Source organism: Macaca nemestrina, chromosome 1 (genome assembly GCF_043159975.1).
Source record: "Macaca nemestrina isolate mMacNem1 chromosome 1, mMacNem.hap1, whole genome shotgun sequence".
Classification (NCBI taxonomy): Eukaryota; Metazoa; Chordata; class Mammalia; order Primates; family Cercopithecidae; genus Macaca; species Macaca nemestrina.
The window spans coordinates 222,001,983-222,061,437 of NC_092125.1; the positions used below are offsets into that span (position 1 = coordinate 222,001,983).

The following is a 59,455-nucleotide window of genomic DNA, read 5'->3' on the forward strand; positions in this document are numbered from 1 at the left end:
ACTGCAACCTCTACCTCCCAGGTTCAAGCCATTCTCCCACTTCAGCCTCCCGAGTATCTGGGATTACAGGTGTACATCACCATCGCCAGCTAATTTTTGTATTTTTAGTAGAGATGGGGTTTCACTATGTTGGCCAGGCTGGTCACAAACTCCTGATCTCAAGTGATCCTCCTGCCTCGGCCTCCCAAAATGCTGGGATTACAGAAGTAAGCCACCGTGCCCAGCCTAATTTTGTAACTTTTGTTTGACAGAAAGGCTTTGAATTCTCTTCTCCCTCTGGCCAAATAATTTCTAAAGAAACCACTGTCTCCCACAAGTTCTCTGACTCAAAATTACACGTGGAACAACAACAAAGCAAATCCAACTAAAATATGGGACAAAGGACTTGACTTCTCCAAAGAAGATACACAAACAGACCGCATGCAGTGGCTTGCGCCTATAATCCCAGTGTTTTGGGAGGCCCAGGTAGGAATAGCCTGAGGCCTGGACAACATAGCAAGACCCTGTCTCTATTAAAAATAATAAACTAATAAAGAAGTACTCCTGAACTTAAAAGTTAAAGACTATTAATTATTGTTTAAAAGATATACAAATGACCAATAAGCACATTAAAACATGCTCAACTTCACTAATCCTTAGGGAAACGCAAATAAAAACCACAATGAAATACACTTCACAGCCATTAGGACAGCTACTATAGAAAAACCAGAAAATAGCAAGTTCTGTTGAGGATGAGGGGAAATTGGAACTCTTGTGCATCACTGGTCGGAAAGTAAAACAGTATAGCGGTTCCTCGAAAAACTAAAAATAGAATTATTGGCCGGAGGTGGTAGCTCACACCTGTAATCCCAGCACTTTGGGAGGCTAAGGTGGCGGATCACTTGATCTCAGGAGTTCAAGACCAGCCTGGGCAACATAGTGAAACCCCTTCTCCACAAAAAGTACAAAAAAAACTAGCCAGGCGTGGTAGCACGCACTTGTAGTCCAGCTACCGGAGAAGCTGAGGCAAGAGAATCACTTGAGCTTAAGAGGTCGAGGCTGCAGTGGGCAGAGATGGCGCCACTGCACTCCAGCCTGAGTGACAAAGTAAGATACTATCTCAAAAATAAAAAACCACAGAATCACCTTCTGATCCTGCAATTCCACTTCTATATACCCAAAATCATTGAAAGCAGGGACTTAAAGAGACTTTGTTTCTCCAGAGAGAAGGAAAAGTTTTTATAGCTTCATAAACTCCAGGAAAAAGCCCCAGGACAGCACAGCCCAGTTCCATCTCTAAGCCGAGAAACCTTAGAGAAAGTTCATGCCTCGTTTCCGCATTTATTCCATTTATAAAAACAGAAATTTCACACTGTGCAACCAACATGTACAAGAGGTGAAAGACGGCGCTGCCCACTCTCCCAGACTGGACATCTGGGCGCTCTGCTAACCTTGCCTCCGACTCACTGCCCAGCCCTCAGTTTCCTCATCTGTCCCTGCTGGGGCTCTGAATGACCTACGGCTCCCAGGGCTGGGTGGAGGAGCCATGTGACCCCAGGGACTTCCAGAGAGCACTTCTATCAATGGATCCCAGTTCTGGGACCAGGAACGACAGAGCTGAGTCATTCAACACGACTCACGGCTTCAGCAGAGGCCCTCGCTGAAATGACTTTTTTTTTTTTTTTGAGATGGAGTCTCGCTCTGTCACCTGGAGTTCAGTGGTGTGATCTCAGCTCACTGCAAGCTCCACCTCCCGGGTTTACACCTCAGCCTCTCGAGTAGCTGGGACTATGGTACCCACCACTGCGCCTGGCTAATTTTTTGTATTTTTAGTAACGATGGGGTTTTACCGTGGTCTCGATCTCCTGACCTCGTGATCTGCCCACCTCGGCCTCCCAAAGTGCTGGGATTACAGGCGTAAGCCACCGCACCCAGCCTGAAATGACTTTTTAATAACCTTGGCCCAGCCTGCCTTGGGGACCCCCCTCCCCCATCTGGTGGAGGCCACTACCCAGAGCTGGGGATGTGCAGAAGGAGCCACCCTCATGGTGACGCACGCACACTGCCCAGTCCCGGTGGTCGCAATGTCTTCCTTCTGCAGGTGCCAGGAGGGCAGGCTGAGAGGCCAGAGTGCCTTCTGGGCCCCAAGTGCATGAGCAGGATGGAACCAGCACAAGTGGGACTTGAGCTGCAGAGCACTGAGCTTTATTTTAAAATTTCCACAGAATCCCTCACCCTCCACCCCAGGGTCCTTCCTCTCTGGAACCCAGGCAGCAGACAAGCCTGGGCCCACCCACCTGCCCAACCTAGGACAGCCGGGCCTGAGCGGGGCGGGCAGGGGCTTCCATCTCCTGGGTGCGCCTGCCAGAGGTGAGAGGCTGGAGGCGGCGGGAATGCTGTCCTCCTCCAGGAGTCAGTCCTCAAGGCTTCTGCCGTGGGACGTGGGGCCGAGGGACCTGGGGCACTGACCAGATCGGGGTGGGGGGCGGCACCTGCATTGGCAAGGCGTGGATGGGGAAGAGGGAAGTTTCAGGGGGGCCACTTGAAAGGGACAGGTCATCTCCAGTTCCAGCCACATTCCCTCCTGGATCTTGCAGTCAGGGTGGCCTTCCTGGGTGGAGCAGGGCAGGCGGCAGGGAGCGGAGGAGTTCCGGGGGATGGCTAGGGTCAGGGCCAGAGGGCTGGACCCCTGCAGAGGGACACCCCCAGGCTCTATCCTCCCCACCCCAATCCTACTCCCCAGGGGGCTCTGCAGTCCCCAGGCCTGCTCCAAGGTCTTTGTCCCACTGGGGGGCACCCCAGGCTAGGATGTGATCTGGGCCATACCAGGCGAAAAGGGCTGGTGCCTGACAGCTTCTGGTGCTGGACCTCAGCAGAGACAGAGGACCAGAGGTCCAGGTTCTTGGGGGCTGAGCTTTTCTCAGACTTCGGAGGGAAAACGTCCCAGCCCAGCAGGCAGTGCTGTGGAAGGCAAGGGGTTAAAGGTGCCCGGCCTGGGATAGGCTCCCCGCTGTCTGGGCAGACCCCCATCAGGGAGGGACTGTGCCCCCCATTAGGAAGGAGGCCCCCACCAGGGCAGGGCCTGTGTCTACCCACAAGATTACCCCAGGTCTCTCCTTCCTTATCCTGGCAGATCCAGCCATCCCTGGGGCCCTAAGAGCTGAAATAGGAGGAGGACAGGATGGTGACAGTGACACTCACAGGGCGCTTCCTGCTGTGGGCTCTCCAAGCGCCCGCATGGATTGCTTCACTGACCAGCCCCACCTCGCCACCAACATCCCTGAGGATGGCGCTGTTATGTCCATTTCATGGACCAGCAAACTGACTTTCCTCTGTATCCTTCTCCTCCTCTGACCCCAGCTGCCCTACTCTCAATTTAGGAGTCAGGCGGAGTTGCCACTGGGCCCCCATCCTGACCTGGAGACACAGGAAAGGACTTTTTTTCTTTTCTTTTTTTTTTTTTTGAGATGGAGTCTCACTCTGTCATCCAGGCTGCAGTGCAGTGGTGAGATCTCGGCTCAGTGAAGCCTCTGCCTCCCGGGTTCAAGTGATCCTCCCACCTCAGCCTCCCAAATAGCTGGGACTACAGGTGGAGGCTGCAGTGAGCCAAGATTGTGCCACTGCACTCCAGCCTGGGCAGTAAGAACAAAACTCGGTCTCAAAAAAAAAAAAAAAAAAGAAGCACAGAGACCTAGGTTCAAATCCCAGCTCCTCCAGCAAGGCCTGCCACTCCGCTTCGGTCTCCCCACCTGCAGGGTGGGGGTACAGCAGTGCCTGCCCTCCTGGCTGCTGTGGGGGCTCCCTGAGAGAAGCCCCCTAAGGACTGTGCCTGCAGTACACAAAAGCGCAATAAACAGGGTCCGTTCATTTCATGCCAGCCTACAGGCAGACCACCCTGGAAGCCCCGGGGTAAGTGGAGCGGGGGTCCTACCTCCCTTAGGGACAGGTGTGGGTGATGGAAGAGGCCCAGCCTGTGCTCCAGAGACTTGGGTGCTCACCACTGTTGAGCCCAGCCTTGCTCTGTGACCCTCCCTGGGGACCTGGGCCAGTCTGAGCCAGCCCCGCCCTCATCACTATCCAGCCCCACGTGGCTGCTCACCCGGGGCAGGGCCAGTGTGTCGGAGGCTTCAAAGCTCTTCCGCCGGTGGATGCGGTACCGGTGCGGGGGTTCCAGGATGGACAGCGGGATGCTCACCCTGCACAGGGGTGCAGTGGGGGACCCCTGAGGAGCCTCCCGGCGGTTGGGGGCCCACGCCCAGGCCCATCTTTACTCGCTTAAAACCAGTGGTTCAGGCTCTGTCCCCACAGGTGTCCCAATACTCTGGTCACTCACCTGACCTGCGCCGGCTGCGCCAGGGTCCCAGGGCCCTGATGGTCTCGTGGTGTCCTACACAGGCGGCAGGGGGTGCCGGGATCCACAGGCACGGGGAACAGGCGCCGGTTGACACGGTAACAGTACACACCTGCGAGGCCCATGAGAAGCCGCAGCTCCCCCTGAGCCAGGAACCCAGGTCCCCAGGTCCCCAGGTCCCCAGGCCCGGTGCTGCCCCCAGCGGCCCCCAATCACACAGGCTGCCAATCCTCTGGGAAGCAAGTTGGCCCATTTCCTTCTAACCCCTTTCCTCCCAGAACCTGGGGCCCACGCCCTAAGGGGTGGGGAGGGACATCCTCCTGGGGCTCTCAGGAGCTGGGATGGAGTCCCACCAGCACAGAGGCACTGCTGGGAAGGTTGGGATGGGGCCACGCAGGGCAGCCCCTAATTCGGAGGCCAGGTCTTAGCTCACCCTACCCCTACCAGGGCTTGGCCACCCTGTCCAGACTGCAAGCCTCCCTCCATGAGTCTCAATACCTCAGGGGCCTCCTCAAACCTCAAATGGAACCGCTCTGTGGCAGGGGAGGCCAGGGCAGCGCGAGGCTGGACTACTCAGTGGCCTAGCCAAGGGCCCGCACTCACATTCATGGTCTTCCTCCACACCGCTGCCACTGCTGTCACGCAGGCCTAGGAGCTGGGGTCTGAGAGGGCGAGGGGGATGAGCAGGCCGGGGGATAGAGCCGCTCAGCCACCCTCGCCCACCCTTGCCCACCCCTGCTCACTCAGGATGGCTACAGATACACTCCTCCTTGTTGGTTTCCCGAAACTCCTGCAGCTTCGAGAAGAAGGCCTCAGGCTGGCTGGCGATTGAAGAGCTGGTGTCCAGAGACCCTGGTGTGGGCAAAGCACCAGGCAGCTGACGGGAGAGGGGCTGGGGGCTGCTGTGTGGCCACCGGCCAAGGCTTGGAGAGACGATCAGCCCGGCACCCCAGGCCACCTGCTTCACCCCTACTGTGCCTCAAACAGGCCAGGAGGGCCCCTCTAGTCACTGGGACTGTTGGTTGGTTTCAGTGTCTGTCTACCCTGATGCATAGCCAACCATCCATGGGAAAAATATCGACAGAGACCTTTTTTTTTTTTTTTGAGACGGAGTCTCTCTCTGTCGCCCAGGCTGGAGTGCAGTGGCCGGATCTCAGCTCACTGCAAGCTCTGCCTCCCGGGTTCACGCCATTCTCCTGCCTCGGCCTCCCGAGTAGCTGCGACTACAGGCGCCCGCCACCTCGCCCGGCTAGTTTTTTGTATTTTTTAGTAGAGACGGGGTTTCACCGTGTTAGCCAGGATGGTCTCGATCTCCCGACCTCGTGATCCGCCCGTCTCAGCCTCCCAAAGTGCTGGGATTACAGGCGTGAGCCACCGCGCCCGGCCAACAGAGACCTTATGACAGGGCTAGACGCTGTTTCATGTGCCAGGAACTAGATAGACAAAGCCCCCGGCCTTAATGAGTCTTACACTGTAAGGTGGCAAGAGATGAACTAGCCACCAAAAAAAATCCGTGAGACAAGACTGAATGGTGACATCTGCCAGAAAGCAAGAGAGCAGGGTCAGAGCCTAGTATGGCAGGGCAGCCATGCCAGGGAAGGCCTCTCTGAGTGACGACCCTGAGCAGAGACACGGAAGAGCCACAGAGACCTCCCAGGAAGGACATCACAGGCAGATGAAAGAGCAAGCGCAAAGGGTGGGCGCATGTGTGGTTCAGCTGAGGAACAGCCAGGAGGGGAAAGTGGCAGGAAGGGAGTAAGGGTGGAGGAGATGAGGTTAAGAAGCCCAAGGAGGGTTTGGGGACCAGGAGGGACACAATCACATAGGCCATATATTTTTACAGGACTCCTCCTCTGGCTGCTTCAAGGTGAGGGGAAGTAGAGGCATCAGTTAGGATTCAGCTGGGGACAGGCAGGGGCAGCCCCCAACTCAGCATGATTCGACTTAGGATGTTTCTTTTCTTACTTTTTTGAGAGAGAATCTCACTGTGTTGCCCAGGCTGGAGTGTAGTGGAGCGATCTCACCTCACTGCAACCTCTGCCTCCCAGGTTCAAGAGATTCTCATGTCTCAGCCACCTACGTAGCTGGAATTATAGGCATGCGCCCCCACGCCCAGCTAATTTTTGTATTTTTAGTAGAGAAGGGGTTTCACCATCTTGGCCAGGCTGTTCTCAAACTCCTGGCCTGATCCACCTGCCTTGGCCTCCCAAAGTGCTCGGATTACAGGCGTGAGCCACTGCCACACCTGGCCAGAATTTTTCAAGTTATGATTTATCAACTTTACAATGGCACAAAAGTGATCACATTCAGAACATCAGTAAGTTACATGAGACATTCAACACTTCATTATAAAAAAGGCTTGTGTTAGATCATTTTGCCCAACTGTAGGCTAATGTCAGTGTTCTGCGCACATTTAAGGTAGGCTCAGCTAAGCTAGAATGTTTGGTAGGTTAGGTGTATTAAATGCCTTTTTGTTTTGGTTTGGTTATTTATTTTTTTTTTTTGCTGCCCAGGCTGAAGTGTGGTAGCGTGATCTCGGCTCACTGCAACCTCCGCCTCCGGGGTTGCAGCGATTCTCCTGCCTCAGCCTCCCGAGCAGCTGGGATTACAGGCGGGTGCTACCACACTCAATTAATTTTTGTACTTTCAGTGGAGATGGGATTTCAGTATGCTGGCCAGGGTGGTCTTGAACTCCTGACCTCAAGTGATCCGCCCGCCTCAGCCTCCCAAAGTGTTGGGATTACAGGTGTGAGCCACCGCGCCTGGCCTTATATGCCTTTTTGACTAAACAGTATTTTCAACTTACGTTGGGTGTATCAGGATGTAGCTATATGGTAAATCCAGCAGCATCTATAATCGGATTCTAAAAGTATGTTGAAGGCAGGGTCAACAGGATGTGCTAATGGACTAGATGAGGATGGTGTGAAAAGGAGGGGGGAATTAGGGTCGATCCCAAGGTAATGGCCTGACCTATTTAGTATGTGGAGTTGCCATTTGTGGAGACAGGAAAGACTGCAGGAGGAGCACAGCAGATGGCGTGGAAATGAGGACCCTGATTTCGGACAGAAGGTTAAAAACTTCATGGTGATGTGGAGAAGACAGCGGGATATACAAGTCTGGAATTCGGAGGAGAGATGTGGGCTAGAGATACAAAATGGAGAAGTAGAGAAAGTGTCAAATGCCTCAGCACTTGGGAGATCATAGAGGGAAGAGGGAAGACAGAGAGGAGTCAGAAGACTGAATCCCAGGCCTAGGGGTGTAGTGGTCAGAACAAGGACCTTTCCTTCCCCGGGAGCCTGGGAAGGAGCACCAACAGAGATGGGGTAGAGCCAGGAAGCATGGGGCTAGAAGTCTAGGGGAGAAAGTGCTTTAGGGAGGGAGTGACCACCGTGTCCCCTGCTGCTCAAAGGTAAGGAAGGTGTGGATGAGGGCTCAGCTGGGATTACAGATGCCCACCACCACACCCAGCTAGCTTTTGTATTTTTAGTAGAGACAGGGTTTCACCATGATGGCCAGGCTGGTCTCAAACTCCTGACCTCAAGTGATACGCCCACCTCGGCCTCCCAAATTGCTGGGATTACAAGTGTGAGCCACCATGCCTGGCCGTGGCCTCCTTTCTGGTCCTGCCACGCCTGTGGTCACCCCATTATGCGTGTAATCCCAGCACTTTGGGAGGCCGAGGTGGACGGATCACCTGAGGTCAAGAGTTCAAGACCAGCCGGGCCAACATGGTGAAACCCCGTCTCTACTAAAAACACAAAAATTAGCCGAGCATGGTAGTAGATGCCTATAATCCCAGCTACCTGGGAGGCTGAGGAAGGAGAATCGCTTAAACCAAGGAAGCGCAGGTTGCAGTGAGCAGAAATCACACCACTGGACTTGACTCTGGGCAACAGAGCAAGACTCCATCTCAAAAAAAAAAAGAGGAGGCCGCAAGGCTAGAAGAAAGAAAGACAGGAGGTCACATCATCATGGGGCCAGTAGAGGCCAGATCATGCCTCGTAAGTCTAGAATGGGATTTTGGATTTTACAGTAAGTGCTGGGAAAAGTCCATGGGGAGTTTTGAGCAGGGGAGTGACATGATCTGATTTCCATGTTTAAAAATATCCTTTGGCTGCTATGTCAAAAATGACAGTGCACAACCACGTCCCTGGCAGCATTATTCCCAACAGTCAAGAGATGGAAACCACCCAAGTGTCCATCCATGAATGAATGGATAAACAACATGGGGTATCTACACACAATGGAATGTCACTCAGCCCTAAAAAGGAAGGGAATTCCAGCCAGGCACAGCAGCTCACACCTGTAATCCCCGCACTTTGGGAGGCCAAGGCAGGAGAATCACTTGACTGCAGCAGTTCGAGACCAGCCTGGCCAACATAGTGAAACCCCATCTCTACTGAAAATACAAAAATTAGCTGGGTGTGGTGGCGCACACCTGTAATCCCTGCTACTCGGGAGGCTGAGGCACAAGAACCATTCCAACCCAGGAGGTGAAGGTTGCAGTGAGCCGAGATCACACCACTGCACTCTAGCCTGGGCGATACAGTGCAACTCTGTCTCAAAACAAAACAAAAAAATAAATAAAAGAAAGGGAATTCTGACACACACTACAACATGAATAAATCTTGAGGCCATTATGTTAAATAAAAAAAGCCAGTACAAAAGAACAAATGCTGTATGATTTCACTTATATAAGGTTCCTAGAGGAGTCAAATTCATACGGACAGAAAGTAGAATGGTGACTGTCCAGGGCTGGAGGGAGGGGGAATAGGAGTAATTATTTAATGGGGAGAGAGCATTTTTGGGAAGATGAAAAATTGTGGAGACGGATGGTAGTAATGATAGCTCAACAGTGTGGACATACTTGATGCCACTTAACAGTCCACTTAAAAAATGCTACAGGTGGCTGGGCGTGGTGGCTCACACCTGTAATTCCAGCACTTGGGAGGCTGAGGTGGGTGGATCGCCTGAGGTCAGTTCGAGACCAACCTGGCCAACATGGTGAAACCCTGTCTCTATTAAAAATACAAAAATTAGGCAGCACACGGTGGCTCACGCCTGTAATCCCAGCACTTTGGGAGGCTGAGGCAGGCGGGTCACAAGGTCAGGAGATCGAGACCATACTGGCTAACACAGTGAAACCCCATCTCTACTAAAAATACAAAACATTAGCCAGACGTGGTGGCGGACGCCTGTAATCCCAGCTACTCGGGAGGCTGAGGCAGGAGAATGGCGTAAACCCAGAAGGCGGAGCTTGCAGTGAGCCGAGATCTGGCCACTGCACTCCAGCCTGGGTGACAGAGCAAGACTCTGTCTCAAACCAAAAAAAAAAAAAATTAGCCAGGCGTGGTGGCAGGTGCCTGTAATCCCAGCTACTTGGAGGCTGAGGCAGGAGAATCGCCTGAACCCAGGAGGCGGAGGTTGCAGTGAGCGGAGACCACGCCATTGCACTCTAGCCTGGGCAACAAGAGTCAGACCTCATCTCAAAAAAAAAAAAAAAAAAATGCTAGGCCGGGCGCAGTGGCTCACGCCTGTAATCCCAGCACTTTGGGAGGCCGAGGCGGATGGATCACCTGAGGTCGGGAGCTCGAGAACAGCCTGACCAACATGGAGAAACCCCGTCTCTGGGCCTGGTGGCACATGCCTATAATCCCAGCTACTAGGGAGGCTGAGGCAGGAGAATCGCTTGAACCTGGGAGGCGGAGGTTGTGGTGAGCTGAGATCGTGCCACTGCGCTCCAGCCTGGGCAACAAGAGTGAAACTCCGCCTCAAAAAAAAAAAAAATGCTACAGTGGTAAATTTTATGTTATGTATTTACACAAACACACAAACACACACACAAACACACACACACGCACAAGCGCAAAGGACAATGGGATATAGGCCAGGAGGAAACCAGCCAGAAGGCAGCTGAAGTTGCTGTTGGGGAGAGCTGGACAGTAGCGTGAAAAGAGCTGGCATTGGTATGGAGTTGTGCAGGGGCCTGGCAAATAACCAATGTTCAAACATAGGGCAGCTGAGACTCATTCATTCATTCAACAGATGCACCGTCTCTGTGCCGGAGGTTGAGAGAGCAGACATGGCTCAGAAGGTGCTCAGAGGCTGGTGTGAAGGTAGTGAGTTATCGCAATTGATTACTCACAGTCAGTGACAGACCAAACTCTTTGTTCTACTCTTTCCCCCTTCTTCTCACTACTGCTCGTCTCATTTTTTTTGTTTGTTTGTTTTTTGGAGACGGAGTCTTGCTCTGTCACCCTAGCTGGAGTGCAATGGCGCGATCTCGGCTCGCTGCAACCTCCGCATCCCGGGTTTAAGCGATTCTCTTGCCTCAGCCTCCCAGGTAGCTGGGATTACAGGCCCAGACCACCACGCCCAGTTAATTATTGTATTTTTAGTAGATACGGGGTTTGACCATGTTGGTCAAGCTGGTCTCGAACTCCTGACCTCGTGATCCACCTGCCTCAGCCTCCCAAAGTGCTGGGATTACCGGGTGCCCTGTGGTGCCAGAGAACCCCATTTGACACTCTTTAACTGTACTGCCTCAGGCAAGTTATTTAACTTCTCTGTGCCTGGCCTGTCTTCTCTTAAAAAGCAAAAAAAAAAAAAAAAAAAAAAAAAAAAAAAAAAAAAAGGCCAGGCATGGTGGTTCATGCCTGTAATCCCAGCACTTTGGAAGGCTGAAGTGGACAGATCACCTGAGGTCAGAAGTTCAAGGACAGCCTGGCCAACATGGTAAAACTCCATCTCTATTACAGATACAAAAATGAGCTGGGCGTGGTGGCGCATACCTGTAATCCCAGCTACTTGGGAGGCTGAGGCAGGAGAATCGCTTGAACCTGGGAGGCAGAGGTTGCAGTAAGCCAAGATCACACCATTGCACTCCAGCCTGGGCAACGAGAGTAAAACTCTGTCTCAAAATAAATAAATAAATAAATAAATAGGCCAGCCCAGTGGCTCATGCCTGTAATCCTAGCACTTTGGGAGGCTGAGGTGGGCAGATCATGAGGTCAGGAGGCCGAGGCGGGCAGATCACGAGGTCAGGAAATGAGACAATCCTGGCTAACACGGTCAAACCCCGTCTCTACTAAAAAAAAAAATACAAAAAAATTAGCCGGGCATGGTGGCGGGCGCCTGTAGTCCCAGCTACTTAGGAGGTTGGGGCAGGAGAATGGCATGAATCCGGGAGGCAGAGCTTGCAGTGAGCCGAGATCACGCCATTGCACTCCAGCCTGAGCGACAGAGCAAGACTCTATCTCAAAAATAAATAAATAAATAAATAAATAAATAAATAAACAAAACAAAACAAAACAAAAGGTGGCTGTGGGGGGCGGTGGCTCACTCCTGTAATCCCAGCACTTTGAGAGTCCAACGTAGGTGGATATCTTGAGCTCTGTAGTTTGAGACCAGCCTGGCCAAGATGGGGAAACACCATCTCTACTAAAAACACAAAAAATTAGCCAGGCGTGGTGGTGCTCGCCTATAATCCCAGCTACTCGGGAGGCCGAGGGACGAGAATCACTTGAACCTGGGAGGTGGAGGTTGCTGTGAGCCAACATCGCACTACTGCACTCCAGCCTGGGTAACAGAGTAAGACTCCGTCTCAAAAAAAAAAAAAAAAAAAAATTGGGTGCTCCCCAAGGAGGATGGCACGGTCATCAGAGAAACAAGCAACAGCACCGGGTGGAGGCTGAGATAGGAGCATGGAGGAGCCCAGGCCTCCACCTCCCACTCCCAGGCCAAGTGTGTGCCGGGCAGCAGCAGGCCTTACCTGCAATCCAGTCATAGCCCAGGTATGGCCTGAGGCGCCAGCTCCTCTCAGGAACTGCAGACTCCTCAGAGAAGGTCACCCTGGGCTGAGGAGGGAAGCACAGAGGGGCAAGGACTAAGCCAGGAGGCCTGGCCCAGAGGAAGCCACACCTCGAGGGACAGAGAGACTGTGTCTCAACTTACACCCTGACTTGGAGCCCAGGGCTCAGCCAAGGTCACAAGAGCAAGAAGGGAAATGTTTGACCCCACTTTATGTGTGGCTGTGAACAAAGCCTGGCCTCTTCTCAAAGTGCTGAGAAACTCACAGCTACCGCTTAGCGAGCATTTAGGCTGAGCCAGACCCAACTCACAGTATCTCCCAGGAGCCTCTTGTTCTGCAAGGGAGGCTGCCCACAAGCACATGTGTCAGATAGGGAAACTGAGGCCCAAGGAAGCTCCTCCCATCAGATGTCCCGCTCTCCCACATTACCTTGGACAGCTTGCTCTGTTGAGCCAGGATGGACCTCGGGGGCTGTGCCTTCTGGGGTCCTGGATCACCTAGTCCCGCTGAGGGCTCTGGGTCCCTTAGGCTTGAGGTGCCCAGGGAGGGTGCTGAGTGGGGTCTCGGTCGGCCCAGGGACTCCTGGTGCTGGCATTTGGCAGGTGGGAGAGAGGCCACCCCCGATCTGGCCACATGACGGGGGTCCCCTCGGCAGGCATCTGGTGAGCTCCACACAGGACACCGGCCCCGTGGGCAGGAGGTGCTCAAGGAAGTTGAGGACGTCTCTGGGGTCAATGGAGTCTCTGAATTGTAGCTGCTGGATTCCAGGCTTGACTGGAGAGAGGGGCGGGGTCACCCAGGGAGTGGCTGTCAGAACATACCCACGGGTCCTACGCCAGGTACCAAGGCCTGTGTCCTCATCCTGCTCTGGCCTCAGCAGTGACCAAGGCCAGTCTCTTCCCTCCCCAGCCCTCAATATCCCATCATCAGTAAAATGGGGGTGTTGAACAAGATGAGCCCAGAAGCCTGGATGCTGGCCTGAGGTCAGGTAGCCACTTCCTCTGGGGTTCCCAAGGCAGGCACGTACCTCTAAGGCTGCCCTGGTCACTGACCGCCGCACAGCATCCTGCCCCACCCACAGCTGCCTCAGGAGCTCCAGGTTGAGCAGCCGCAGCTGCGCCAGGTCCTCAGCCTCCACCATCCTGGGCCTCCTGCAGCAGGTGTCACTTGCCCCTGGGCCACAGGATGTCCTCAGGGCTGGGTTCCTGCCCCAGCTCTTCTACTTGAAGTCAAGAGAGCAGGACACGGGGCTCAGTAGGGTGCCCTGTGGTGCCAGAGACCCCCATTTGACACTTTTTAACTGTACTGCCTCAGGTGAGTTATTTAACTTCTCTGTGCCTCAGTTTCCTCATCTGCTGGAAGACAACAGTACCTACCTCATACGATTGTTGTTAGAATTAAAGAAAGCATGTTAAGCCTGGGCAACATTTGTAGACACATTTTTTTCTACAAAAAAAAAAATTTTTTTTTGGCCGGGCGCGGTGGCTCAAGCCTGTAATCCCAGCACTTTGGGAGGCCGAGACGGGCGGATCACGAGGTCAGGAGATCGAGACCATCCTGGCTAACACGGTGAAACCCCGTCTCTACTAAAAAATACAAAAAAAAAACTAGCCGGGCGAGGTGGCGGGCGCCTGTAGTCCCAGCTACTCGGGAGGCTGAGGCAGGAGAATGGTCTAAACCCGGGAGGCGGAGCTTGCAGTGAGCTGAGATCCGGCCACGGCACCCCAGCCTGGGCGACAGAGCAAGACTCTGTCTCAAAAAAAAAAAAAAAAAAAAAAAAAAAATTTTTTTTTTTAAATTAGCTAGCCGTGGTGGCACTCGTCTGTGGCCCCAGCTACTCAAGGATCGCTTTAGCCCAGAAGGCCCAGGCTGCAGTGAGCCATGGTCACATCACTGTAAAAAAAAAAAACAAAAACAAAAATACAAAAAACAGGCCAAGTGGCTCACGTCTGTAATCCCAGCACTTTGGGAGGCTGAGGCAGAAGATCACTTGAGGTCAGGAGTTTGAGGCAAGCCTAACCAACTTGGCGAGAGGCCCTGTTGCTACTAAAAATACAAAAATTAGCCGGGCGTGGTGACGCGCGCCTGTAATCCCAGCTACTCGGGAGGCTGAGGCAGGAGAATCACCTGAACCTGGGAGGCGGAGGTTGTGGAGAGCCGAGATCGCGCCATTGCACTCCAGCCTGTGTGATGGGGTGAGACTCCATCTCAAAAACAACAACAACAACAACAACAATAACAACAAAACAATTAGCTAGGCATGGTGGTGGGTGCCTGTAATCCCAGCTACTCAGGAGGCTGCTGAGGCAGGAGAATCGCTTGAACCTGGGAGGCAGAGGTTGCAGTGAGCAGAGATCACACTATTGCACTCCAGCCTGGGTGAAAGCAAGACTGACACACACACAAAATACAAAAAACAAAGTACTTAGCACAATGCTTACTTAATACAGTGCTTACAGTGGTACACAGTAAGCATTCAATAAACGTCTATTATTACCAAAATGGCTGGGGCAAGGTCATGCTTCCTTTTTTTCCAGGCTCACTGCAGCCTCCACCTCCTAAGCAGTGGTTTGGACAACCGTGCTTTATAACTGGTGAACCCAATACAAACCAGGCTTCAAAAGGGATTCTTCCTCCTTTCCTGCCCTCCCTTCCTCCTTCAATTTCTTTTTACAAATGAAGAAACCAAAGCTCAGAGAAGTTAAGCAATTTGCCTCAAGTCACACAGCTAGCAAGAGGCAAGATCTGAACCAAATTTGACTCCAGGGTAGATGAGTTCAGGTTTCTTGGAAAGCCTTTCCCTGGAAGTGTGGGGGAGCCTGGGAAAACTCCGCCTCCTCCTCCCAGCCCTTGCCCCCCACCTCCAAGTATCCTCAGGATCACCGGGTGCAAGGTCTGGAGCAGAAAGAAGCCTACTACCCAGGGACCCTCCCACACGTATATGACCCCACAGGGCTGGGGGGCACGGAGATGCAGTCAAGGGGGGCCAACTGCTTGATTCGTAGGACAAAGATCCCGGCCCCCACCCCTAACTGACCAAGTAGCTCTGGGCCACACCCCTGTATCAGAGGGTCGCCGCTTTCGCACGGGGTCAAAGGGCACAGCTGGCCTTGCCTTCCCCTGGCCCTGGTCGCGCTTTGGAAAGGAAACACTGAGCAGAGGCACCGGGAAAACGACGCTCCAGAAACACCAGGGCCGCAGTAGTAACAGAGGCCCAGCGGGCGGACGCCGAGGCGGGACCCCGGCAGGGGCAGACGCAGCCTCCCCTTCTTTTCCACTGCAGCCCCCGAGCCCCTCGCGGGAATGCACGTGGGACCTGCTGCAGAGCCCTTCCGCTCCACCTCAGTGCCGCCTCCCCTCACTCACCGGGCAGAATCCTCCAATTCGCGCCGCAGCAGCCGCCTCCGCCGCCGCCGCCGCCTGAACCGCCCCGGGTCGCCGGCTGGGGGCTGGGCCTCCGCCGGCCGTCCTGATTGGTCAGGTGAGGGGCAGGGCCGGGACGCCTGGCCAGCGTTACTCCGCGATCCGAAGCGGCAGTTTCAACATGGGGGCGGGACCAAGAGCGGAACTACACCGGTTGGTCAATTTTCGAGGCCCGTCCGGAGGTCGATTCCGGGAAGGGGGCGGGCCCCGGAAGGGCGGGCTCCGATTGGTCAGCTGCGGGACTGGGATACGCGTTCAGGAGCGGCAGTTTCCGTCAGGCTCGGTGGCCTAGGCTCGGCGCAGGCGGCAGTCTGGAGCTGCGGGGTAGGTTTGGCAGGGGGCGGGCGACTCATTGCATTGTACTCATCGTTTCATACTTTTTTTTTTTCTTTTGGAGACGGAGTCTCGCTCTGTTGCCCAGGCTGGAGTGCAGTGGCGCGATCTCCGCTCACCACGATCTCTGCCTCCCGGGTTCAAGCGATTCTCCTACCTCAGCCTCCCGAGTAGGTGGGACTACAGGCTTTTTTTTTTTTTCCAAGTAGAGACGGGTTCACTATGTTGGCCAGGCTGGTCTCGAACTCATGACCTCGTGATCCGCCCGCCTCAGCCTCCCAAAGTGCTGAGATTACAGGCATGAGCCACCGCGGCCGGCCTGCTTCATACTTTCATTCAGGTTTTTAGAGAGTGCCTGCTTTGTGCCGGAAGATAAGGACTATACAGTAAACAAGAAAATGTAGTATTGGGGCCGGGTGCGGTTGCTCACGCCTGTAAACCTAAAAATACAAAAATTAACCGGGCAAGACCGGGCGCGGTGGTTCACGCCTGTAATCCCAGCACTTTGGGAGGCCGAGGCGGGCGGATCATGAGGTCAGGAGATCGAGACCATCCTGGCTAACACAGTGAAACCCGGTCTCTACTAAAAATACAAAAAATTAGCCGGGCGTGGTGATGGGCGCCTTTAGTCCCAGCTACTGGGGAGGCTGAGGCAGGAGAATGGCGTGAACCCGGGAGGCGGAGGTTGCAGTGAGCCAAGACTGCGCCACTGCCCTGCAGCCTGGGCGACAGAGCGAGACTCTGAATTAAAAAAAAAAAAAAAAAAAAAAAATTAGCCGGGCAAGGTGGCCGGCAGAGGCTGAGGCACGATAATCGCTTAAACCCAGCTACTAGGGAGGTGGAGGTTGCAGTAAACTGAGATCACGCCACTGCACTCCAGCCTGGATAACAGAGCAAGACTCCATCTCAAAAAAGAGAAGGAAAAAAAAAAAGATATCCAGCCTGGGCAACATGGCAAAACCCCGTCTCTACAAAAAATGAACCAGGCACTTGCCTGTAGTCCCAGCTACTCGGGAGGCTGAGATGGGAGGATCACCTGAGCCAAAAAGGCTGAGGCCGCAGTGAGCTGAGACTGCACCACTGCACTCCAGCCTGACTGACAAAGAGGGAGACCCTGTCTCAATAAATAAATAAATGAAAAAAAGAAAGTATAGTATTGGTGTCCAGATAGACGAATAGATCAATGCAGCAGAATAAAGAGTTCCGATATGTGGGCAATTAATTTTTGACAAAAATGAAAGCACAATTCAGTGGAGAAAGGATAATGCCTCTGGCCCAGGGCGGTGGCTCACGCCTGTAATCTCAGCGCTTTGGGAGGCTGAGGTGGGTGGATCCCTTGAGGTAAGGAGTTACAGACCAGCGACACCCAGCGCCCCCCCCCCCCGCAAAAAATGTATTTTATCAATAATGTGTGTGGAAACTTGGAAAAACAAGAAAAGATGGTGTCTTCAACAAATGTTGCAGGTATAATTGGATATCCACACACTCATCCAAACAAAACAAACAAACAAAAAAAAACCCATATGCAAAAATTAACCTAGAATGAATCATAGATCTAGTTGTGAACCTAAACTATAAAACTTAGAAAAACTGGGGTCGGGCGTGGTGGCCAGCCTGGGCAACATGGCGCAACCCCGTCTCTACTAAAAATACAAAAATTGGCTGGGCACAGTGGCTCACGCCTGTAATCCCAGCACTTTGGGAGGCCAAGGCGGGGGGATCACCTGAGGTTGGGAGCTCGAGACCAGCCTGACCAACACGGAGAAACCCATCTCTAATAAAAATACAAAATTAGGCCGGGCGCGGTGGCTCACGCCTGTAATCCCAGCACTTTGGGAGGCCGAGGCGGGCGGATCACAAGGTCAGGAGATCGAGACCACGGTGAAACCCCGTCTCTACTAAAAATACAAAAAATTAGCCGGGCGCGGTGGCGGGTGCCTGTAGTCCCAGCTACTCAGGAGGCTGAGGCAGGAGAATGGTGTAAACCCAGGAGGCGGAGCTTGCAGTGAGCCGAGATCGCGCCACTGCACTCCAGCCTGGGCAACAGAGCGAGACTCCGTCTCAAAAAACAAAAAACAAACAAACAAAAAAAAAATACAAAATTAGTCAGGCATGGTGGCACATACCTGTAATCCCAGCTACTTGGGAGGCTGAGGCAGGAGAATCGCTTCAACCCAGGAGGTGGAGGTTGTGGTGAGCCGAGATCACACCATTGCACTCCAGTAAGGGCAACGAGAGGGAAACTCCATCTGAAATTAAAACAAACAAACAAACAAACAGAATGAAAAGAAGATAGGTAGCCCCTCTACCTCCGGAAGAGCTGAGAGTGATAACACCAGGCACTGAACTAGCAGGAACCCCTCCGACTCAAGAAGATGGCTGATCCTTGGCAGGAATGCATGGATTATGCAGTAACTCTAGCAAGATGAGCTGGAGAGGTAGTTTGTGATGCTCTAAAAAATGAAATCAGGCTGGGCACCGTGGCTCACACCTGTAATCCCAGCACTTTGGGAGACTGAGGCGGGCGGATCACGAGGTCAGGAGATCGAGACCATCCTGGCTAACACGGTGAAACCCCATCTCTACTAAAAATACAAAAAAAAATTAGCCAGGCACGGTGGCTGGCGCCTGTAGTCCCAGCTACTCGGGAGACTGAGGCAGGAGAATGGTGTGAACCCAGGAGGCGGAGCTTGCAGTGAGCCGAGACTACACCACTGCACTGCAGCCTGAGCGACAGAGCAAGACTCCATCTCAAAAAAAAAAAAAAAAAAAAGAAATGAAATGAATGTTATACCGAAAGGTTCTCCAGTTGATTTGGTAACTGCTGCGGACCAAAAAGTTGAAGAAATGCTTCTCTCTTCCTTAAAAGAAAAGTACCCATCTCAGTTTCATTGGTGAGGAATCTGTGGCAGCGGGGAGAAAAGTGCCTTAACTAACAACCCCACGTGGATCATTGACCCTATTGATGGAACAACTAACTTTGTACATAGATTTCCTTTTGTAGCTGTTTCAATCGGCTTTGCTGTAAATAAAAAGATATAATTTGGAGTTGTATACAGTTATGCGGGAGATAAGATGTACACTTCCAGGAAAGAAAAAGGTGCCTTTTGTAATGGTCAAAAACTACAGGTTTCACAACAAGAAGATATTACCAAACCACTCTTGGTGACTGAATTGGGCTCTTCCAGAACACCAGAGACTGTAAGAATTGTTCTTTCTAACATGGAAAAGTTTTTTTGCATTCCTGTTCATGGGATCCGGAGTATTGGAACGGCAGCTGTTTGCCTTGTGGCAATTGGAGGAGCAGATGCATATTATGCAATGGGAATTCACTGCTGGGCTCTTGCAGGAGTTAGCATTATTGTTACTGAAGCTGATGGCATGCTAATGGATGTTACAGGTGGATCATTTGATTTGATGTCACTAAGAGTAATTGCTGCAAATAATATTAACAGAAAGGATAGCCAAAGGAATTCAGGTAGTACCTTTGCAATGAGACGATGAAGATTAATTCCAGCAGCCTCATAGTCAATTCCAGTTGCTTTTCTCCAGATTTGCTGACTCGCCGATGGATATGTGTTTTGGAAGTATGATATGCTTGGTTTTAATTCTCTTTGTCCAGATTAAAAATTTGGAACTTGTTCCATTTTTAGAAAAAAAAAATGAAAAGACAAACCACAAGATTGGAGAAAATATTTGCAAATGATGTATCAAAGAATTTATATCCAGATTACATAAAGAGCTCTCAAACTCATAAAACAGCCCAATTTTTAAAATGGGCAAAATAATTGAACAGACATTTCACCAAAGGAAAAATACAGATGACAAGCACATAAAAAGATGCCGAACATCATAAAAACTGAGGCTTGCCAGAGACTCCATACAGCATCCTTATCCACCACGAATGCCTCTAGTTCCAGCTTCCATCCCAGTCTGCCTAAGTTTTCTCCTGTTCTGGGATCCATTCACTAGGCAAATGTACATTTTTTTTTTTTTTTTTTTTTTTTTTTTTGAGACGGAGTCTCGCTCTGTCGCCCAGGCTGGAGTGCAGTGGCCGGATCTCGGCTCACTGCAAGCTCCGCCTCCCGGGTTCACGCCATTCTCCTGCCTCAGCCTCCCGAGTAGCTGGGACTACAGGCGCCCGCCACCTCGCCCGGCTAGTTTTTTGTATTTTTTAGTAGAGATGGGGTTTCACTTTGTTAGCCAGGGTGGTCTCGATCTCCTGACCTCGTGATCCACCCGTCTCGGCCTCCCAAAGTGCTGGGATTACAGGCTTGAGCCACCACGCCCGGCAGCAAATGTAAATTAAACCCACAATGAGATACCACTACATATCGATGTATAGATCTAAAGTGATGGTGTGTAAAGTTAAAGATTCACTGTAGGCCGGGCACAGTGTCTCATACCTGTAATCCTAGCACTTTGGGAGGCTGAGGCGGGTGGATCATTTGAGGTCAGGAATTCGAAACCAGCCTGGCTAACATGGTGAAACCCTGTCTCTATTAAAAAATACAAAAAAATTAGCCAGGCGTGGTGGCAGGCGCCTGTAATCCCAGCTACTCGAGAGGCTGAGGCAGGAGAATGGCTTGAACCTGGGAGGCGGAGGTTGCAGTGAGCCACGATTGTACCACGGCACTCCAGCCTGGGTGACAGAGTAAGACTGTCTCAAAAAAAAAAAAAAAAAAAAATATATATATATATATATATATATATGAACCCATGCGCATTACTGGTGGGGATATAAAACAGTATAACACTTCGCAAAATCTGTAGAAGTTAAACATAAATTTACCATATGGCCCAAGTCCAGCCTGAGATATCTACCTGCAAAAAATGAAAACATCTGCCTACACAGAGATTTGAACACTAACGTTCCTAGCAGAAATACTCACAATGTTGTCTAAAAGATCACCAAGATGGCTAAATAGTAGAAAGGAGCACTTTCTTGTTGATACTTGTTTGCAAACCAGGAAGAGACGGTCTGCAGCGTGCACCGAAGGTGCTCTCTTCCAAGAGAGAAAGGACAGGTTGGGTTTTATGCCTCACAGGGCCCGTATTCATACATATTTAGCAGGTTTGAGGGAAAAGCTGTATACATATTTATGAGAAGAGGTGAGCTCATGTGCAATGGCTAAATAGTTTGTTCACAGCTTCCGTAAGCTGGCTGAAACTAGCTTAAGTTCTGCAGTTGCTTATCAGAAAAGAATGTTTGTTGGCTGGGTGTGGTGGCTCATGCCTGTAGCTCCAGCACTCTGGGAGGCTGAGGCGGGAGGATCACTTGAGCTTGGGAATTCGAGGCCAGCCTGGGCAACACAGTGAGATCCCATCTCTTTTTTTTTTTTTTTTTTTTTTTTTTGAAACAGCATCTCCCTGTTGCCCAGGTTAGAGTGCAGTGATGCAATCTCAGCTCACTGCAGCCTCCACCTCCTGGGTTCAAGTGATCCTCCTACCTCAGCCTCTGGAGTAGCTAGGACTACCAGTGCACACCATCATGCTGGGCTCATTTTTGTATTTTTTGCAGAGACAGGGTTTTGCCAGATTGCCCAGGCTGGTCTCAAACTCATGAACTCAAGCGATCGTCTCGCCTCAGCCTCCCAAAGTGCTGGGATTACAGGCATGAGGCACCATGCCCAGCCAACATACATTCTCTATTTTAAAAATTAAATTAAATTTTAAAAAGAAAAAGAATGTTTGTGTCCAGGCATGGTGGCTCACGCCTATAATCACAGCACTTTGGGGAGCCTAGATGTGAGGATCACTTGAGATCAGGAGTTCGAAACCAGCCTGGGTAACATAGTGAGACCCCTCGTCTCTACAAAAAACAAAAAACTTATCTGGGCATGGGCGGCGCACACTTTTAATCCCAGCTATTCGGGAGGCTAAGGTGAGAGGATCACTTGAGTCTGGGAGGTCAAGGCTGCAGTGAGCCATGATAGAGCCACTGCACTCCAGCCAACAAAAATCTATCTCAAAAAAAAAAAAAAAAAAAAAAAATGTTTGTAAGAACCAGTCCTCTATGTGATCAGAGGCATAAGGGTTTGGTTTGTAAATCAAGACTTGGGATCATTTGCCTGATGGCTCCTGATGTTAGGGAGTTTTGCGAATATGTTGTTTTTCTTTGTAATTGAAAAAGGTTATTAATCAGTGAGTGAGATTTCTGTTGTTGTTGTTGTTGTTTTGAGAGGGAGCCTCCCTCTGTTGCCCAGGCTAGAGTGCAATGGCGCGATCTCGGCTCACTGCAACCTACTCCTCCCAGGTTTAAGCAATTCTCCTGCCTCAGCCTCCCTAGCAGCTGGGATTACAGGCGCACGCCACCAAGCCTGGCTAATTTTTGTATTTTTAGTAGAGATGGGGTTTCACCATGTTGGCCAGGCTAGTCTTTAATTCCTGACCTTGTGATCCGCCCACCTTGGCCTCCCAAAAGTGCTGGGATTACAGGCATCAGCCACCACGCCCAGCCCCAGAGGCAGATTTTTATCCACCTTAGTTACTGCTATATTCCCAATGCCTAGAACCATGCTTAGCCCAGAGTAGGTGCACAAATATTTTGCTGAAATCATGAACTTCCTCATTTGAGGAAATTAGGGAAAATAGACCATTGGATTTTGAGATTAGGGCTCATGCATATGAATGTCTGACACATGCTAAACTCAAAAAAGTTGGCTGTTCTTATCTCAAGCCTAAGAGTCCCACTTAGAGACAGGAAACCATCCACTTGAGGACCCAGTGAACAACTTAGCTGACATCTGTGAGGGCCCTGCTTCTGAAGCCATGTATGAGCCAGATGCTCTCTGAGAGAGCTGCCTGGGCTGTCACCCCAGTGCTTGGGACACAGTGATACATTCCTGACTACCTACTTTTTGTGATTAAATGGGGACATTGTTACCAGAGGGTTAAAACTTCCAGCCTCTCAGATTCCCCAGTGGACAGATGAGGTAGTCAGAGAAAGCACAGGAATGAGGCTAGCCTTGACTGGGAATAACTAAGCAGCATTTGCATAAGGCAAGAAGACCCTTTTTCAAACTATGGCTCATCACCCAGGATGATGGTGTTGTGAACAATTTAGTGGGTTGTACATAACATCTTGTTGATGACAGAAACTACTTGTTTTGTGGATTGGAAAAAAAAAAAAAAACAAAAACCATAATGATTCATTTTTTTTGTTACCTAAGAAAGTCTTTGGCTGCTGCCTTGAAACAGCCGCAGGATGGCAAGGATAGGCAGGGACAAGGCAGGAGCAGGAACCTGGGTCCGGGCTGATGGTTGTGATGGAGGTGAGGAACTGGGCAGGGTTGATAGACTTGGAAGACAGCAGGTGACAGATTAGGTGCAGCACATGTGACCGCGGACTCATGGGTGATGCCCCAAGTGTGTGCCCTGGGAATCTGGAAGGATGAGGTTGCTATCAGCTGAGCTGTGGCCTCTGTGGGAGAGCAGGGTGGCCACTGGGCGGCACCAGAGCTGAGAGGACAGCTGTAGGGGTGGGGAAACTGACTAGCCACCCCCATATCTACTCCTGAGGACCCTTAAACAAAAGAAAAACGCCGGGCGCAACGGCTTATGCCTGTAATCCCAGCACTTTGGGAGGCCGAGGCGGGTGGATCACAAGGTCAGGAGTTCCAGACCAGCATGGCCAAGATGGTGAAACCTCGTCTCTACTAAAATACCAAAATTAGCTGGGTGGTCAAGCCGGGTGCCTGTAATCCCAGCCACTCGGGAGGCTGAGGCAGAGAATTGCCTGAACCCAGGAGGTGGAGATTGCAGTGAGCCGAGATCATGCCACCGCACTCCAGCACTCCAGCCTGGGCGGCAGAGCGTGACTCCATTTCAAAAAAAAAAAAAGAATGGTCGCAACCAAATTCTCAGAAGGCAAAGCAGGATGGAACAGTGAGTCATTTACTTTTTAAGTGAAAAAATGGTCTGGAGTTACAGAGAAATCTATAAAGAAATCAGTCTCGATTTCCTGATCCTTAAAGATCAGTTACACCATTTGTTGTTTTGAGAGTATCAAATTCCTTCCGAGAATAAGGAACCACATTATAGTGGGAACTATAGTTGTGGTCACTTCAGAACACAGCTGGCCATGTCAAAGAGGAGTTTGTACAAGAACCCGAAAAGATGGAGATCTCACAAAGGATTTCCAACTAGGTTTTATTTTAGTTTCCAATATTATGAGAATGATACAGGAGTAACTCAGGCAAATATATCACCTTAAATACATCAGAGAAAACTCACTGTGTCAGCACGTCTTGCGCTCCAGCAAATGAACGTAAAAACAGAACAATGTCAGCAGCATTACAAGTGCTTTTGGCCAGACTTCTTTCAGAAAGGGTCTCTCCCTCAGTGGTCTTAATTTAATTTTACTTATTGAAGAAGCTCAAAATTTCATTCATTCCCCAGGGGCTACATTGAAAAAAAATTCATGTTTATGCTAAATAATTTTTTTTTTTTCCCCAAAAAGAGCATAAAATCCATTGGAATTGTGTGACACTGATTTTCCCTGACATGCTGTGAAGTGGCCCCTATCCATTCAGGCCCAGCACGCACCGGGAACACCCACCCACAGCACGTCCACCTGGCAGAGTCCATCACTTTGCCCCACACAACAGGACAGACTGAGGGTTTTAAGTACAAGCAGGTATGTGAACAGGACATCACCTGTGATGTGGCCACCAACCAGTGCACAGAGGCCACCAACTAATTTCCTCAAAGATGAGTGATGGCTGGGCTGCGGGGCCCCTGCCCTGTGGGCTGCTTTTCGGGAGAGGTGTTGCTTATTTCTAGGAAGCGATCCAACTTGTGCCACACAGGATTTGTCACCCAAACTGTTTTTCTCACACAGTCAACACCTTGGTGACAGGCATCTGCCCCCACTTCAACCAGCAACAATCCCAAAACTCAACATCAGCATAAGGATAAGGGGGTCAGTCCAAGTTTCTGGGGATCAGGGAGGGTGGAAGGATGGGCACTGGATTTTCCGCATTGTCCCTTGGCCAACTGCAGTCACTGGCGCAGGAAATTTAGTCCAGGGCACTTGGGGCAAGGTTGGGGGGTTAAGAAACATGTCTCTTAAAGGACACAACAGGGATGCAATCAAGCCTAGTGGGTGGGGGCTCTCAGACCCATGAGCCCCTTGAGAACGAGGTCAAATGGACGGCCCATTCTCCAGCTGTCTTGTGTGGAGCCCACGCTCCTTAGCCAGCTACCAAGGTCCCCACCTTCCACCATCCTTCCTTCTACTACATCCTTCAACCACCTAGACCAAGCCATCTTCCAAAACACATCTACACAAAACAGGCCTGCACAAGTCCAGGACTGACACTAAAGCAGGGGGCACAATAATGAGAAGAGAGGCAAGTCCCTCCTTGTCCCAGTGACCGCCACTTGCTCTGCCATCTCCTCATATATCCAACAGCCCTCTCCTCTTAGCTATTCCCACTCCTCCAGCTGCCTCGGCTGCAGCACAGGGCCCGCCTCAGCCTAAGCCCAGTGGTAACTGAGCCTCAACACCAAGACGTGTCTGAGAGGCTCTGTAAATGGGATAAAGCACTGAGCCAACAGGTGAGAATGAACACACACAAGCCACAGTCCTTCTGGGACAGACTCTCTGGGAAGAAACTCCAATCATCCCTTACACCTGTAGGTGTGCTGGGCTGCAAGGAGGGCAGGTGTGCACAGGCTGAAGAAAGGTGGGGGTGTCTGCGTGATACCCTCAAAGGCTTCCATGAGGCATTGTGCAATGCTGAGATCCCAAGGCCTTATCAAGCACTCAGATGAACCCAAGAGAGCTGGAAAAAGCTTCAACTTAACTCCTTGGTACCAAGCTGTCCATAGCTGTCGTTGAAAGTGTCCTTTAGGGGTATGAGCCAGATCTTCCTGCAACAGCAGGCAAAGGAGGGGGAAAATAACTAGTGCTGGAGGGCTCAAAATGGTACGAGACTGGGTGCTTCATTCTCTTGGCGGTGGCCGGGGGCAGGAGCCACATGTGCCCCTGGGGGAGCCCACACAGCACTCAGGGCTGGCAGCACCGCCCCTCTCCACGCAGGCTCCGCCTCAGGTGCCCACTATCTGCTGGGCTGCAGGTACTGGTGTGTGAACATGTTGAGCTCACTGTCCAACCAACCGGCTTTATTCCTGCAAAGAAATGTTTCTTTAGTAACCATGACAGCTGATGACAGGCAGTATTAGGACTACCTACCAGGCACCATCCTAAGGACACTTGACACACACCCTTACGTAATCCTCCAACAATCGTATTTATTCCTGTTTCACAGATGGGGACAAGGAGGCCCAGAGGGGTTAAATAACTTCCCAAGGCCACATGGTTAATAAGCCAGGGAGCTGCAAGTCAGGCTTTTCTGATTCTCAAGACCTGTGTTTGCTTCACCAGGACCATGTGCAAGTCCCTGAGCTGTCAGGAACTCAGCTTCCCTGCCTGCCAAGGAAGGGGTTGAGGTACTGACAGGAGACCCTTTCCAGGTTCAACCATGTCACTGTGGCTGACAAGCAGCAGTTCCCCCCCACCACATTCCCCCTTTTTGAGTCCCCAGAGGGCAAGCAGTGTGTCCCTAGGAAGCAGCTGTCCCCAGGTGGGGGTGGGGCGGGGGGGCACATCCGCACAGTCGAGGGCAGGGAAAGCCCACTGATCTGGTGACGGTTGGAGCTGACACCCTCTGATGCATCTCCCCTCTGGCTCTGCCACCCTGCAGGCTCTGACGTCAGGGGTGAGGGCAGGAAGTGGAGGGTCCCCATGTGCTGATGTTATCACAGGCTGGGCAGGCCGAGGACTTCTGCAGGGTCCCCGTGTGCTGATGCTATCATGAGCCGGGCAGGCCAAGGATTTTTGCAGGGCACTTTTACATTCAGTCGTGCAGCTGTGTCATGAAATCTTACTCCCATTTTACAGATGAAAATAATGAGACATAGCAGAGTTAAGAGCTTGAGCCAAACATGAGTGGCTGGAGAGAACCCAGGACTCCAGATTCATCAGACTGATGCTCTTTCCAGCAAACTGTTAATGAAAGCTCCACAGAGACTCCCTGGAGATCTGAGTTCCAATCCCAGTTCTGCGAGTCCCCAGCCAAGTAACCAGCTTCTCTGTGGACAAACGGGGGGCTATGCCCTCTTCATGGGTCCAAAGAGCGGCAGGTGTAAGGAGAATCAGAGTGCAAGGGCTGCTGGAGCCAAGTACACCTGGGCTCCCCTCCTAGCCTGGCCATTTTCTGAGATGCCAGACAAGTTCCCCAATTTTTCTACATAGAAAATGGAGGGATAGGGAAGACTGAGTGAAACAGCACATGTAAAGCACTGTAGGCCCTGCGGTTCGGCACAGGGCGCTGTGAACTGCAGTCTCGCAGTACTGTGATGCCACCATGCCTTCAGCTGCAAGTGCCTTGAAGGCAGTGACGCTGTGTCTTGTTGAACCTCCAGCACCAGCACCATCTGGCACCCATGAGGTACGTGGTACACATCTTTTTTTTTTTTTTTTGAGACAGAGTTTTGCTCTTGTCGCCCAGGCTAGAGTGCAATAGCGCGATCTCTGCTCACTGCAACCTCCGCCTCCTGGGTTCAAGCCATTCTCCTGCCTCAGCCTCCCAAGTGGCTGGGATTACAGGCGCACGCCACCATGCCCAGCTAATTTCTGCATTTTTAGTAGACACAGGGTTTCACCATGTTGGCCAGGCTGGTCTCAAACTCCTGACCTTCGGTGATCTACCTGCCTCGGCCTCCCAAAGTGCTGGGATTACAGGTGTTGGCCACTGTGCCTGGCCCGTGGTACACATCTAACATGAATAAATTAAATCCCCACCCAAGACACAAGCCACACCCAAGACACAAGCCCAGCAGCTGAGCCCCAGTGCGCCTGTGCTGCACCCTGGAACCCTCCTTTGGCCACCCAGGCCAGCCTCACCTGAGCAACTTTGCTTTGCTCTGAAGTGAGTCAAGAACCTCAATTTTCTTGTTCATGGCAGCAATTTCCTGCTCCAGGTTCTCTCGGGTGACGTCAACTTGCTGGCACAGATGAGCAAAGGTCCCAGACAGTTCCCTGGGGAGGACAGAGAAGGGATCAGTTGGGGTGTGTGGAGCAAGATGCCACTGGTGGCTTAACCCACCCAGAGTGGGAAGCAGCTGGCCCCGTCGATATTCCTGCCAGCAGCTCTGCCCTGAGCCAGCCCTGGTTTGGCAGAATCTCCTACATCCTGCTGAGACTGTGAATAATCATAACAACCAAACACACTTGGCATCACCACGGCCTGAGAAGCAACAGCACGCAAAGATCCTGACTCTGCTGCTCATCAGCCGAGTAGCAGGGAACATGTGACTGTTTTTCAAATCTCAGTTTCTTCAATTTGAAAAAGGAGATGCCTATAAGACAACATCTACCTCAAAGAATCAGAGAAATACATAAATTAGATGCAAAATGTCTAGAGCAAAGGGTCTGCCACACACAACCAAAAAAAGGAAGCGAGGGCCGGGCGCGGTGGCTCAAGCCTGTAATCCCAGCACTTTGGGAGGCCAAGACAGGCGGATCACGAGGTCGGGAGATCAAGACCATCCTGTCTAACACGGTGAAACCCCGTCTCTACTAAAAATACAAAAAAAAACTAGCCGGGCATAGTGACGGGCGCCTGTAGTCCCAGCTACTCGGGAGGCTGAGGCAGGAGAATGGCGAGAACCCAGGAGGCGGAGCTTGCAGTGAGCCGAGATCGCGCCACCGCACTCCAGCCTGGGTGACTGAGCAAGACTCCATCTCAAAAAAAAAAAAAAAAAAAAAAAAAGGAAGCGAGGATATTCGTCCAGACCACCCCAGATTAAGCAATAGATTCCCACCTGACTTAAGATGTGCATGAAGATCAGGCTGGGTTCAAAACTTCAAAGCTACATCCACAGCCCAAGCTCTTCAAGGCAACTTCTAAAACTCCTACTAGGACTATCTCTTGCCTTCCCATTTCTTCCTCACCAAGGGGCCCAGAGGCCTACCCAGTCCCAGCCCAAGACACAAAGTGTCCCTGGGAGACCCCTCTCCCCATCACTGGCCTCAAAGCTGGCCCTGCACACCTGAAGGCCCCGGATCTATGATGCTCAGGACCCAGTGGCTTCCAGGCCAGGTTGGAAGAGAGATGGGGAAGGGAGAGGGGGCTGACCCTGCCTAAAGGCAGTCTCCTGCTGGGGTCCGATGGGGCCACTCACTGCTGGACTTGGTGGCTGCAGTTGGAGCCAGTATAGCTAATGACAAGCTGCAGCTTCTCACTGGCATGCTCCACAAACTGGCGCTTGAAGGCCCTCTCCTTGGCCTTGGTGGTCCAGGTCAGACGCTCATAGACGTAGAGGAGGCCATAGAGCCCAAAGGAGAGGGCAATGAGCCGCCAGCCCACTGCCTTCCACACCTGCAGAGCACACAGTCAGCCTGGAGGACAGCCTCTCCGTGGCCCACCCTCCTTTAGGGTCCATCACTACCAGGGCCGTCCGAAGGGCCTCAGCCAACGAGCCCTCATGTTTCTACTCTTAAGTTCCTCTTTCTATGTCTCCTTTGATCCCACTGAGGCCAGAAAGGCTGGGACCATCTCCAGCGGGAAGTGAGGGAAACTTGGTGAGGGAGTAAGCGCTCCCCATGCCATCACAGTGAAGAGTCACTGAGAGGAGAAAGTATACAGTGGACTGTAGAGTGTGGCCCAATGCAGGGGCCACCACAGGAACCTAGCCCTCAGGCCCCACCCACCTGCCCTCCACCCCCACCTTCCCAAGCTGAACTGGTCACTGACCACTCCTCCAACAACAAGAATGCCCATGGAGGTCCTGGATGTCAGGGAGGCCAGGCCGGTAACCATGGAAACCATGAACTCCTCCTGGGTGAGCGAGCCCTGTGGCAGCGGGGGCATGCTGGGGTTGGCTGGCGTCAGAGGGATAGGACGCTGAACCTGAGGAGAGAAAGATGAGAGGGGTGACAGGGACGTGGTGAGTCTTTCATTCACGTGAACCCTCAGTGTTGCCCTAGTCTGGGGAACAGGGACATAGAGTGGCTCTTCAATTTCCAAAAGGCAAAAAGAGGACAACTAGCTTCGGATGTAGCAGAGGAGACCCTCAGGTGAACACCACAGGATGTGCACAACGTGAGCAGGAGTCATCCTGGCCCGCCTGGCAGCTTCCCCGAGCGTGGGATGTGTACAGAGGGCAGTACGTGTGACAACTCAAGTGGTTTAGAGATGAATGTTTTTAAAATCTGAACTTTAAAATAGTTGTATGTAGGTGGTTATTTTTAAAGTCATCTATTTTTAATAGTTACTTTAATATGTATTAGAGAAAAATACTAGCATCTGTCATTTCACAAATATCACTGCTTAGAACAGATCAGCTCAATCAGCAGCAGAAATTCTGACTGTGGTGTACTGTGTGGTGGGGCACACCACCACAGCTGCTGACCTTTACCCCGTTTCAGAATGGTTCCTGTGTCTGGAGGCGGGGTACAGACTGACCCCCCACGATGCCCCTGAGGTGAGAAGCTTTGCTTGCCTGGTCATTGTAGCCCATCAAGGCCCGACGGCTGTTCTTGGGGCCCAGGAACCTGTTCACCAGCATGGTCCATCCGAGAGAGAAATGGAACTCAATGTCTTCCTGAAAGTCAGCACACAGCTTGTCACAGTTCAGGTCGTAGTTGAGGGAGAAGCACTGGCGCGGGAGCAGCATGTCTATCTGACTCCGCACAGACACGGGAAGGAGGGGTTTCAAGCCATCTATCGGGGGAGAAATGGAGGAAAAGCTCATCAGCTCAGCCCTGCGCCACAGCAGCACCAAGCCTTGGAGACGGCTCCACCAGCTACTGCCAGGCATGCTGAATAGCTCTGCCTGGGAAGCACACCCCGGTCAAGTTGGCCCATGAGACTGAGCACGCCTCACTTGAGGCCAGCTCCCCCAGGCAAGTGTGGACCCAGATGCCATACTGCTAACACTTCTGCCTCACATGGACTTACAGGAGCAGGCCCAATTCTCAGCCTAGGACAGACCCATGTAGTAGCACAAGATGGGCTCCCCAACCCTGTGTACAGAATGAGTTCACAAGGCCAGGCCCGGTGGCTCATGCCTGTAATCCCAGCACTTTGGGAGTCCAAGGTAGACAGATCACTTGAGGTCAGGAATTTGAGACCAGCCTGGCCAACATGGCAAAACCCCATTTCTACTAAAAATACAAAACAATTAGCCAGGCGTGGTGGTCATGCCTGTAGTCCCAGCTACTTGGGAGGCTGAAGCAGAAGAATCGCTTGAACCTAGGTGGCGGAGGCTGCAGTGAGTCAAGATCATGCCACTGCACTCCAGCCTGGGTTACAGAATGAGACTGTCTCAAAAACCAAACAAGAATGAGTTCACAACATCTACCCAGAACCTGAAGGTATTGAGTTGAATCATCATGAAAAGTGACAGATAAGGAAAGTCCTGATTTCTTTAGCTTGGCCTCTGTATCTGATCTTCGGGCAGCCCAGGCCACAGCTCCCCAGTTCCCTATGGGCACTGACCTATCATGTCCTGTTGCATGGTCTGCAGGGAGTTGGTGATGGCCGTGGAGCAGCGGTCTGACATGTTTCGGCCCAGTCCTTCCTCTATGTGGCGGTGCAGTTCCTGCCACCAGAAGAGGGAGGTTAAGAGAAGCAGCAGGTCCATCAAAATTCCCTTCAGGCCACATCCACCAGGTGACCCCAAAAGGCTGACAGAAGCCTGGGCCTCGTCTCTGTGGCTTCCACTTTCACTGCTGGGGGGCCCTGACCCAGACCAGCAGGGGCTGAATCACTTTTGGGGGCCTCCTGCCAAGAGGACCTGTTGCTCCATGACTCACATTCTTATAAACCTTGAGGACTACTGGAGAAGGGTGGAAGTCCATCTGGTAATCATCCACCAGCACAGAGAGGCGCCTGATCTCCTCGGCCATCGCAGTTGACACCTACGGCAAAAGGAAGCACACTGTCAAGTATCAAGGAAGACCAAAGTTCAGTCCTGCAGCACCAGGAGAGATCCCAGCAGACGGCATATCTTTCCTCTCAAACCAGCAGCCTCCTCAGCTGCTCTATGGAGTTAAAGCCTCTGAGGTGAGAGGGTCTGGGAAACTCGCTGATCAAACACTCACGTGATCTGTGGAGGTCCAGAGGAAGGGGAACATGCCCAGCATCACACAACCCAACAATGGAACCCAAAGGGCAGCTCTGTATTCTTGAAGCAGGGCCACAACTTCCTTCTGGAAGGCTGAGAAGTCCCTAAGAGGAGGTCTGCTTTCTTCTGGACTCTACTCGGGAGTCCAAATCTCCCCAGAATGCGTCCTCCTCATTTCTCACCTGCCTCTCCACTTCCTCCGTAATCTGCTTAATTCGCAGCTTATAGTCTTGAGCCAAGAGCTCCAGCTGTTTGTCAATAAATTTCAGTCGGTCTTGCCGCTCTTCACGCATTTCCTCACAGTAAACCCTGAAAGCAGAGTACTGGTGAGAAATCCATGTTCCTGTCTGGCTGAGCAGAGGAGCAAGAGGGGATGCCAGAAAGCCCAGGCCGCCCCGCCCGCTCTCTTGCCTGGCAGGGCTGCACACACGCACCCAGGGGCATAAGCTTGCCCCTTCCCAGGTAAGAAGGGAGCCCTGCAGCCAACCATGCACTCCTCAGTCTTCCACGTGGGACAGGCGGTGGGGACAGAGCAGGGAGGGCGTTGTAAGGGGGTTTAAACAAATTCTGCCAATTAATATAGGGAAAAAAGCTCAACCTCACTAGTAATCATGGAAATGAATTTTTTTTTTTTTTTTTTTTGAGATGGGAGTTTCACTCTTGTTGCCCAGGCTGGAGTGCAATGGCGCGATCTCCGCTCACTGCAACCTCCACCTCCCGGGTTCAAGCAATTCTCCTGCTTCAGCCTCCCGAGTAGCTGGGATTACAGGCATGTGTCACCACATCCAGCTAATTTTGTAATTTTAGCAGAGACAGGGTTTCTCCATGTTGGTCAGGCTGGTCTTGAACTCCTGACCTCAGGTGATCCGTCCGCCTTGGCCTCCCACAGTGTTGGGATTACAGGCGTGAGCCACCATGCCCAGCCGGAAATGAAATTTTTAAAGGCACAATTTTCTACCAAGGCCTGGCAAAAATGACCAGGCCTGAAGTTCTGGTGAGAGCTGAGGAAATGGAAGGCCTAGGGACAGTACTGGTCATGCAATGAATGGGTACGGCTGTTCTGGAGAGCAATCAAGTAAAACTGACTAAAACTGGAAACGCGTGTACCCTAAAACAGAATCGCCACACCCCTAGGAATTCACCCCAGGTAGACTCTTACAAAGGTGCACAAGGGGACACGTGAACACATGTCCACTGCAGTAAGGTTTCCAATAGCAAAAAAGAAATCTAAAATTCCCTCCATAGGAAAATAAGGCATATTCACAACGGAATATACTACAGCAGTTCCTATTCATAAACTCAAACTACACACACTAACAAGGATAAAGGGAAAAACGATGTTGAGTAGAAAGTAAAGCCAGGTACAGTGACAGTGTGATGCCACATCTGTACGTCTGAAGCATGTAAAAACCTTCAGACGTACAGATATGTAAGAATATGTAAAAACGTAAGAATATGTAAAGATGTTGGCCGGGCGCGGTGGCTCAAGCCTGTAATCCCAGCACTTTGGGAGGCCGAGACGGGTGGATCACAAGGTCAGGAGATCGAGACCATCCTGGCTAACCCGGTGAAACCCCGTCTCTACTAAAAAATACAAAAAACTAGCCAGGCGAGGTGGCGGGCGCCTGTAGTCCCAGCTACTCAGGAGGCTGAGGCAGGAGAATGGCGTAAACCCGGGAGGTGGAGCTTGCAGTGAGCTGAGATCCGGCCACTGCACCCCAGCCTGGGCGACAGAGCAAGACTCCGTCTCAAAAAAAAAAAAAAAAAAAAAAAAAAGAATATGTAAAGATGTAAGAATATGTAAAAACCTGACATATTCTTCAGCATTTATGTGAAAGTACTGTTTGAATGGGTGATAGAACAATGTAAGTTCATGATTATGGTGCCTCTGGGCAGAGTGACACTGGGACAAGTGCAAAAGAATCAACAGGGAACTTAACTTTTTAAAATTTTAACTTAATATAAACAATTGAGGCCTGGCGCAGTGGCTCACACCTGTAATCCCAGCACTTTGGGAGGCCGAGGTGGGTGGATCACAAGGTCAACAGACCATCCTGGCTAACACGGTGAAACCCCATCTCTACTAAAAAAATACAAAAAATTAGCTGGGCGCGGTGGTGGGCACCTGTAGTCCCAGCTACTCGGGAGGTTGAGGCAGGAGAATGGCGTGCATCCGGGAGGCAGAGCTTGCAGTGAGCCGAGATTGCGCCCCTGCGCTCCAGCCTGGGCGACAGAGCGAGACTCCGTCTTAAAAATAAATAAATAAAATAAACAATCGAGAAAGTCAATTCTGTGTGATAGAAGCAAGGTGTTTTCATATTATTCTTTAGTGACAGGGTCTCACTCTGTTGCCCAGACTAGAGTGCAATGGTGCAATCACAGCTCACTGGAACCTTGAACTCCTGGGCTCAAGTGATCCTCCTGCCTCAGCCTCCCAAAGTAGCTGGAACTACAGGTGTGCGGCCACCACACCCAGCTGATTTTTAAAATTTTTGTAGAGATGGGGTCTTACTATATTATCTGGGCTGGACTCAAAACTCCTGGCCTCAAGCAGTCCTCCTGCCTTGGTCTCTCAAAGTGTTGAGATCACAGGTGTGAGCCACTGCTCCTGGCTGGAATGTTGTTTTTAAAAATGTGTTCAGGCTCTGAGAATGGCTGTGGAGCTCAGCAGGGCATGGGCCAAGGCCTCCAACACAGGGAATCATGTTGCACAGACCAGGTGGGGTGATGAAGCACCCAGCCGCCCTCCTCACCAGGCTGTCTATGTGACTCTGACATGGTCTGGTGGCCAGGGAAAGGGCCCTGGGTGGGAGCCCAGAGACTCAGCCCTGCCATCAAGGCGTGTCCTAACTGCCCAAGGCAGGGGAGGAACAACCTCATCTCGGCAGCCCTCTCCACCTATCTGCAGTCTTGGACTCTTACTGCTGCTCCCGAGCTGCCACATGCAATGAGTCCATGATGAGTCGAACCGCCTCTGCAATCTGCTTGGCCCGGACCGTGTGCTGCTCAAACTTGGTCTTCACTGCAGACTGGGAGATGCACTCCTGGAACACACAAAGGCATGGAGGGAGGTGGGGGCCACCAGGGGCCTACGGCCAAGGGCCAGACTCTGGCTTTCACTGCCAGGGACACGGCCAGTGGGAACTGGGGAGGCACAGAATCACCATATACCAGAATCAAAGGACTCACCTCAAACCTCCTCTCAAAATTCTGAAACTCAAACATCCTCACTTGAAAGCCTTCTGCGAGAGCGCCCCCTAGGAGAATGGTACTGCATTAGCCCAGAAACAACTTGGCGGCAGAGGAAAAGGATGAAATCCCCAGAAACCAAGCCACTGGCTGAAGAGCAAGAGCCTCTCACTCTGCTCTTCTCAGCAGCCCCTTCTCAGAAGGATTTTCTACTGACAGACTCAGCACGAGACAAAATGTCTCAAACATCAGGGAAAAGAAGGACATCTGTTCTCATCATTACCTCCTTCGGGCATGCCCTGGGCTTTCTGAATCCTGGCGTTGAGCACCTCCTTAGCAGACACAAAGAAGATGCGGTCCCCGGCCTGGGATCGATCCACCACACCCAGCTCATCCACTAGGAAGCTGGTACAACGCTCCATGTGCTGCCGCCGCACCTGGAGCCCAAACAAATGTGTCCAAAGTTGGTGCAGGTGGCCCCACAGCCCCAACCTGCCTCTTTCATTAAAAGAATAGGTCATAAGAGGCTGGGCACGGCGGTTCACGCCTGTAATCCCAGCACTTTGGGAGGCCACGGCAGGTGGATCATTGAGGTCAGGAGTTCAAGACCAGCCTGGCCAACATGGTGAAACCCTGTCTCTACTAAAAACACAAAAAAATCAGCCACGCATGGTGGCGGGTGCCTGTAACCCCAGCTACTCAGAAGGCTGAGGCAGGAGAATCGCTTGAACTTGGAGACGGAGGTTGCAGTGAGCCAAGATAGCACCACTGCACTCCAGCCTGGGCAACAGAGTGAGAAAAAAAAGAATAGGCAACATATTCACATGGCTCAACAGCCAAAGGCACAAACACATACACAGTGCAATGTCTCCCACTATTCTGTTCTCCAACCACCAAGTTTCCCAGACCAATGTGTGGGGGTTACTTGGCGTAGAGCCTGCCAAAGATATTTTATGCATATACAAGCAGAAATGCTTAAACATGCCCTAGACTGCCTCTTGTTAAGCTTATATAGTGCCTCACTTTTGTGCCCTGGAAGGAAAGGAACCCTGGGGTCAAGTAACCTAAATCTGGGAGCTATACTCTGACAAGCTGTGTCCTCCTGGGGCATTGTTTACAGAAAGAGTGGGCATCACTAGAAAATCCCTCCTGGCTCTGACACCTGGGGTTCTACCTATAAAATGTGACAACAGCTTCTTGTAGACACCTACCATGTGTCAGGTGTTTTAGACAGCTTTTATCCTCTCAGCAAGTCTATTTATCACACTGGTGAGGAAACTGGATTTACCAGAAGGGTCAAGGGATCTGCCAAAGTCACACTGCCTGCCTAGTGTCAGTCAGAATTTGGACTCTGGGCTGGGCACAGTGGCTCATGCCTGTAATCCCGGCACTTTGGGAGGCCAAGGCGGGCGGATTATCTAAGGTCAGGAGTTTGAGACCAGCCTGGCCAACATGGTGAAATCCCTATTTCTATTAAAAATACAAACATTAGCCAGGCGTGATGGTGGGTGCCTGTAATCCCAGCTACTCGGGAGGCTGAGGGAAGAGAATTGCTTGAACCTAGGAGGCGGAGGTTGCAGTGAGCCGAGATTGCGCCATTGCACCCCAGCCTGGGTGACGAGCAAAACTCCATCTCAAAAAAAAAAAAAAAAGATTTTGGACTCCGGCCTGTTGACTGCAACTGCATGTTTTATCATCCCATATTATCAATCTTATTACCCTTTATTTTTTTGGAGACAGCGTTGTACTATGTCGCCCAGGGTGGTTTCAAATTCCTGGTCTCAAGGGATCCTCTCTCAGCCTATAGGTGTGCACCACCATGCCCAGTTTGTCTTTCATTTCACATATTTAGAGTTGTGAGGCCAGGAGCGGTGGCTCATGCCTGTAATCCCAGAACTTTGGGGGGCTGAGGCGGGTGGATCGCTTGAGCCGTGGAGTTCAAAACCAGAGTGGGCAACATGGCAAAACCCCATCTCTACCAAAAATACAAAAATTAGGCAGCCTCATAACCCAGTCTCTAAATAAATAAGTAAACAGCTAAGAGTTGCGAGTCACCAGTTAGAATCAGTATTCTCCATTCCTCTTTCCAGCCTCTTTCACAGAGACCTCCCTAGAGCTGAGCCTGTTCCATACTAACTCCTCAGAAACCAAACTGAGCACTGGTCCTGAAGATGCACTAATGCTGCAGGGATCCTTTTTAAGCCTAGGGGAGAGTGGCTTAAAAAGGGGGTGCGTCCAGCAAAGTGGATGGCAGAGGGGAAAAGCCACCAGAAGATACCATAGGAGAGTATTTGGAGAATTATTTGGCAATAAAGTTAATTCAGGGAAGTCACCAGATCCAGGAGGGCATGAAGTGGCCCCAGTGGCAGGCAGTGCTCCCTCGGGGTGGCATTCCCCAAACTGCCAAACAGAGGCACTAACCTCCTCCATGTACTCAGGCTCTGAGGCGGATGCATCCCAGCGGTTGTTCAGGATGAAGATGTTCGGCCGGGAGAGACGCTCACTCACCTTGTGGAAGAAGTGCTTTTCCTAGACAAAGGGTAAGACCTCGGTGGAGCAGGAGCCTGACAGCCAAGGCCCCATCAGCTGCCTGCCCAGGGGGTGTGGGAGCTTGGGAGAAGGCAGAGGAGGAGTTACCGTCTGCATCAGGGTGGACTCTGAGTTGGCCACCAGCACAAACACATCAGCATCCAGACAAAACTTGTCAATCCAGCTGTCCAGCTCTGTGGTGACATCAATACCAGGGCTAAAGGTGACAGGAGTAAACCAAATCATCAGGCAGAGCAGGAGCCCTATTCTTCCTGCTGAGAACAGACCTGGGACTTGTGAGGCAGGAGGAGAAAGCCAGCGAGGGGAGGGAAATCAGGCCCGGCCCTCATTAACCGATTTTTACTTTCCATTTCCTATCCTTCCAGATTGCCTGGAAATGAGTGTTTTGGTTTTTTTGTTTTATGTTTTTTTTTTTTTTTTTTTCTGAGACGGAGTCTTGCTCAGTCGCCCAGGTTGGAGTGCAGTAGCGCGATCTCGGCTGGCCGCAAGCTCCGCCTCCCAGGTTCATACAATTCTCCCGCTTCAGCCTACCAAGTAGCTGGGACTACAGGCACCCGCCACCACACCAGGCTAATTTTTTGCATTTTTAGTAGAGATGGGGTTTCACCATGTTAGCCAGGATGGTCTTGATCTCCTCACTTCATGATCCACCCACCTCGGTCTCCCAAAGTGCTGGGATTACAGGCGTGAGCCACTGCGCCCGGCCTTGTTTTGTTTTTTGAGATGGAGTCTTGCTCTGTCGCCCGGGCTGCAGTGCAATGGCAAGATCTCAGCTCACTGCAACCTTCGCCTCCCAGGTTCAAGTAATCCTCCTGCCTCAGCCTCCCAAGTAGCTAGCACTACAGGCACGCACCACCATGCCCAGCTAACTTTTTTGTATTTTTATAGAGATGGGGTTCCATCATGTTGGTCAGGCCGGTCTCAATCACTTGACCTCCTGATCTGTCCACCTCAGCCTCCCAAAGCACTAGGATTACAGGTATGAACCACCACGCGTGGCGGAAATGAGTGTTTTTAAAAAATACATCTATTGCTTTTATAAAAACAGAATTACTTGTAATTCTACTTTAAAGATGATATACCAGGACAGGTGCAATGGCTCACGCCTGTAATCCCAGCACTTTGGGAGGCCGAGGCAGGTGGATCACGAAGTCAGCAGTTCGAGACCAGCCTGGCCAATACGGTGAAACCCCGTCTCTATTAAAAATACAAAAATTAGCCAGGCATGGTGGCGGGTGCCTGTAATCCCAGCTGCTTGGGAGGCTGAGGCAGGAGAATCGCTTGAACCCAGGAGGCAGAGGTTGCAGCGAGCCGAGACTGTGCCACTCACTGTACTCCAGCCTGCGTGACAGAGTGAGACTCCATCTTAAAAAAAAAAAAAAAAAAAAAAAAGATATACAACATACAATTTACAATTAAGGTGAAGGTGTGACTTGATGTGAGTCCAGGTAAATGCTACAATACTGTACTTCTTGGTATAGTTATAACCTGTCCACCAAGCCAGGGCAAAGTGTTTCTTCAAGGGAGATAAAATACACCTCTGACTCCGCCACAACTCCCCACCCCCAGTATACGTAATGGCACTGGGCTGAGGCTGAGAACCTCCCCAACTTTTGAGCATCCCTCCTATCTCTTACAGACCATCCCTGGGACATCTGGTACTGGTAAACAGGTATAGGTACCAGACTCTAGAGGAAAGCCAAGAGGCCAGAGGATTTGGTTGAGCCCATCTGAAAGGCAGTAGTACTTAAGCAGAGCATGGATGGGGCCCAGGGACTCTGGCCCGGATTAGTCAGAAATGGAAACCTGGCACCTCCCAGTTTGGACCTCCTAGGAGGGTACCTCCCTCTTACCTGTCCATCAAAACGAGGTCATCCTTCAGAAGTGGGCACTTAGAGTTGGGCCACATCACACTCACTAGGCTGCCGGCATGGAGCTGCTTGTCCTGATGGAGGGCATGAGCCAGCTGGTTCACAGTCTGATGGCAGAGGAAGGAAAGAAAGAAGCTGAGGAGGAAACACCAAGCCAGATTTCCTGTGCCGCTGCATCACAGCACAGTGGCTGGGACTGCTGCCCATTTGCTACCCTTTCTTCTTCCACATATAAAAAGTTAACAGCTGAGAGCTGTCAGTTAAGAACCTACTTTCTTCACTGCTCTTTTGAGCTTCTTTTCTGGATATCACGCTAAAGTCGTCTGTTCTGCACTGATTGATTCTTTTTTTTTTTGAGACAGTCTCGCTCTGTCGCCCAGGCTGGAGTAGTGGCGTGATCTCGGCTCACCGCAACCTCCATCTCCCAGGTTCAAGCAGTCCTCCTGCCTCAGCCTCCCGACTAGCTGGGATTACAGGCGCCTGCCACCACGCCCAGCTAATTTTTATATTTTTAGTAGAGACAGTGTTTCACCATGTTGACCAGGCTGGTCTTGATCTCCTGACCTCAAATCATCCACCCGCCTCGGTCTCCCAAAGTGCTGGGATTACAGGTGTGAGCCACCGTGCCTGGCCGATTGATCCTTTATGAAGCAAATTGAGCATCTGGCCCCAAACAAGAATGCAGCTGCCTCTCAGAAAACTCAAGAGTGTCGGCCCCTGAATGATAGGTCAGAGACACAGAGCAAATGCAGGAATCCCTCTCTGGCAATACCCCAAGGAAGAACACAGCACATACTGTCTTCCTTAACGAGTGAAGAGAGGCCAGTGGCCGCTCAGAGCTGTATGAGGAACAGCAGGGTCCTCATTCTTGGTGATCCACATTTCTGAAAACCGCCCCCGCCAGCCCCCAGAAGCTCTCACATCCTTCAAAAAGCTTATCTAAAATAGGGTCTCCCATTCACCTCCACAGGGCAGTGCTGCCCTCTCCCTAGAGGTGAGGTCAGCCATGTCACAATGGAGGACTTGCTCTGCCAGCAGGCACAGGGCTGACAGCCAGCCTGGCACCCTCACCTTGGCGCTCCTCTTTTCCTCTGAGCCCTCGGTAAGGAGAAAGGCCTCATGGCCATCTGTGCCCTCTACCCGCAGGAAGCAATTGGTGGTGTGGCCAATCCCAGAGGGCAGAACTTTGTCCCAGAGCATGGCATTGATCACGGTGCTCTTCCCATTGCTCGTCCTAGAAGGAAGTAACAGCTGTCAGCAAAGCCACCAATATCCGACCTGAATTACTTTCACAATGCAGATACCAGCCTGGAAGGCCAAAGCCCTATTCACTGCAATGCTGCCAGTGCCCAGACAGTGCTGAGACACAGAGTAGGCACTGTTTATTAAAATGAATAAACACCCCCAGGCCCAAAGCTGTGACATACCCCTGGTTCATCATTTCAGATTAATCTGCAAGAGGCTCACTACGTACTGTCTGCCCCTTGAATCATACAGCCACCCTCAGCATCACTTATAGAGACTGTCTGAGACAGTCAGACAGTCTCCAAAGTTGAACTCAGGCCGACCTGAAACACCAACTCACCACCCTCAAAGCGTCTTTCTCAGTCTAAATGACCCCAGTGTTTCCCACACAGGGCATGTTTCACTGCTTTTCTCCCATCACGCTCCTCCTTACACATGAAGCTTCACCTTGTCAGTCCCAGCTGACAACTGCCAGGATAAAGGGAAGATTACTTTCTCATTCTTTGTTTTTATTATTATTTGACATGGAGTCTCGCTCTGTCGCCCAGGCTGGAGTGCAGTGGCATGATCTCAGCTCATTGCAACCTCTGCCTCCTGAGTTTAAGGGATTCTCCTGCCTCAGCCTCCTGAGTAGCTGGGACTACAGGCGTGCGCCACCATGCCCAACTAACTTTTGTATTTTTAGTAGAGACAGGGTTTCACCATGTTGGCCAGGCTGGTCTCGAACTCCTGATCTCGGGTGATCCTCCTGCTTCAACCTCCTAAAGTGCTGGGATTGCAGATGTGAGCCACCATGCCCAGCCTACTTTCTCATTCTTACCTATCACACCCCTTTCATGTAATCTGGTGGGGTTTTTTTGGGTTTTTTTGATACAGGGTCTTGCTTTGTCGCCCAAGCTGGAGTGCAGTGGCGTGTGGCATGAATAGAGCTCACTGAAGCCTCGACCATCAGGGTTCAATGATCCTCCCACCTCAGCCTCCCAAGTAGCTTACACTATAAGTACGTGCAACCACGCCCAGCTAATTTTTAAATTTTTTGTAGAGATGGGGTCTTGCCATGTTGCTTGGGCTCGTCTCAAACTTCTGGGTTCAAGCAATTCTCCTGCCTCAGCCTCCCAGTGCTGGGATTACAGGTGTGAACCACTGCACCCGGCCATTTCTGCTTCTTGAAAATAGCTCCACTCAGCAGACTCATCTGCTCTGAGTCTCAGAGCTTTCAACCTGTGCTAAATACAGTGTTTCTGAGTTAAAGTTTCCCAGCCACATCACTAGAACAGAACTACAATGACCTTACCGGCACCCACTGAGACAGGAAGCCCACTAGCTCACCTAAGTAGGGGTCATACCTCCCAGGTGAGGATGAAGAAATGATAGTTCAGAGTACAGGACCACACCTGAGGTTACAGGTCATCAGGAACAAGACTCTAGGCACAGTGCCTATTCCCCAGGCTACCACCAGGTGCGTAGCATACAATCTGTCTAGATGTCTTTTTTCCTGTATTAGATATGTGTGTGTGTGTGTGTGTGTGTGTGTGTGTGTGTGTGTGTGTGTGTGTATACATTTTTTTTTTTTTGAGACGGAGTCTCGCTCTGTCGCCCAGGCTGGAGTACAGTGAGGTATGATCTCAGCTCACTGCAACCTGTGCCTCCTGGGTTTACGCCATTCTCCTGCCTCAGCCTCCCAAGTAGATGGGACTACAGGCACCTGCCACCATGCCCGGGTAATTTTTTTGGATTTTTAGTAGAGATGGGGTTTCACCGTTAGCCAGGATGGTCTTGACCTCCTGACCTTGTGATCCACCTGCCTCGGCCTCCCAAAGTGCTGGGATTACAGGCATGAGCCACCGCACCTGGCCATTATGCCAGTTATAAATGTTTGGCATAGTACTTTGGTTACATTGTGGCTTCATAAGGGCCAGTGTTAAAACTGCTTCCATGTCAAAGCAAAGAAAACTGCCTATATATTGGTTTGTCCTGGTGGGGAATAAAAAGGATCACTGGTTCCAGTCACAGGAGTAGTAACTGTGGGTGCCTTAAGGTTTGGGGCACTTACAAGGCTGTGGTAGAAACAGATACCCCATGGATATCACATATTAAACCATGTGTATCTGGGGAATACTCAATCTCAATGTGCACACCTTTGACTACCGCTGTGGAAGCGTTCCTTTAGACAAAGCTGTGACCCATTTTACTCTGGATCAGGATAGAAACAGTTCACATTCCATTATTTGTAAAGTTATCTTCTGTTAGCTTTCATTATTTTTGCTACACTCATTTTATTTGTATTTAAAATGCTTTAGGCAACCTAAGAACAAATGTAAAAGTAAAGATGCAATAAAAATGAATTGCTTGATATTCATTACTTCGTGTGTATCAACAAGCATAGCACTAAAACAAAACAAAACAAAAAAAGATGTATTTAACTTATTTTTAGGTTTTATGCTTTTGTGAATTTTTTTTTTTTTTATGCTTGCCTAACATGCATGTGCTGTAAAAATAGTTAACAGGGAAATAACTTGAGATGATGGCTAGCTTTGTTTAATGTCTTACGAAATTTTCATGAACAATACAAGCATAATTGTTAAGAATATGTGTATTAAATTCATGTAAGTGGAATAAAAGTTTTATGAATGGAGAAAAAAAAAAAACCAAGTACTGTATGATTCCACTTACGTGAGATACCTAGAATAGTCAAATTCATTGGGACAGAAAGTAGAATGGTGGTGGCCAGGGCGAGGGACATGTGGGGACAGGGAGTTATTGTTTAATGGGTATAATACAAGCTTAAATTTTGCAAGATGAAAAAGCTCTGGAGACTGGTTGCGAATATACCCACTAGTGAACTATATGCTTAAAATGGTTAAGGGGGTAAATTTTATATTATATCCTTTTAATCACAATCAGAAAATTAAAAAAAAAAGTCAGGCTTGATGGCATGCACCTGCAGTCCCAGCTACTCAGGAGGTTCAGGTGGGAGGATCACCTGAGCCCAGGGAGGTTGAGGCTGTAACGAGCTTCCAGCCTGGGAGACAGAGAACCCTGTCTCAAAAATCGAATAAATAAAATATAAATTAAAAGGAAAGCAATGAATTCTGAAGCGTGTCCCTGCCCTGGAACGTTCTGCGGCCTTGCACAAAGTGCCTCCCTCCCTCCTAGCCAGGAAGAAAGAAAGGGTGGGTGCCACAAGGACATACCGGCCAAAAAAAGCCACTTTCATGTGCCGCCGAGCCAGCACCTCGCTGATGCCTCTCACTTTGGATAGGTAACCTTTGACGTCCAGAACCTGTTCTTCTGTGGTAACGGGGTCCAGTTCTGCATTCCTGTAGGTGTCTGGAGGTGGGGATGGAACATGGGTCACCACGTGGTCAGAGGAGTTCCACAGTCATAAGTCTGGAAGGGCCAGAGCAACCGCCCTGCTTACCCTAAATGAGTCCACCTCTGGCTCCCTGCAGCCGACAGGCTGAATTCCAGATCCTCTATGGTGGCCCCATGGTGTGGTGGTTAAGAACATGGCTAAGGAGCAACACTGCCTGGTTTTGAAGCTGGGTTCTTACCACTTTCTAGCTCTGTGGCCTCAAGCAAAAGAACCTTTCTGGGTCTTAGTTTCCTTAGGCACAAAATGGAGATAATGACAATATCTACTTCATGAGACCACTGTGAGGATCAAATGAATTAAAATACAAATGCTGTCAATGGCGGTTGGTGTAAGATGAATACCTGAATGTTAACTGCCATCCTTGTTCATTTTTTCTTAACAAATATTTACAAAGTTCTTACCACATGCCAGGCACTGTTCCTTTCACTTTTCAAATTCGTTCTCTCCTTTGGTCCTCTTTATTAACGTGGCTCCAGAGGTAGTAAAAGGCAGAGCTAGGATTTGAATTAGGCAGCCTGGCTCTGGAGTCCAGGCTCTTAACCACTCTGTGTCACTTCTCGAGGCCCTCCCTGCCCTGGCCCTGCTGGCCTCTTGCTACCCGCTGCCTCACAGTCCTCCCTCACCATATCCCCAAACTCACCAGCTTCCTCGGCCCTCTGGCTCTGCTCCCTGCTGCCCAAACCCCTTCCCACTCTCTGAAGAACTGACACACTACACTGCCTTGGGGCAGCTTGACTCATTCTCACTTGACCTCGAGTCTAGCTTAGACAGCACTGCCTCAGGAAGGCTTCTCTGACCACCCCTCCAACCTGAGTCAGGACCCTGGACCCCTTCTCTGTGTGCCCCAGCACCCTGCACTTCTCCCATCTCAGCTCTCACCTCACCATAAGTTAACTGTCCAGCTCACCTGTCTGTGTCATCTACCTCATGAGGGCCACGCTATCTGATCCCAGCACCCAGCAGGTGCACAAATGTTTGCTACGTGAGCAGACCTTTGGATTACAGCACTGCTTTTTTCCAGTGCCCCTAACAGGAAGATGGCCAACAAATTACTCCATACAGGAGCAACTGAGTGAGATCCCACCACTGTCCTGTCTAGGACACGCACTAGACAAGCTGGAACACAGCCAGGTGTTCAGCCCCCCTGCACACTCCTGGGAACTACGAGGCTGACAGGCCCCAGCCCTGAGAACACTCCCAAAGCATGTGAAGCATGACAAGGGCCCGCCCACTGAGGTTCCCCCGCAGCCAGCGCCATGAAAGGAAGTGACCAAGTCAACAACACCCCCATCTCCCCGCCCGCAATGTCCACCGGTCACCTCTGCCCCAGAGGCATCAATATTCCTCCCTTATATGGGCAACTAGGCATGGCCTTTGGAATGTCCCTCAGAGGAAGCTGGTTCTCAAGCATGTGACTACACTTAAAAGTGGGAGCCAGCAGGCCGACAAGCTCTTATTACCTGCCCGTTAGAAACAGTCCCCAGGCAGGAACCATCCCCTCCCTGACCCAACACAGCTCAGGATCACTCCAGCTCTTTCCCTTCCATTTAAACAACAGGGAGGCCTCATGTTTTCACACAGAGAGAAATCAAAGCATGCATCACATAAACATCTGCATTAAGCATGTGTCTGTCCACAACGTCATCTGAGTAGGTGACTCAGAGCTTCCAAGAGGGTTACTCTGGGCTCCCAGAGGGCAGTGGCCTGATCTACCCCATCTCTGCATGCCCAGCACCTGCCACAGGGCCCCACCACTGAACTTCTAGGGTTCTACAGACTAGAATCTGAAACCACTGTTCACACCTGAGCCCCCTTTCACAAGTGAGGAAACCAAGGGCAGATAAGACTCAGCTACTGGGTCTCCACAGACAATCTCAGGACCTGGCGCCAAAGTGCCCTTCTAAAGAGGGAGCCTGAGGAAGCAAGCGCTGGAGTTGTCACTCAGATGAGCGGGGCCCCGGGAACCAGTCCTTCTCTGCTGATAGACAAGGAACTAGAGGTTGGGCTCAAATTAGTAACTAGCAGAAAAGGCACAGGTGACATGAGTTTCCTATAGTTCTGTCACCAATCTAAAAATATAAAAGAGAGGGCGCCCCGGTCAGGCATCACTGACACCCAAACAGTGCCTGGTATTAATGGCAGCCAGAACTAGGCAAAGGAAAACACATGGGCTCTGGAGTTGGAGACACCTGGGCAAAGCCCTGATCTATTACTTACAAGGTATCCGACAACTCTCAAACCTCAATTTGCTTGCCTTGTAGATGGGGATAAGATTCACCTATCTTTCATGATTAAATGAAACGAAACCTGTGGACTTCTAAAGTAATTACTAAATGGCAGTTCCCTTGTCTTCCTGGCCTCATCTCCCCAGACTCCAATTCCACATGATTTCAAGAGCAGAGCATTTCTGAGGCTATCTGGGCATGAGTTCCCGAAGAGCAGAGCTATACTTCCCCACCCACAAATCCCACTAGCTAAACATCTAAACAGGTAAGAGTGGGCCTGGCTGAGCAGGTGCCCCCTTACCTTCAAGGAAGGTGGCGCTCTCCTGGATGTAGGCCCCCAGCTGCTCAAAAATGCCATTGATCTTCTTCTTGGCAGTGACAAAGTGCTTGAGTGGGGAAGCATTCACTTCAGCCATGTGTCTCTTATCTTTCTTGACTGTGACGATAGTGTTGCATCGAGAGAAGAGCAGGGACATTGCGCTGCAAGAGAAGCCAATGTGAGCGAACACAGCGATACCTACCTCGGGACATCCTGCTGGAAGGATGGTGGAATGCTTGGGGGAGAATCAAGAATGTGGGGATCTCAGGTCACTGCAACCTCCAGGACTAGAACAAAGGATGGTGAGATAAGAAGTGTCTGAGGCTGGGCACGGTGGCTCACCCCTGTTTCTCAGAACTTTGGGAGCCCGAGGCATGCGGATCACCTGAGGTCAGGAGTTCAAGACCAGCCTGGCCAACATGGTGAAACCCCGTCTCTACTAAAAATACAATAATTAGCCAGGCCTGGTGGCACACACCTGTAATCCCAGCTACTCGGGAGACTGAGGCAGGAGAATCGCTTGAACCTGGGAGATGGAGGCTGCAATGAACTGAGATCACGTCATTGTACTCCAGCCTGGGTGACAGGGTGAAACTTTGTCTCAAAATATGAGATAAAATAAAATAAAATTAGCCTGACACAGTGGCATGCATCTGCAGTCCTAGCTACTTGAGAGACTGAGGCGGGAGGGTCACTTGAGCCCAGGAGTTTGGGCTGTAGTGACCTATGATTGGTCCACTGCACTCTAGCCTGGGAGACAGAGCAAGACCACATAAAAACACTACTGGTTAGGGGGCGGGTTCAGTGGCTTATACCTGTAATCCCAGCACTTTGAGAGGCCAAGGCAGGCAGATCGCTTGACCTTAGGAGTTTGAGACCAGCCTAGGCAACACAGGATCCCCGTCTCTATTTAAAAAAAAAAAAACCAGCCGGGCATGGTGGATCATGCCTGTAATCCCAGCACTTTGGGAGGCTGAGACAGGTGGATCACAAGGTCAAGAGTTCAAGACCAGCCTGGCCAACATGATGAAACCCCATCTCTACTAAAAATACAAAAAAATTTAGCCGGTTGTGGTGGCGGCCGTGTATAATTCCAGTTACTTGGGAAGCTGAAGTAGAGAATTGCTTGAACCTGAGAGGCGGAGCCCTCCCAGCCCAGCCCTCCCACTATGCCCCACCTCTTTTGACCTTTGACCAAAGACCTCTAGGACTTTGGAGTCAAGTCTCATGACCTCTAAAATGTTATTCTTATATGAAAAGATAAGCTACAAAGATGTGTGGGATTGAATGAGAGCAAGAGATAGTCACACAAAAATAGACTGTGATAATATGGCCGGGTGCGGTGGCTCACACCTGTAATCCCAGCACTTTGGGAGGCTGAAGTGGGTGGATCACTTGCGGTCAGGAGTTTAAGCCCAGCCTGGCCAACATGGTGAAGCCCTGTCTCTACAAAAAATACAAAAATTAGTCGGGTGTGGTGGTGCATGCCCGTAATCCTAGCTACTCAGGAGGATGAGTGAGACAGAAGAATCGCTTGAACCTGGGAGGTGGAGGTTGTAGTGAGCTGAGATTGCACCACTGCACTCCAGCCTGGGTGACAGAGTGAGACTCTGTCTCAAAAAAAAAAAAAAAAAAAAAAAAGACTTACAATAAACAAAGTGTTGGGCCGGGCGCAGTGGCTCAGAAATGTTGGGCCGGGCGCGATGGCTCATGCCTGTAATCCCAGCACTCTGGGAGGATGAGGTGGGTGAATCATTTGAGGTCAGGAGTTCAAGACCAGCCTGACCAACATGGTGAAACCCCACCTCGACTAAAAATACAAAAATTAGCCAGGCATGGTGGCAGGCACCTGTAATACCAGCTACTCGGGAGGTCGAGGCACGAGAATTATTTGAACCGGGGAGGTGGAAGTTGCAGTGATCTAAGATCGCGCCATTGCACTCCAGCCTGAGTGATAGAGCAAGACTCTATCTCAAAAAAAAAAAAAAAAAGCTCAAAAAGAGGCAGACACACCAGAAGGTAGTGTCCAGGGTAAGACTGGGAATTCTGACCCCAAAAGTAGATCCCTGCCAGGTCCCTCAGAGTTCCCACGGTGGCGAAAGGTACTTCTTGAGCAGAGCCCACCGATCCTAGGAAGTCAAAGGGCAAAGGCCCTCCTGGATGAGGGGGCGTGTGCACAGCTGACTGTGCCTGAGTCTGTCACTGCCTCCCCAGCCACCCTAATCTTAGGGCCCTCAGTTCTCCACCCAGCAGCAAGCTCACTCTCTCTAGACGAGAAATGAGGTGTTGCTCCCGAGCAAGCACACGAGGAACTTCCAAATGGGACCAAAGTATGTTGCAGAAGGTCCTGAAAAGCAGAAAGAACACCCAGAAGAGGTACATGAAGACCAAATGCCACAACGGACGTTTAGGAACTAACCATCCCAAAGAGTGGGCAGAAGACAGACCGACCCAAAGTGGGATAGGGACCCACATGTGTGCCCAAACCAACAAGTTCTTGTGCAATGTTAATGATTCCTCTGGAGATGAGGGAAGGAAGTGACCCCACTTCCGTTTCTACATTCCTCCTCAGCATGACGCCACAGCTATGAGAGATGTCTTCTCAGCATGGAAGCCATATGTGCAGGGCTTAAAGACAGTACAGCTCTGAGGAAGGAAACTGCAAAGAAAATGCTACTCTCACTCTTCCAAAGCAGCAAAGGAAAAGTGCACTGAAATCAGGCTTGCCATGGCCTGGCAGATCAGACTGTTCGAGAAAGAGGGGATGTGGCAGGCACAAGAGGAAAGCCACCCAAAAGGAAAAGAAAAGAGATCAGGGGCCAGGCACGGTGGCTCATGTCTGTAATTCCAGCACTTTGGGAAGCCGAGGCAGGCAGCTCACCTAAGGTCAGGAGTTCAAGACCAGCCTGGCCAACATGGTGAAACCCCATCTCTACTAAAAATACAAAAAATTAGCTGGGTGTGGTGGCGCATGCCTGTAGTCCCAGCCACTCCAGAGGCCGAGGCAGGAGAACCACTTGAACCTGGGAGGTGGAAGTTGCAGTGAGCTAAGATCTCACCACTGTGCTCCAGCCTGGGTGACAGAGCGAGAGTCTCTCTCTTAAAAAAAAATGAAAAAAAAAAAAAAAGAAAAAAAAAGGGATCAGGGATGGGGCATGGTATAGTACTACCTATGACAGGTTTTGTAATCAGGCAAAGCCAGGTTCAAATTGTGACTATATTATTTCTGGGCTGCTGAAACTTAAGCAAGTTATTTCATCACAGAACCTTGGTTTCTTCATGTGTACAACAAACAAGACACCTATTGCAGAGAAAAACTGTCTCAAACTGTCTTTTTTCTCTACTCTCACACCATAATCATCAACACAAGAGACTTCTGTGACCAAATGTGAGGGGGTTTCTTCCCCACCCCAAGCAGCGGACACCAGCTGGGTGTCCTCTCACTCAGTTCTCACACTGTCTACCTGGAGAGAGTGTCAGATCCCACGGGGTGAGGGCTCAGTCCCCAGGACTGCCCCACCTCTCCACCACCACGCCTCAAACATACCAGTCGCAAGTCTGGGCCTCCAGAACTTCTGACCGACTGGCTTTAGGCTGAGGTTCCCATGACCCCCTCTTTGAGTTTGATTAATTTGATGGAGCAGCTTATCTAACCCAGGGAAACACTTATGTTTACTGGGTTATGAGGGCTATCGCAAAGGATACAGATAAAGAAATGCTTAGGACGAGGTACGGGGGAAGAGGCGTGTAGCTTCTGTGCCCTCCCTAAGCAGGCCTCTCTCCAGGAACCTCCGCATGTTCCGGTATTTGCAAGCTCCCTGAACTCTGTCCTCTTGGATTTTTATGGAAGCTTCATGACATCAGCATTCCTTCCCCCAGGATACAGGATCCAACCCTCTCAGGGGAGGGTTTTAAGGCCCACAGTCAGAAAGGTGGGGAAAGATTAGGGTGGAAGGAGAGCAGGAGAAGGTCAGAGGCCTGCCCCGAGGCCTACCACATCTAACATTATAACATGAAACCAGAACAAGGGCTATAGATAGGAGTTACAGGCCTGGGTCCGTGGATGAAACCCATATCCTCACACCATAATACCATCTCAACTGTGAGAAGACTAAAGCTGATGATGCAAGCAACGTGCTTCACATACAGTAAGAGCTAAAAGCAGCTTTACATGTTATAAAGCAGTAACAACAAACTCTACCAGCAAGATCACAAGACTCTCTCCATGAAAATCCAGCCTTCAGGGAGGGCAGAGGCAAGTCTGCCAACTCACCCCACACACACCACTCCCTTATCCGCTACCACGGAGATCAAATACACAGGTCAGCTGGGGAAGGATCAGCGATACCCCACCCCAGAAGTGACTTGCTGCAGGAAGCAAGTTCCCCACTATCAGGAGCAGATGCCTTTAAGTTCTGGTCAATGTTTGCAAGCCCAGGGGATATAAAACCAAAAGCATTAGTGCTCACTAACTGCAAGACTTAACAGCGTGTACACCAGTAGAAGCTTGGGAGCTCCAGGTTACAAGGTCTGCTAGGAGCACAGCCGATCCAGAAGCCTCCCTGCTCTCACCAATAACCAACCTGCAGCAGCCTCCAAACCCCTGGCGTAAAACCTACCGTCAACCCCTCCAAACTCTGCCTGATTTATCTGGCTCTGCTAACTTGCAAGCTAAGATTCCACATTTGTGTTGCATGAGCTGCTTTCTGCCTGGAGTCCCCCTTCCTTTTCCACCCATTTGGCATACTCCTACTGTCCTTCTACACCCAACTCAAGTGTCACTCCCTCCATGAAGCCTCCTCTGATGCCTCATAGAGAACAAACAACATCACAGACCTGGTTTTTGTCACATCCTGTGTCCCCCAATTATCTCAAGGCTTTGACTGCTGACTCCCTACTCCTCCAGAGTGATGCGGGGCAGCTGGGTTCCTGCTCCTCCTCTGGAAAGCCTTGATAATCTCTGCTTCACCACAGAGCTCGTCGCCACAGGCACGTGGGGACCATCCCACAAGCATAGCCTGAGAGCCTGGCTCCAGTATCAGTTACACACTAAGCGTCACACTTCAAGCTGTGACTGCCTCATAAGTGCTCTGGAGATTACAGTTTTGGATAGTCTCTGGCAGCACTTCCCAAAGTGTGGTCCACAGAACTCTACTTGCACCCAATATTCCACCTAAAGAAGGTTCAATAGTAGAATCAGTTTGTAAAACACCATACGCTACTATTCCCCGCAGTGGAGCACACCAGCACAGCAAAGAGTTTGTGAAGGAAGGCTTGTTGTAAAGACACTAGTTTAACTGTATTGAATTCAGCATTTCACAAATATATTCAATTAAAAAACCCTTCTGTGTAATAGTTTTTAAAATCCCGGGCCAGGTGCGGTAGCTCACGCCTATAATCCCAGAACTTTGGGAGGCCGAGGTGGGCGGATCACGAGGTCAGGAGATCGAGACCATCCTGGCTAACACAGTGAAACCCTGTTTCCACTAAAAATACAAAAAATTAGCCGGGCGTGGTGGTGGGCGCCTATAGTCCCAGCTACTCGGGAGGCTGAGGCAGGAGAATGGCGTGAACCCGGGAGGTGGAGCTTGCAGTGAGCCGAGATTGTGCCACTGCACGCCAGCCTGGGCGACAGAGCAAGACTCCATCTCAAAAATAAAATAAAATAAATAAAAAATAAAAATAAAAAATAAAATAAAATAAAATAAAAAACCCGAGGATAACGCTTTAGGGAAAGGCCCATTCTTTCTGGTACTCTCTCACTCCTACCCCCAAAAAGTGCGCCGGGGCACAGTACTGACAAATATTAACCTAAGACCAGAAATGAACCTAGTTCTAAATGGAAACTGCTATTAGCCCTCCAAGGTGGTCCAAAGTTTTGCCTCAACCTAGGCTATCAGTCACGGAGTATTAGGTATCTTGGGAGTAGAGACAACAGTAGCAAAATTCACTGCAAGGTGTGTTTGGATCCCAAGCACAGTCCCTGAATCCACACCACCTCCTTACCCAGTGTTATGTACAGCAACTCCTAGCAGGGAAAATAAAATGGATCCACGGATCGTCTGCTGGCACAACTGGAAAAGAGGAGAAGCTGAGAAATCGAAACAAAAGAGGATACAGGGTAAAGGGGACAAAGTAGAATCTTAGAAGAGCAGTGACAAGGAGCCAATCTGTGCTGGGCAGAGACGGGGAAGAGCCAGCACTGCAGAGAAGACCAAATGAGGGAGACACAGACTAATTCTTCGGGGAGCCCAAGAGATCCCAGCCACTTCCTGAACTGTCAACTTTTAAACAGGCTCTCTAAGCAACCAGCGAAATCCTTCACGGAAGTAGAAAAGAGATACAGCAGTTTTTCAACAGAAGTTAGAAAGCTGTGGCTCTATACAAAGAGGATGCCATCCAAGAGACTTGCCACCAGAGGTCCAGGAGAGCATGCCCCTGTCCACTCATCTCAAATCCAGGGTGCCAGAAGTCACAGCTACTACTCACTTTTTTGGATGGTGAGAGATCTTCACAAGGTAGGCATCATGGACATGGCTGGAGTCCAAAAGACAAAAAGATTCTGAGTTCTCTTCTGTCTTGTCTCAGGTTGAGGTTGGTTATTGATTGACTGTGTTGACTCCACCAGTCCTGACTTATTAGAAAAGAAAAGGGAGATAGATCAGGTGTCCTCCCCCCAAAAAAAAACACTGGTGTACAAAACATGTCTAATCAGGTTTCAAGCCAAACAAACTCATCCCTGAGGGAAGCTTACTCATTGAGGTATTGTGGAGTTGCACCGGCATGTGAGGAAGTGCCCTGGGGAAAAAAACGCAAGGTGTGGGACCAATCCTGGCTATGCACAAACATGTGTTCTGCCATGTGCGGGTTTGAGGCACCAGGGAGGTCCCTGCAGGAGCCCTGAGAAAGGTACATCTAGAGAGGGGAGAGGAGGACAGAGCAAAACCAGGAAAAAAACTGGGATTGAGGATTGTGGAACAGCTGATTACTGAGCAACAGAAGAACTGACTGAAAGCCAATGTATTCAGCTACTGTGAAGTATCTCACTTAATTATCAATTCTATGGGGCAAACAGAGGGCTGGAATACTTGAGGATTTATAGACTGTTAGTCGATTGTCTAAGCTGGGATTTGAAATATTAGCTCCCTTTGACTCCAAAGCTCCTGGAGTGCAGTGGTGCGATCTCAGTTCAACCTCCGCTTCCCGGGTTCAAGCGATTCTCCTGCCTCAGCCTCCTGAGTAGCTGGGATTACAGGCGTGTGCCAGCAAGCCTGGCTAATTTTTGTTTTTGGTACAGACGGGGTTTCACCATGTTGACCAGGCTGGTCTCGAACTCCTGACCTCAGGTGATCCACCCGCCTCCGCCTTCCAAAGTGCTGGGATTACAGGTGTGATCCACTGCGACCGGCCTCCTTCCTTGTTTAACTACATTGAGCTGCCTTCCTCCCCCAAGCCCTAAACCTTGGGACACCAGAGGCGGATAACCAGAGCCTTTTTCTGGGTAGAAGAGAGATGAGAATTTAAAGAAAGAGGGCAATGAAGGAGTACGAGAGGGGGTAACGGGCAGTTCTGCCTTCGTGCGTCTAAACAGCTATTTATTCAACATTTTCTGTGTGCCTTCTGTATGTGTGTCAGGCGCCACGTTAGGAATGGATAAGAAATAGTCCTGCCCTCCAGGGCCTTAGAGTCCGGTGAGAAGTCATACAAGTAAACAGGGTTGAACGAGAGGGTAGTAAGTGTCCAAAGTGGGGAGGGCAGGGCGCTCCCGCGGTGAACGTGGACACCTATCAGGTGCTGAGTAAATGCTGGCAAAATGAAGACTGGATGAAAAACAGAAAAGCGGCAGGGGTAGAACGTTGCCGTGAAGGGTGGAAAGGCGGGGACAATGAGAAGCTACAGGACAGCCCACCTCCCAGTCCCAGGTCCCGTGGCCCGCCCCCTCCTCTCAGGGCCTGCGGCGAGGCCTGAGAGTGGGGACCCCCCGCTTGACTGCATCTCAGACCCCCGTGGCCCCAGAATCCCGTCGGCCTACGCCGAGCTGCTCAGGACTTGCCCGGCCGGGCCGGGCCAGTCCCCGCCACCCCGGCTTGCTCGCCCTCTCACCTTCACCTTCCCGGCCTCGCGGTGGCCATCACACTCACTACGTCACCAACAAGCGCCACCGCGGGGGGAGCCGGGAGGAGGGAAAGGGACGCGCGCGTCACCAGTCGCCTCAGGATTGCCCCTCGACCCGGATGAGCTGGTGGACCCTGAGCCCAGCGGGCTCGCCCTGCCTACTCCTTACGCCTCTGCGGCCCCGCGACTGGACACTTCGAGCGGCGCCTCAGCGCGCGACGCCTCCGCCGGCGCGTCCCAAGCCGATGACGCAGCGGCTCGGACTCCCAATGCATCCTGGGGGCTGTAGTTCCGGTGGGCGTCGGCGGGAGCTGGGGGGCGGGGCAGAGCGGGGCGGAGCCTCAAGCTGTCAAGGGGCTTTGAAAAACCAAGGGCATGGAGTAGAGGTTCCCGCTCTTTCGCCGGTTGTCCTAGAGCCTGACCCTGGGGCCTCTGCCAGCTCTGGAATCCAGATTTGCATTCTGTAATCTTAGAGGAGTGCTCTCTGGAGGGCCAGGCCTAGGGTGAAGTGACTCATCGGGCAGACAGAAGCGAGCCTGGACGTGCTGCCTGCCCTTCAGTCGCCTTTGAGCAAAGAACAGCAGCAACAAGGGCGAATCAATGCTAGTGACTGAACTGCGTCTCTAACATCCGCCGCTGTGTTTAATCTCCACAGCAGTCCCAAGAGACGGAGAGGGGAGGGTACCCAAGCTCACATGGTTACCCAGATCACTGGGCCCCAGTGATGTGCCAGACACTAGGAAACCGCAGCAAACAGGTCCCCTGCAGGACTTGGCCTCCGCAGGGAAGGCTCCAAGCCTGAGCGCGCCAGAACAGTAGCCACTAGCCACATGTGGCTCTCAAGTCCTGAGCCAGTGCAAACGGAGATGTGCTAAAAGACTTAGGACAAAAAAGACTGTTAAACTATCTCACTTTTTAGGAAAAAAAATATCGACTGCACGCGGTGGCTCATGCCTGTAATTCCAGAATTTTGGGAGGGCGAGGCGGGTGGATCTCTTGAGGTCGGGAGTTCAAGACCAGCCTGGCCAACACGGTGAAACCCCGTCTGTACTAAAAATACAAAAATTAGCCAGGTGTGATGGTGCACTCGGGAGGAAGAAGCAGGAGAATGGCTTGAACACGGGGGCAGAGGTTGCAGTGAGCCGAGATCGTGCCACTGCACTCCAGCCTGGGCAACAGAGACTCCGTCTCAAAAAAAGAAAAAATGTATATTTTTGAGCCAGAGTCTCACTCTGTCACTCAGGCTGTAGTGCAGTGGTGCAATCACGGCTCACTGCAGCCTCGAACTCCTGGGCTCAAGTAATCCTCCCACCTCACTCAGCCTCCTGAGTAGCTGGGAGCACAGATGCTGCAGCCATGCCTAATATTTATTTTTGGTAGACATGGGTAAGCATTTCACTTTGTTACCCAGGCTGGTCTCCTGGACTCCTGGAGTCAAGCAATCTCCTGCCTCAGCTTCCCAAAATGCTGGGTTACAGGTACCTGCCACAGTGCAGGGCTATTAGGTCATTAATATTTATATGCTGATTACATGTTGAAGTGATAATATTTTGGATCATTTGGGTTAAATACATTACTAAGATTAATTGCACCTGTTTCTTTTTACTTTTAAAAATGTGGCTACTAGAAAATGTAAAATTGTGGGGAAAAGAGAGATCAGCCTGTTACTGTGTCTATATAGAAAGAAGTAGACATAAGAGATTCCATTTCGTTCTGTATTTGAGATGCTGTTAATCTGATTGTGACCCTACCCCCAACCTTGTCCTTGCAAGAGACATGTGCTATGGTGACTCAAGGTTTAAAGGATTTTGGGCTGTGCAGGGTGTGCTTTGTTAAACAAATGCCTGAAGGCAGCTTGCTGGTTAAAAGTCATCACCATTCTCTTAATCTCAAGTACCCAGGGATACGCACACTGCCAAAGGTCGCAGGGACCTCTGCCTAGGAAAGCTAGGTATTGTCCAAGGTTTCTCCCCATGTGATAGTCTGAAATATGGCCTCGTGGCATGGGAAAGACCTGATCGCCCCCCAGCCTGACACCCGTGAAGGGTCTGTGCTGAGGAGGACTAGTACAAGAGGAAAGAAGGCCTCTTGGCGGTTGTTGGCAGAGAGAAAAGCATCTGTCTCCTGCCCGTCCCTGGGCAATGGAACATCTGGGTATAAAACCCGATTGTATGTTCTCTTTACTGAGAAAGGAGAAAACCGCCTTAGGGCGAAAGGCGGGACTTGCTAGCGCAATGCTGCTCTTTATGCACTAAAAAAGTTTATGGAGATGTTTGCATATGCATATCAAGGCACGGCACTTTTCCTTAAACTTATTCATGTCACAGAGAACTTTATTCATATGTCTTAGTGCTGACTTTCTCCCTATAATGATCCTATTATCCTGCCACTTCCTTTTCTTTAAGATGGTAAAGATAATGATCAATAAATACTAAGGGAACTCAGAGACCGGTGCCGGCGTGGGTCCTCTGTATGCTGAGCGCCGGTCCCCTGGGCCCACTTCTTCTTTCTCTATACTTTGTCTCTGTGTCTCATTTCTTTTCTCAAGTCTCTTGTTCCACCTAACGAGAAACGCCCACAGGTGTGGAGGGGCAGGCCACCCCTTCAAAAATTACATAAGTACCTTGCATTTGTGGCTCAAATTGTAATTCTATGGGATGGTGCTGCTGTATCACCACGGTAGAACAACTTCAATTTATTGCCACAAATAACCTCAAGAGGCGAATCAGTACTCTGATATCAAACTGAATGGTTTATCTGTCTCCTGTGAGGATGGCCAAAGGGAGCTGTCCTGCCCACACTGCCCTCTGAGTAGCCTAGTGCCCCGCGGGTCTGACTGTGTGTGGGGCCACACGCAGACTTGGCCTCAGGATGCAGACAGGGCCCTGTCTGGGATGTGGCACGTCTTGGGGCCTCAGTTGCTAGCTGCCTTGTACTGGGTCGGATTGTTTCCTCCTCCACAATCTCTGGACTCCCTAAGGGAGGAACTCTAAATTCCACTTCCATTCTGAGGGCAGGAACTATAAATTCCATTTCCTTTTTTTTTTTTTTTTGAGACGCTCTCGCTGTTGCCCAGACTGGAGCGCAGTGGCACCATCCTGGCTCACCGCAACCTCCACCTCAGGCAATTCTCCCGCCTCAGTCTCCCCACTAGCTGGGATTACAGGTGTGCACCACCATGCCTGGCTAATTTTTGTATTTTTAGTAGAGATGGGGTTTCACCATGTTGGCCAGGCTGGTCTCACTCCTGACCTCAGGTGATCCACCCGCCTCGGCCTCCCAAAGTAATGGGACTACAGGCGTGAGCCACCATGCCCAGCCTTCCTTTTCCTTAACATAATCTTGCCCAAGTCAGGTGGAAGCCTGGGTATTCTCTCTCCTAAACATCTCTCCTGCCCACTCCCTCCTCTTCCCTTAACTTCCCTGCAAGCATTGGTCTAGGCTCTGGTCACTTGCCTGGACTGCTGTAGGAGCCTCTGAATCCATTCCCAGGCATTTAGTCTTGTACTCTGCCCAGCAGCTAGGCTCTCTCTGAAACACATCTGCAAACTTGCCCGGCAAGTAGAGGAAATCTCGCAGTTTGTAGATATGTTTCAACCCATCACCATGTGTTTCTCATTGAGATGGCTGAATTCTTGTTTCGACCCTCTGGATCACAAACCTCTCCTAAGAGTGCTAAGTGTTATTGGGAATGGGTGCAGAGCACATTGATGTATTCATGTACAACTCCAGGAGACCTTTCTTTCTTACCTTACCTTGTTGTTGTTGTTTTTTTTTTTTTTTTTTTTTTTTTTTTTTTTTTTAGACAAGAGTCTTGCTCTGTCACCCAGGCTGGAGTGCAGTGGCGCGATCTCAGCTCACTACACTACAACCTCTACCTCCCAGGTTCAAGCGATTCTCCTGAGTAGTTGGGATTACAGGCATGTGCCACAAAGCCCACCTTATTTTTGTATTTTTAGTAGAGATGGGGTTTTGCCATGTTGGCCATGCTGGTTGAGAATTCCTGGCCTCAAGTGATCCTCCCACCTCGGCCTCCCACCGCACCCGGTCCATATAACTTTTTTTTTTTTTTTTTGGTGACAGGTTCTTGTTCTGTCCCCCAGGTTGGAGTGTTGTGGTGCAATCTTGGCTCACTGCAACCTCCACCTCCCAGGTTCAAGTCATTATCCCAGCTCAGCCTCCCAAGTAGCTGGGATTATAGGCACCTGCCACCACACCTGGCTAATTTTTGTATTTTTTTGTAGAGATGGGGGTTTGCCATGTTGGCCAGGCTGCTCTCGAACTCTTGACCTCAAGTGAGCCACCCACCTCTGCCTCCCAAAGTACTGGGATTACAGGCGTGAGCCACAGCATCCGGCCCCCCATGTTACCTATTTTGTTTGACTTTTTCATGATGAAGATGCATTTGTAATCAGAAAAAAGTTAACAGTTAAAAACAACCCTAGGCCGGGCACAGTGGCTCACACCTGTAATCCTAGCACTTTGGAAGGCTGAGGCAGGTGGATCATCTGCGGTCAGGAGTTCGAGACCAC

The 59,455-nt window shown here is 50.8% G+C and overlaps 2 protein-coding genes and 1 pseudogene across 12 annotated transcripts; 1 reads left to right on the plus strand and 2 right to left on the minus strand.

The window, feature by feature from the left end:
• Positions 1 to 2,162: 2,162 nt before the first annotated feature.
• MII (migration and invasion inhibitory protein) lies at positions 2,163 to 15,665 on the minus strand. Of its 7 annotated transcripts, none has more exons than XM_011726825.2 (10): positions 15,507 to 15,665; positions 13,168 to 13,359; positions 12,570 to 12,914; positions 12,102 to 12,186; positions 5,074 to 5,182; positions 4,934 to 4,992; positions 4,313 to 4,442; positions 4,079 to 4,175; positions 2,806 to 2,940; positions 2,163 to 2,471 (listed from the first exon to the last, which is right to left on the minus strand). In XM_011726825.2, the coding sequence occupies exons 2-10, from the start codon at positions 13,279 to 13,281 to the stop codon at positions 2,400 to 2,402; spliced, it is 1,146 nt and encodes a 381-aa protein (XP_011725127.2). In that variant the 5' UTR covers positions 13,282 to 13,359; positions 15,507 to 15,665; the 3' UTR covers positions 2,163 to 2,399. The 7 variants fall into 7 exon arrangements, with proteins under 7 accessions (XP_011725127.2, XP_070956633.1, XP_070956634.1 ...); XM_071100532.1 differs by having other exon boundaries at positions 2,163 to 2,590; XM_071100533.1 differs by having other exon boundaries at positions 2,163 to 2,590; positions 13,168 to 13,362.
• Positions 15,666 to 18,001: 2,336 nt separating this feature from the next.
• Positions 18,002 to 19,407, plus strand: LOC105473241 (inositol monophosphatase 1-like; annotated as a pseudogene).
• A 4,626-nt stretch (positions 19,408 to 24,033) lies between these two features.
• Positions 24,034 to 55,064, minus strand: LOC105473173 (mitofusin 2). 5 transcript variants are annotated; one of them, XM_011726822.3, is made up of 20 exons: positions 54,912 to 55,064; positions 53,298 to 53,442; positions 52,815 to 52,882; positions 46,791 to 46,969; positions 44,083 to 44,218; positions 40,715 to 40,877; positions 39,626 to 39,750; positions 37,860 to 37,968; positions 37,644 to 37,751; positions 35,506 to 35,659; positions 35,223 to 35,290; positions 34,956 to 35,077; positions 32,216 to 32,342; positions 31,723 to 31,827; positions 31,406 to 31,508; positions 30,408 to 30,628; positions 29,660 to 29,815; positions 29,088 to 29,284; positions 27,808 to 27,942; positions 24,034 to 26,030 (listed from the first exon to the last, which is right to left on the minus strand). In XM_011726822.3, exons 4-20 carry the CDS (start codon positions 46,963 to 46,965, stop codon positions 25,961 to 25,963), a joined length of 2,274 nt encoding a protein of 757 aa, XP_011725124.2. In that variant the 5' UTR covers positions 46,966 to 46,969; positions 52,815 to 52,882; positions 53,298 to 53,442; positions 54,912 to 55,064; the 3' UTR covers positions 24,034 to 25,960. The 5 variants fall into 5 exon arrangements, with proteins under 5 accessions (XP_011725124.2, XP_011725123.2, XP_011725122.2 ...); XM_011726821.3 differs by lacking the exon at positions 52,815 to 52,882 and adding an exon at positions 53,563 to 53,606 and having other exon boundaries at positions 54,912 to 55,041; XM_011726820.2 differs by lacking the exon at positions 52,815 to 52,882.
• Positions 55,065 to 59,455: the final 4,391 nt, after the last annotated feature.

Coding starts and splice junctions, on each gene's coding strand:
- MII (XM_071100532.1), bottom strand. CDS start 13,281: ATGGTGGAGGCTGAGGACCTGGCGCAGCTGCGGCTGCTCAACCTGGAG. Junction 12,187..12,569: donor AACAGAGCAAGCTGTCCAAG/GTAATGTGGGAG, acceptor TTCCCTCCTCAG/CCCAGGGTGACCTTCTCTGA. Junction 2,591..2,805: donor GCACCAGCCCTTTTCGCCTG/GTATGGCCCAGA, acceptor TGCTCCACCCAG/GAAGGCCACCCTGACTGCAA.
- LOC105473173 (XM_011726820.2), bottom strand. CDS start 46,965: ATGTCCCTGCTCTTCTCTCGATGCAACACTATCGTCACAGTCAAGAAA. Junction 35,660..37,643: donor AGCCTGAGTACATGGAGGAG/GTTAGTGCCTCT, acceptor TTTGGGCTCCAG/GTGCGGCGGCAGCACATGGA. Junction 30,629..31,405: donor CATGCAACAGGACATGATAG/GTCAGTGCCCAT, acceptor CTCCCCCGATAG/ATGGCTTGAAACCCCTCCTT.